Below are 60,213 nucleotides of genomic sequence, written 5' to 3' on the forward strand. Positions count from 1 at the left end.
TTTTTGCTTAAATACATTCTATTCAACCTTCAGAAGTTGGAAGTCTGAACTTTTCCTTTTAGAGCATAATACTTTCCTTATTTAGTAGAAATTACTAGTTTTAACTTCAAAATAATAAAGTTAACAATTATTTTTCAAAAATAGAGATAATTTTCTGGTCTCTTAGTTTTCAAAATGGAGGGTTTTTCAATGATGTTTTCATAACTCATTTATAACATTGATTAGAAGAAATGAAAAAAATTGTTAGTATTTATTTAAAATAATATATTTGTATAAACAACTAGCTCCCCGCTCCGGCTTCGCACGTTCTGTTAGGCAACCCAAAATACATCCTTCGAAGTGTCAAATAATACTCTGATTGTTTGCTCGGTCGGAAAAAGAGAAGCCTTTCTTCTCTAACGATGAATGGATTGTGCTACCGAGCTAAAATTAATGATTTTTAAAAGGGAAATAGGTAGATATTGATGTGGACGACGTTTATTTTCAACAACACAGCGCTACTTGCCTCAAAAATAACGAAACAGTCATAATTTCCTAAGAAAAGTTTCCTGGTCATGTTACTTCACAATTGGCCAACGAGATCTTGTGATTTAGCACCTATAGACTTTTTTCGGTGTCCGGTGAAAAATAAGGTTGGTCGTGGAAAATTTCATGAAAAGAATATGGTATTTTAATATTCAGATGAATATTTCTTATTGGAAAACCCTTCATGTCATTTGTATCCAATCATTTTGGAATAATTAACACTACTGAATCAATCTACAAAGTGGCATGTCATGAAAAAATATAATCAGACTATCAACTTTCAGCACAATGTTTTTATTACTTTGTTGGAAACATGTTCATTATTCTAATTATCATGTTTCAGATTTTGTATCAGAATATTTCAGCCGAAACTAGAGAGATCATTGCTACCTGACTCAATGCATGAACCAGCACTGGGACTAGAGCGGACTTCACGTCAGTGATATTCCTTAAATTTTTCCATATTCTGCTTGATTTTTTTAGAATTTACATTTTTAGTGTTTTAACGTCGCTTTTAACAAATTTTTTTCTTTTAAATATCAGGTTTTACTATCCCAATTGGATCGTAAATTATTCTACGAGACTTTCAAATTTTTGAAGAATCATATAAATTTTAAATTCACCTGTTATATGTTATATCAATAATAAGAGTACACGATGTATAGCATAGATAAGTAGATAATGTATAATTTCAGACGTATATTAAACTCTGGTGGCTGTTTGGTAGCCTGAGAGATGGCGCTGAAGGCAGCGCAATTCTCGGAAGATCGGTTCGGCTTTATGGACATAAACCCATGGAGGTGAATATGGCAGGGATCATTGAGTTGCCATGCTGACGATTCCATTAGTGGTGGTCTCGGGATGAAACACCTCAATCCTCCGAGAAAGGCGCTGAGAAGAACGGCTCGCCAAAAAGCAAAGCATTCTAAAATTTATAAGGTTATGAAGGGGTGACAATGGCGACATTGCGAAAATTTGTTGTTGTGTTTCTCAAACCTGTAAACTTAAACAAGTTTCACAGCAAATATTGATTGCCTTTTGTTGTTAACAAACTTGTTTCGTTGACTGTATGATAAGGGATCTTGTTTAAATCATCAATTAACAATTAAAGGATCACATCGATCACTAATCGTTTATTGAAACATATCAGACAAAAAGCTATCGCAAGTTATTCTGGAACACCTGCATATATTATTCAACATGAGTAACAGCAAATCTAGAATTTAATTGAGTGAAATCATGATGAAGTTGAAAACGATTTATTAAAATACACTGGACATACTGTTATTGTCATTTGAAGACAATCATCACAACAAAATTATCCTACCTATGAGAGCCAACGTACGGTACATACGGCTTTATATAATCTTGCTAATGGGCCAACTGTTACAAGTCGTACCACTAAAAAACATGTCATGTGATTAACATTCAAATTACCGTAATTGTAGTTAACAAAACGATTATTTTTATCTTTAAGAAATTGGAGTAATGAAAGCACACCAACAATATGAAATTCTAGAACTAAAAACACATTGCTTGCTTCATTTTACTGCATAAACTCAAAATATTAAATTGAAAAAAATAGCACGAAAGATTCCTCAAATTATTCAGTATTGTTTATCCACCATATAAAAAAATTTATTTTCAATTCGTATGAATATTTTTTTGAAGAGCAGTTCATTGTAAAGATTACCATTTAATACAATATTGCTATAGCTGATAAATTTTATTGTAGAAAATTCGCAGCAAAGCTAAACACAAACAAAAAAGCTAATAACAGGTTTTAAATGTAAATTGACGTCATCATCCGTTTGACCAATCCACTTCGTTTCTGATCACGTGATAATAGGTCTACATTATTTGAATTTCTAAAAGCTTTTTAGCACATTTGTCAACTTTTTTTGTTGAAGTGATATTTTGTTCTTTAATTCCTATTTTCAAGAAATAAGACATCATTTTAGTTTATATTACGTGGGAAGCTACAACACCAAAAATAATCGGTAAATGATCAAAAGAAAAAAAAATTCAAACTACGACAAGAGGCAAAGATGTATTAACATAAATTGTTTTTACTACAGTTTTCATTGCTATACAGAGAAAACATAAAAGGGTGGAAGGATACAGACTTACCTTTCCATTCGATTCTTTGTACAGGGTCCTCGAGTGTAAATAATCTTTCATCTTCTTACCTCGAGAATACTGATTTACTACTACACAGCATGAAAAAATGTTCTTTCGATTACTTGGAACTTTTAAGTGTTGAGGCAAAAATGAACAATGAATAGATCTATGTTTTTAATATCTCAAGAATTCTGTTCTGATTACAAGTTTACATTTTCTCTGTATATTTTGTCAAATTATAAACAACAAATTCTCTAAGGCAGAAGTAATGGAATGTACAAATCATATACTTGAACAAAATTTTGCTAAACTCTCTCTCCCTATAACTTTCCGGAGATTATATAGAAAAATATGAATTAGAGCTATTGTTTCGTTAACAAGTGTTGATCGAGTAATTACAATTGATGTGAAATTCACCACGAACGATCTGAACTATTTAGTGAGCCACATACGACAAAAAACTATGATGACAAAGTGGAACAGAGATTAAAATGCCATTTCTCTTAAGTATCTACTCTACAGAGAAGTTTAACACTTAGCTCTTCATCGACTGCCAAAAAACAGCTTTTCTTCGACCAATAACCGTTGAGGAGATGAATTGCGAAAGGGGTCGAATAATTTCATGAATAAAACTCCTTTTTATCTTAATGTATGTATGATCGTTGAAAACGATGAGCAAAACTTGAACAACAATACTTTGCCTAAGCTACAGAATGAAATAAAAACATATTTGGCGATGATATGTAGCCCTAAAAAGAGAGTTCCAATTAAAAAAAAAAACAACAACAATCACTGAATTAATGAGAAAATCAGACCAATAAAATTTCAGAACTGAAAATAATTGTGCTTCTTTATGTTTAACTTTATTCATTATTTTAAAGGTGGCTCAATAAAGCCAAATTGGATATAATCATTATATCAAATAATGAAACCTATAAATCTATCTACTTATATAAACATAATGACTATACAATACAATTTGCTTAAGGAATACTTTTTATTGAATGGACCAACATATTTATGCCTTTTCTCATGAATCTGGTTCTCCCGAATATTCTGTTCTTCAAACTAACCGTAAAATAACGAAGGTGTACCTTTCAATTATATACACAGCGAATTCATCGTTAATATTTTTTGTTTTCGACTAACAACAATCATTTTAGAGGTCATTCAATCAAAGCTTTGCCATTTTATACATATTTTTACACTTTGACAGACAAACATCTTTTTTCTTCAACTTAAAAAAAAAAAAAACGGATAGTCAATAAAATGATGGAGGCTAACGTCTGATAGTTTCTCGTGGCTATTTCTGTTCTGGTTTTTTGTTGAGGAACTGAACGGATGTTGGTTGTTGGGCGGGTGGAGGGGGGAAGATTGAGAGTGTGAGGAATGGGATGAATAATTTAAGATAATTTACTTCGAATAAAGGTAGATGCCGACGATGAGACCGTAAAGACCTAATACTTCGGCGAAAATGAGGATAAGTATCATTCCGACGAACAGGCGGGGCTGTTGGGCCGTTCCCCTGACTCCTGCATCTCCCACAATACCGATGGCGAAGCCAGCGGCCAACCCGGAGAATCCTACCGCCAAGCCGGCACCCAGGTGGATGAAACCCCTGAAAAATTACAAACGGTTAGAGTATGAACAAACTGTACTATCTGAAAATACACCACACATTGCATATGTACTGAACATTGGTACATTTTTTTTAAATCGTTTATTTCAGACCTCGAAACAGTTGTACAAAACTGGCATCTTAGCTACTAAATTAAAACAAACATAAAAAAATGAACACATCAATAAATCATTCTTAAAATTAAATTAACTTAGTTTCTGTTCTTAAAATCATATTCTCAAACTGCAACATACAACCCTTTCATTTCCACTGCCTTTTTTTCATACATAAATATTTCACAAAAATGAGATTAGAACTGACGTGAAGGGCGCTAGTTCCAAATATACTCAATTCCCACAAATCTGAAGTCAGAACTTCCTGGTCTGTCTTAGTTTTCAAAATATGTACACTCGAGTTAAATACTTGACAATTCTTATATCATTCAATTAATGTCGAAGAATTATTTATAATACAAATGCAGAAGGCATTTATATTCTTTCATGTGTTCAAAATTCACAAACAAGCAAAGAAATGGCGAGTTTTTGAATGGACGATTATTAGAATGAGCCTTATGTACGAGTTTTATACATTATTTCCCCTGATTAATTAAAATTTTATAGAAGTTCATAGAATATTTCCATAAATATCGTTTAGTGACTTTAGCATTGAAAAATATTGGTTGGCAGAACTGTTTTCTCTATTACAAATTTGACAGATAACGGAACAATTAATAAGATAGGAGAGTTCCGGCAAGTACCAAAATACAGGTACAAATGAAAATGACAGATTCTTCGGACAATTTTAAGAGAAAAAAAGTCCTATAAACATGGGACCGCAAAAGCTCTGTTTTCGAAATACAGTTTGATTTTTTTTCAAGTTTTTCATGGCACCTTCCCTTCACAAGATATTTACTTAAATTTTGTATAGATATTCCAATTTAAAGTTTTCATCATGTGACAAGCTAATTTTGAATGGAAATTTACAGGGTGATATTTTTTCTGGAACAATGCCCACTTTCTTCCGCCAGAACTTTTTTTTTTGGTGGACCACTGAAAGTTTTGAAAAATGTAAAAAGAAACTTTGGTCCAGTACTACATTTTTTGGGTTATTGTAATTTTGTCGTATATGCTACCGATATAGAGAAAAAAAATTTCTAACAAATCTCTTGTAACCCGTAAGAGAATCCAGATTGTTATAAAAAACCAAATAGTAACTTGTGATAAATAAAATATTATAAGTTCTGGAACTTATATAACCAATCTGTAGCAAAGATTCGATAAGCTGGTATAATCATCACAAAAAGTAGGACTACAAGGATCAACCTGTTATCTCGAAAACAAAACGTTTGCGGATCCATGTTTATAGGATTCTTTTTCTTAAAATTATCCAAGAAATCGCTCATTTTCCAATGTAATTCTAATAGAAAAACACCCGAAAGTGTCTGATTTTACCAGGTTTACTCTCGACTTTTTATGGGTTCTAAAAAGCACAAAACCAGCTATAATGCCAATAAAAAGAATATACAGGGTGGCCATTTAAAAACGAAACAGACGAGATTACAGACGAAATAAAGTTTTTCGATAGAAATGCTCGGACAGGTCGATTTCTGTTTCGAGGGGGACAACTTAAGATGTAGGTTACGGACGCATAGCGTTTCAACCCTTGCTGCTACAACCCCCACCCCCTATTTTTGAATAGGGAAGATGGGGTGAGTGATACCTCAATTTAAAGGTATTTTTATACTGATTTCAGCACAGTAATTGTTTTTTCATTTTATGCATTATTTCTCGAAATATTCATGCGTTAGTTAGTTAGGAAGGAAGCCACAGTCATGGTTGTTTTGAAGCTCAAAATGTCGATTTTTCACAAAACACTACAAGTGCCATGAAAACACCACTTAATTTCAAATACTTAGTTAAGAATATATCGAGAACTAATGCATAAAATGAAAAAACAATTACTGTGCTGCAATCAGTATAAAAATACCTTTCAAATGAGGTATCACTCACCCCATCTTCCCAATTCAAAATTTGGGGGTGAGGGTTGTAGTAGCAAGGGTTGAAGCGCTATGCGTCCGTAACCTACATCTTAAGTTGTCCCCCTCGAAACAGAAATCGACCTGTCCGAGCATTTCTATCGAAAAACTTTATTTCGTCTGTTTCGTTTTCAAATGGCCACCCTGTATATCTAGGAGATAAATTCTTTGAATTTGATCGACTTGGTCGGTAATTGGTGGGAATCCATTTTTAATTGATATTAAATGCGAGTTAAACTAATTCCCACTATAATGACATGATTATGTAAATAACAATTGCTTTGCTACACAGTAGCTTCTTCAGATCTTTTACATTTTGAATAACTTGAACTTTTTAAGTTATTGAAATGTAAGACATCTTAAGAAGCTACTGTGAAGCGAAACAATTATTATTTACAAAATAAAATAGTGGGAATTAGAATAACTTATATTTGATATAAAATATCCTTCTTTGTTTGTGACAATTGAATCTGCCTAATATAGGTTTTCAGGTTATGGTCATATCGTGAACTGAAAAGGGAGCTTCATAAATATTATTCACATCTAACAAAGTAGATTTCCTTGATGGCCAAGTAATAATGTCTTTACAAAACTCGTAAACTGGTGGATTGATAGACCACAAACCATACAAGAATTCAATCTGCAACACCCATCAGTGTTTTGGTACTTCTACTTGCAGATCTCGTCCATTTACAACCACACAGACCACCTGGTATACAAACATTTCAAACCAAGCGCATCGATGCCACTAACCACCAGAGGCGTCTTCTGCGACATTCAGCAAGCAGACTTCACCCACACACGGGCGGTTTTCCGCGATCGTACAAGTGCTCGGAAAAGTTGTACGCATCGCGGAAAATTCTTCGAGACGCCTCCACCGACGCGTCCGAGATGTAACAAAGGTGTCGTGGTCCCGACGTCGCACTTACTAGACCGGGGACAGTCTGCTAGGTGTGTAGGCACGGGCGTACCAAAATAGAAACGCGTAAGCGCATTACTAATCAATCCCAGACACTCAAATACACGGAACAATAACAGGACAACGTAAACTACCTCGGTTCGTGATCCAGACGACAAAAACATAAGGAGGCTCTGGACAGCGCTCAGACGCACCAGATGGTCCATGTCCATTTTTGCAATGTTTACCATCCTGACTCTCTAGGCCTCTGTTCCGTGTAGGCTTTGTTACTGTGTTCATCGTTACTTCGATTGTTGAAAGGGCAAAAATTGATGTAGGTGTCTAAAAGTCAACCATGGCCTTTCAATTATGAATTCCCTGTATCAGTATCATTGCCGAATTGCTTCAATATTTGTTTTGAACGGAAATAAAATTATAGGTAGCAACAGATTGCCATTTCTACAGCTGATAAGTAGGAAAGTCACTTCCGTTAGCCACAAAGAAAGATAACGAGGGAATTTGACAAATTAAATTGAAGCAGCAGAGCCATTTCTATAGACGGGATGAATAAAAATCGAACCAGTAGATAGTTGTCATGCGATTCACTGATTATAATGAACTCGGTGAACCTTGAAGGTCACATGCTCATCAGTTGTTAACGCCATCAATCTCGTATTTTCCGAATTTTGAATGTAAATCCAAGCTTTCCTCTGATGAGTCGAAGAAAATCGATACCAAACGCAAATCTGACGAAAAGTACGAAAAGATGAGTATTGGAGGGGGTAATGGAATAATCCAGAGATTATACACAATGAAAAGGGGAAAAATCAAAGAACAATTCATCAATATAAGAAAGAATAAAATTTTAATGTTGGAAACAATGCATTCGTTACAATACAACCAAGCCATATCATAAAACGTAAAAATTAAATGATTCTATAGGCGGGTCAACAAAGCATGTGACTTCGAGATCGCAAATAAGGTACCACTAAGTAGGTCATCGGTACTACCGTCAGTACTTTTAAAAAACCCCTAATTATCATTAACTTCGATTTCCCATCTAAAACGAAGGGAACCATATATCTATTACGTCCACCTTTTACGACCTATTGAAAATAAGCGCCCATGACCATTACAAATCACACAATAGCAGATTCACACTGAAATCGATACAGACGTTCATGAAAAAAGGAAAACAAGCTTCCATTTCGGAAACAATGATTCGTTTCGAAAATAGAAAATTGTAATTAATCAATTAATCGTGTTGGGCATTTGGATATGTTAGTTGATAGTTCCTAAATCACTTCATGTAGATTTTAATAGTTTCTCAATATTGGGTGTCGACAAGCCAGAGAAGTGGGCTTGGGAATTTACCATGCATTCAATTATAAAGGGTTTATAATAAAAAATTTATATTCCAATAAAACACATTCTTCTGTGGATCGTGACTTTAAGATTCATTGGGCTATAAAGTAGGCAGTTGGTGATTATGTATGGACCATAGCTTTGCTGTCAGAAGCATACACTTCTGGTGAATTATTCACAAATAGTATTGTCTACATGTGATTGAAACTTATTTCGATGTTTAATGCATTGGTGGCCGCAAGCTCGTTTGCATAATCCTTTGTCTCCTAAAAACTCCACAGCCAAAGTCCAAAGTTGTCAAATCTCAAGAAAGGACCTAAATATTTCTCAAGCTTGTCTTGTTGTCATTTATCTTCAAGCTGATGCACAAAAACAGGATTATCATAGCAAGGCGATGTTTGTCATTCAAGGCTACTGAAATTCCTTGTTCGTTTTTGAGGATTACCCAAACCACAATGCAGACCAAACAGTGACGCTTTTTCCATTTTCATGAATCATTCGAGGATTTTCTGATCCTCATCACTGAAAATCATCTTGTATCATTGACTCGACATAACCAATGTTGTTACAATGATTTCCGAAATTGCACACAGTTCAGATCTTGCGCTCTTAGTGGCACAACCTTTAGTTTACATGAAGTAATGGGTGGTGAATACTAGACTTCATTCTCTAGACTTCTTTCTCACCATGTGGGAAAGTGACATCCAAAGATGCATCCCTTCCTAGGCAGAGAAGGCTTCTAGCTGAGATCTCTTGTTGATCACCAGATTCTTCAATCTTTGTTTGACCACATCACTTTGAACATAATATATCTGTCAATTATTCGACCATAAGAAAAGTGTTCTCTTTGCCAGAAAAAATCGAAGAAGCATCATTTCATATATCTTAATGTACTAGATGTAGTAAAATGCAGTGGCGGTCACTTCAGGGAGAGCAAAGGGTCACTGCTCTTCTGATAGATCCTCTAACATCTGTTGAAATGATGAATTTATGGTGGGAAAGTGAAAATAAAACTAAATAAACACGTCGTGGAGTTCTGCTATACCTATACTGAAAGTGGAGCAACACCTTCAGAAAATAAACAGAGACTGATGTTGATGCATCACTTCTTAAAAGTAAAGAAATATAGGGCAGGTAAATTCAATTATAGGTGCTAATTTTTTTGGTCCTCGATTTAAGGATCTCCACTTGTAAAATGCATATCAAACAATTCAGAAAGATGGAGGGTCTCAGTCTCAAAGAAATTTTAGCCTGTGTGTTGCGCTTTGCGCATGCGGAAACTAGAACTTCTTGGGAGATAAGTGTTAGTAGAGTATTAGAGATTCAACTCTATACAATTGTTTAAATTTTGTTTTTTTTTTTAGATACATTATTGACCACCCGCATCATACCAAGTAGGTGCCCTAAAGACCAAAATGAAGTATCACGAGCTGTCACTCGAGGAAAACCGCTCCGTCTTGCGACAACTTACTTGTACAGGGTGTATTGGTTTGGTGTGATTGAACTGCAAATCAGTACAGCTATGACAAGCCCGTAGATGGCGATAATACCAGCCATGACCACGGGAATTATGGATTTCATGATCAGTTCCGGCCTCATGACGGACATGGCGGCAATTCCTGTTCCAGATTTCGCCGTTCCATAGGCGGCTCCCAGCGCTAAAAGAAGAAGAAGAACGTATTAGTGATATCGTGCCTACCGTTCAAACGGCCTAACCATAAAATCGCCTACGCGACTAGGTTTAATGTTTTGTGCTCTGTTTCTATACACAAATGGAAAGACTAACAAAATGCGCATTTTGTTGAAGTTGCAAAGTTTGCAACTTTCGAAGGATTCGATCTTATTGATGAAAACCCATTCTAAATGAAATAAAACGTAATTTCCACAAATATAAATATATGTGTGTAAATTACCCTGTTTTATCTTATTTGCTCTGAGTTTTCACTTCGCATTTTCCGATTGTGGACATAATTCATGTGAAAAGTTGCAAAATATTTTGTCGCAATAGGTCCCTGCTGCTTTGTTTATATTTTACTGTTTTGAAGCCAATGTGTGTATTTGTCTTTGTCATATTTAGCTTTTTAATAGCACAAACGTGATTTTATTTGTGTTTAATGAGGTTTCCTTTTTTATTGTGATAATAATACTCTACATGAACTGAGCCTTCAATTTATTTAATTCGTAAAAGGATAAGAGTGTTCCATTTTGTGAATTTGTTCAATTAGACTGGGCAAATGCTCATTTACTGCGTTGCATTCAAATTTACTTCTATTATTTTCTCGAGTGTACATTGAGTTCTTGTTTCAGAGGTGAGATTTTAAGTTTGTTGAATTTAATAAAATAGAAATCTGAGGCTGAAGGGCCATTTGTTTAGAGGCAATAAACAACAGTTACTACTACTACTACTAGAAATCTGAGGCAGGAAGTGTTTTACTAGCAATAAAAACTGAGCTTGCGAACACTTCACCACTTCAGGGCAAGTGTTTTCAGTCGATATAACTTTTAGAAGAAAATTCGCGGTCTATTAAAGAAAATTACAATTTTCTTCAAATAATTATCCCGATAAAATGAATTTAGATGGATAACAATATTGTATTCCATTGGATGATTCTTGGTAAGTACTTATTCGACATACTAGCACATCTCATTCATTTTAGTACAAAACTCATATCTTTAAACGAATCGCCAGCACATTGACATGGCGACTTTTATCAAAAGGAGGAAAATCCGTAAAATCGGGAAATCGTTTATCCATTTTCCGCACAAAATTCCGATACGCTTCCGAAAATCCATCGAAGCATTGAAGGCAAACGATTTTTTTATACAGATTTTTCAAATTCAAAGCCCAGAAGATACGAGGAAAAGAGCTTATCACCTAGTGACAAGGGGATATCATCCTTATCGTTGAACAAACAATCTAATGATGAAATTATCACGGTGTCTCTCTGTCCATTCAAACAATCAACGTGAGCGAGATAAGCCCTAATTTTCATCGAAGCCAGTGCAACTTTTCTCTGGAAAAGTATATTCAAACAAGCACATGACACTTCTAGGCGCCCGGTTCTTGTATAACCTCCATTTCAGTGTCAAGTTTATGGTTTTCAACGAAGATGTTTACTGTTTCATTGAATAATAGCTCTAATTGATATGACAAAAGCATTGCCTCGACTCCGCCATTCTTAAAAATCCCACTGGAGCAATTACTGGAGTTCGTAGAAAAATCAACCACAAAACCGAAAGAATATAATGCTGATCTTGATTCTTAATTTATGGTCTCAGCTATTTGCCTAACCAAATTTTAACAATTGTTACTTTCTTTCTTGTATACGTCACTCAACAAATAATTTTCTCGTCTCATAAAACATTAACAAAAATCTTAATTTGCATATGATCTATCATTACACCTATTCAGCCTTATCTGCAACACCAATTATTCCAAAACATTCATCTACCTGTACCTGATAAAAATATATATTTAATTAATAGGACTAAGCTCATTCTTACAAAATAACTGCATTCGTAGTTTTATAATTTCAAAATTCGTAGCAACAATACAGATCTTATCACACGTTATGTGTAAATATTTGCTGGACTACTATGAAAATATTCAAATTTCTAGTGTCACAAGATCTCTGTAACCTATATTCTAAAAGTTTCAATTTCGTATCACATGACTTAGGACCTTCAATTTTTTCTTCGGAGAAATTTCTAACGAATGGATCAAGGTTGAAATGAAAGAAATAAAACACTACTTCGTCCTCAAATTGCAGACATTGCCGAAATGTTCAATACATGAAGGTTAACGTTCATTGTTTTGAACGGAAATAAAATTATAGGTATCAACAAATTGCCATTACTAGCTGATAACTGAGAAATTCATTTCCATTAGCCACAATGAAGGATAACAAAGGACGGAGAACTTAACAAATTAAATTGGAACAGCAGAGACATTTCTATTGATGGGATGAATGAAAATCGAACCAGCAGATAGTGATCATGGGATTCATGTGATTTACCGATTATAATGAACTTGCTGAACCTTGAAGATCACATGCTTGTCAGGTGTTAACGCCAACACCCTCGTATTTTCCGAATTTTGAATGGAAAACCAAGTTTCCTTCTGATGAGTCGTAGAAAATCGATACCAAACGCAAATCTAACCAAAAGTACGAAAGGATAATTATTGGAGGGGGTAAAGGAAAAATACAGAGATTATACACAATGAAAATGAGAAAAATCAAAGAAAAATTCATCACTATAAGAAAGAATAAAATTTTAATGTTGGAAACAATGCATTCGTTACAATACCACCAAGCTATATCATAAAACATAAAAATTACATGATTCTATAGGCGGGTCAACAAAGCATGTGACTTCGAGATCGCAAATAAGGTACCACTAAGTAGGTCATCGGTACTACCGTCAGTACTTCTAAAAAACCCATAATGATCATAAACTTCGATTACCCATCCAAAACGAAGGGTACCATATATCTATTAGGTCCATCTTTTACGACCTATTGATAATAAACGCCCATGACCATTACAAATCACACAATACCAGATTCACAATGAAATCGATACAGAAGTTCATGAAAAACGAAAAACCCTTGCAATTATCCCGATACATGCCTCCATTTCGGAAACAATGATGATTCGTTTCGAAAAGAGGAAAATGTAATAAATCAATACGAGTACGGGATCTGTTCCTGGCTTAATAATAGCACTTACCGCTGAAAATTATGGCAGCTGACGCCCCCATGACACCGAAGAAGGGTGCGTAGACTGGTGATTCTTCTTTAGACATTTTGTAGAGTATTTACAGGTCTAAATGGACTAAATTCTTGAGTGAACACACCACCAAACTGGAAAACCCACTGACAATATGGCCTACACACGACACGACTTTACCAGGCTAGGTCATATGACGATAAGAAATTACAAGTGGAGTGGAGAAACATTTGCGCAGGCTATTGGTCGGTTTCATTTAGGGACAGGCGTACACCAATAAGAAGCCAAAAATTGATAATTTCAGTGATGTCATCTTGACACTTCGGATTGACGTTTCTGATTAGAAATTTTTGGGATCGCAATTTTGTTTATTTCGAAAATTCCATAACGGTGTTATCGACATTTATTATTGAGGAATATTGATGTATTCATTTAACTTGAAATACAAGGAAAATTGAGGCTCTTATTCGATTTTGAAAGGTCACATGATCAATTGGTCTTTCAGGCGGGAGATTCAAATTCAACCCAAATAGATCGGAACTGAATGTCAAATCATTTATCAGCACATGATTGAAATTTCCAATGAATTCATTATATTCGTTACGTAATAACTTAGTTTTTGTATTTATAATTAACTTTTTTCTGTGGCACTAAAAGAAATGGTTATTCATTTATTGATATCAGTTGAAAATATGGTTGAGGATTTTTTTTGAAGAGAAATTAACGAAATAAATGCTCCAGTTTGAAGGTATACAGTATTTTTTTATGTTTATTCTTAGGGCAAAAAAATATTATTTTTGTTTGATTCTTTTATTGAAAAAAAACTATGTACAAAATACGTTGAATTAATGCTTCTCCAGAACTTGCTCTAATAGATCATTCATCGACACCAAAAGTACCCTTGGATCTTCCACCAAACCAGCTCCTACCATTGAGTTGATGAAAAGCTGAAAAAAAATTTAAAACATCTATCTGGTTACTCCTAAAAAAGTGCCACAACTTACTTGTTTTACTAAAAGTTCGGCCAATTTTGGATTTTCCTTCGTCAACTTGTACAACTTCTTGATTATTGTATGCCTGGAATTACAAATTGAAATTTGAAAGGTAAGAAAGTTTACATTATGACAGGTCATAATTTATTGAAATGTTAAATTCATCAACCTTGGGTTTATTTCCAATCGTGGCTGTAAAATGGCATATCTTCTATCATCTGATAGTTGATGACTTTGTGTCCTAATGAAATGTCTTGCTGCTGCCATCTCCTCAACTGTAACCACGCAAGGATGATTCTCTAGACGAGTGGTTGCATTTACGTTTGTGGCCTTCCCCGATAACTTCCCTTTGATCCAATCGGACAATTCGTTGATTTCACTTCTCTTCAAACTGTCTTCACCTGAAAGGACATTTTCAATCAAACGAAAATTAAAAAAATGAGAAAAGCAGTGAAGTGAAGCCAAGAGCTTTTTACGGTTGTTTGCATTAGTATGGGTGTTTTCTCATGTACATTTTTTAAATCTGTCTTCTGAACACAGATCAGAACTCCCTGGTCTGTGATGAGGTACGAAAACATAGAATTACGTGATACTTCAACAGAATCTTCTTTTTTTTTAGTGCCTCTTCTAACAAAGATCGGTGACAACTATGGCCAGTTTGTTCGAATAATTTTGTAAAGGAAATCATAAAGCATATAGAAATAAATAAATTCCCTTGAACCAGCGGGTAAAAAACATCTATAGAGTTAAATGTTACCCAAATTTGTAAGATCACTGGCTTCTTTGTCGTCTCTCATATCTTTTTCTACCGATATCAGTTTGTAACCCCTGAACTGTTGGAGCTGCATGAGTACCAGCTCGTCATATGGCTCAAAACAGAACAGAACTTCCTGCTGTTTTTTCTTGAGAGACTCATAGTATGGAGATGCTTCTGCTAAGGCCCGGCTGTAAAATAAACCAAACAAAATTGAAATTCAACTTGTATAGTTTACAAATTATTCAACAAATTTTTCAAATCCTCAAATGAATCAGTGAAGTTTATTGAATTTGTAAAAAGTGAATGTATTAAATTTGCGTAAACATTTACGAAAAAAAAAATCAATGAGGCTGCCGAAATTGCAGTTGACCCAAAAAGGCATTAGTGACGTCAATTGGATATGTCAACAACTAACTGTCATAACATATGACTCAATAAGTCCCGGGCTTGGCGTACAGTTGGCACCACTAGTGCCATACCATTTTTTTCTCATTTGAACCAAGCATCACAATTAGGGTTAACTCTGGATCAAAATATTGCAGGCTGAGGAACGCTACATTTGTTATTGTTTCAAAAATTGAATAAAACGAATATTGTGTATTGGCACTGCTCCTTGTCACAAATCTGTGAAAATCATGGTCAAATTGAACAAATTGTGCTTTCAACTAGACCACCCTGCTTATTCTCCAGATCTGCCCTTAGCAATTTTTGCAGTCCTCAAAAGAATGCTTCAGAGAAAAAAAATTGACTCTATTGAAGACAAAGGCAAATATTTTTTTATACATAATTCTAAATCATTCCTAAAAGTCTAAACTACAAGAATTTTTATAGAAAATACAACATTTTTGATCATTAGGTTAAGTTATAATTTCTAACCTATACAAATTCAGTCAATTTTTCACCTACCTAGGAGCAGCAAGATAAAATATCGTCTTCTCTTCTTTGGTTCTTGTGATGTAGTCATTCAAACTGCATTTCTTTCCGTCGGCAAGTTGAGAAGACTCGAAGAGAAGGAGCTTAGCAGCTTCTTCCTACAAAGATTTTTTCTCAAAAATCTTCCAGTTGAAATAAAAAAAAACGTACCTTTTCCAGTTGGTCGTGATTCGTTATTATACCTTCTTTGATGAAGATACCGTAATCACTAAAGAACTTCTCATACTCTTCCGGTTTTTTACTCTGTTGCTCTTGCAAATATTTGATGACTCTGCCAGTCAATACAGTTTGAAGTTTCCTAGAAATAACGGCATGGAAGGTAAACATTGTTACAAGGAAATTACAAGAAATCACAAGGCTAAATTCGTAAATTTCTCACCTTATGAGGGCGCTGTTTTGAAGAAGTTCTCTGCTCAAATTCAAAGGAATATCTTCAGAATCGACAACACCTTTAACAAATCTTAACCATTTTGGAAGAATATTATTTGTTTTGCTTTTTATGAGTACTTTGCGTGTGTAAAGTGCTAAACCAGTCTCTGTTTCTCTCGACATTTCAAATAGTCCTAAAAAATATGAAATTATGAATTAATTTAACTCTACTTGACGAAACATCTGAGAAAACTAAACCAAAAATTGAATTAGGTCTTAAGTAAATTATTTTTTATTGAACAATGTATATTTCCGACTTTGACTAGAGTTTATGAATCTGAATTGCAAAAAACCATTTTGGTCATTTACTTACAAATTTTTTTATATGTGTGGTTCTCACCTGGTTTTCCTTCTGGAAAATATAAAAGAGCCCTGATAGATAGAGGAACATCAGCCTTATAATGCAAAACAAATCTAGGCAAGTCGTAACTGCCACTTATATATCTATAAAACTCTTGATGTTTTTCTATTGGAACATCTTTTGGGTTCTGCAACCACAAAGGCTCAACAGTATTAGCTTTTTCCCCATTTAAAACTATTGGACTCCCAATGAAATTGCTGTACTTTTTGATGACATTTTTTACTGTTTCTTCATCAGAAAATTCCCTGCACTCAGTTTTTAGGTAAAGAACGATCTTTGTACCCAAATTGACACCTTCTACAGGCTGAATTTCATATGTTCCAGATCTGAAGAAAATATTTTGTTTATATATTGCTAGATATTTTTCAATTATTTCCTAACCCATCTGAACTCCATTTATAACCAGGACTGCCTGAAGCTCTTGAATAAACTTCCACTTTATCGGCAACCATGAAAGCACTGTAGAAACCAACACCAAACTGACCAATTATATTATTGTCACCACTTCCTTCTTTGTCTTTCAGTTGTTGAAGAAATTGCTGAAATATATATATAGTAAATGAAGATAACTCTTACTTAAAAAAAAAATGAGCTTACTTTGGATCCAGATCTAGCAATTACTCCTAAATTTGATATAAGTTCATCTTTTGTCATTCCAATTCCACTATCCTGGAAAAAAGGCAAGAACTTTATTTTTCACCAGACTGAGCGCAATTTTACATATTATGTATATGTATTTTTCATACCTGTATTGTCAATATTCTTCCTTGTTTATCTGTTTCTATTTTGATCTCTAGAGGTCTATCAGTTTCTTCTAATGAACTGTTTTCTGATAAGTGAGCATACCGAAACTTTTCTAAAGCATCACTTGCATTTGAAATAAGTTCCCTGATGAATACTTCTTTTTCGGAATACAATGATTTAGCTACTATGTCTAAAAGCATTTTGGTTTCCGCTTGGAATTCATGTTTTGTTGCTTCACCTAAAAAATTAGAGTATTGTAGCGTATTTAATACAAATTTTGTGAGTTTTCAACGTACCTGCTGGTGGTTCATCCTGTTTTTTCACAGTTTCAGTACTGAATGTACGTGGAGATATATTATCTGCAAAATATAGATTCAGAAATAAAAGGGAAAATGCATTATTGAATTTCTGATAAGATTTCACTTACATGCCGGTACGTGAATTTGTTGTAGAGCTGAAGGAATATTTTTCACCGGCACTCTTCCTTTAAGAAGAAATATTCTTCTTGAACTGATTCGTGTTAGTCTTGGAATTGAAAACATTATATTTCACTGTATTTCTTATGAGATTTTTCTCCTGGGTACCGTCACTATCTGCATAGGTTATGTCTTTCTTGAAAATCTAACCTATAAAGTTTTAAAACTGTACTGAAGGTGCCTTTACGAAAAATTGAAGAACTCTATAATCAAAATTCGATCGCCATCTATGAACAAAGTCCAAAAACAAAGTAGTAATTCAATTAAAGAAAAACAGAGGTCACTGTAAAGATAAAGTACTCTATACGTAAGATTTGATAGCCATCTCTGATCGAATGCTTTAACTAGATATTAGCTCAACAGATATCTTGCGAAAATCGCAGAACTCTATAAGCTAGAATGAGCGCCATCTATAAATGAATTCTACAACTAGAAGTTAGTTCATTTGGAAATCGCAAGATGTCATAACAATGAATTAATGATTTTTTTTAAAGCATCATTGAGAGTTGTGAGGATTTGGGGTTTTCTAAAGCATTTTATTGTGGTTGGGTCATATTCAGCAATTTTATTTATAACTATGATTGATGCATTCTCATGTTTTTGCAATTTCATCTTCAGTGATTTTCTTCCCACTGCGAATTAAGGCCCAATCAAGATCAAGATTTTTAATGGAAATAAATTTGATTACTTGTTAACTGGATCGGATCAATTTAGTAGAACAATCAAAATTATTTGTTTTGGATCTTTGATTCTAAAACTTGAAATGAAAAGTTAAGAGGAAAGTGAACAAACATTTTCTGAAAAATTTCGAAACAAAATCGTCAAGTTTTTTCGGAAACTAAGCTACATAAAAAAAAATTGTGAGGTTAATTCTTTATTAAACAATTCAATGAATATTACAACATGGTTATAAAATATAATATAATCACAACCAAAAATTGAAAGATAAAGAAACATAGTTTCCAGAGTTTACGTATTTTCCTCATATCAATCATTAAAATAAAACAAGATAAATTCAGGCATCGTTACAGAGTAAAATTAAATGAAAGTCTTGTAATATCCTTAAAGCTAAGTAGTACTTGTAAATTACAGAATTTCGTACTTTGAAACAATCATCATATTTTGGCACTTCTAAAAATAATATTTTTAAGTACCATCTAAACTTCGAGTTCAGCCTTCTTACAAAGTCCGACCTTGACGCAAATAGTTCTCTTGTCACTCTTGTGAATCAATAAGTTATAAATGTCCTTTCCTTTTCTCTCCAAGATATCTTGACACTAGAAGAAATAAAGAATACAAACATTATTATAGTGTAATAAAAAATAAGGGTTTGAAGGATAATAGTCATTTTTTAAGTGGAGAAGGCAATGAATTTCTACAACTGGTTCAAAATTGAATGAACGAGTGTTGAAATGAGCCTTCTGTTCAAGTAATATACATTATTTTTTCTCATTCACTGAATTTTTATTGAAATTAATGAAATATTTCAATGACTCTTGCATTAAAAAATGTTGGTTGGCAGAACAGTTTTCAGCATCACAAAGTTGACAGATAAAAGATGACAGAAGAATTCTTAATACCAACATATAACGGGTGTTTTTTTTCGAGGTATATAACTTTAAGTAGGCATTACTGTTCAGGATGGCGACCGATTTACCAGCTGTCAAGTGATTTATTCTCAGTTTGGTTTGGCAATTCATCATGAATAGACTCACGCCTGAACAACGATTGCAAATAGTGCAATTTCATTCCGAAAATAATGGTTCTGTGCGGAATACGTATCGCGCACTACGTCCATTTTATTTTGTTTAGCGATGAACCGCACTTCTGGTTGAATGGCTACGTCAACAAACAAAACTGCCGCATTTGGAGTGAAGCTAATCCTCAAGTGTATGTCGAAACACCGTTACATCCAGAAAAACTGACTGTTTGGTGCGCTTTATGGGCTGGTGGAATCATTGGTCCGTACTTCTTCAAAAACGATGATGGCCAGAACGTTACAGTCAATGGTGATCGGTATAGAGCCATGATTACTAAATTTTTCATTCCTGAATTGAACAACCATGATGTCCAGGAGCTGTGGTTCCAACAAGACGGCGCAACATGTCACACAGCTCGTGCCACAATCGATTTATTGAAAGACACGTTTGGTGACCGCCTAATTTCACGTTTTGGACCTGTGATTTGGCCTCCAAGATCTTGTGATTTAACCGCTAAAGCCAGCCGTGGCGGTCATTGCCAGAAATGATATTTAAAATGTAATGCCACAAGATTATCTTGCGGATAAATATAATTCATGTCAATCGAATAATCCACCGTTGTTTTATTACAATTTAAAGTTATTTAGCTCAAAAAAAAACACCCTTTAGTAATGAAATATAACCATGAAATCTGTGTGAAACTGAGATATTCCCGCAAGGTTTTATTCTACAAAGTATGGCAGAATGAACGGATTTGCCATAGAATTAGAGAAAATTGCTTAGTTCTCGAATTAATTATATTCTTCACCTCTTGTTTACATCACAATCTTACCTGCTTACGGTTACGAACAGGTATAGCCCTGCAAGTTTTTGCCAACACATGTTTCATGTCATGCTGGGTTTTTGGGTTAGACAATATTTTGGACATGGCCCAAGATATTCTTTTGCACATATAGCAGTCATCTTTCGGTGCATCATCAGAAAAGAAAGGAGAAGGTAATGTTGTTACTGTAAAAAAAAATTAGTCATAATGTTAGTACAACTTTTTTGAAAATTATAATATCAATATTGACAAACGGCGGTAAACACGAAGGAAGATTCTGAGCAAAGCAGTGTGGTATCAGGTGTGTGAATAAGTCTTTCCCGTTTTTTTTCAAATTTTGAGCCTTTATTGTGAAAAAATGGTTACAAATGAATTATTGAAAGTATTGGCCATCGCTAGCTACAACTTTTCCCCATCTTTCTGGCAACATACGAATCCCGTTGCGAAAAAATTCGACCGGTTTGGCCTCTATCCAGTCATCTACCCATTTTTTGGCTTCCTCGTAGGAATGGAAGTGCTGGTCAGCCAGGCCATGCGTCATCGATCTGAAGAGATGGTAATCAGACGGAGCAATGTCTGGACTATACGGCGGGTGGGGTAGGACTTCCCATTTGAGCGTTTCTAAGTATGTTTTCACCGGCTGTGCAACATGTGGGCGAGCATTGTCATGTTGCAAAATAACTTTGTCGTGCCTGTCGGAGTATTGTGGCCGTTTTTCTCGCAGTGCGCGGCTCAAACGCATCAATTGTCGTCGATAGACCTCGCCTGTGATCCTTTCATTCGGTTTCAGAAGCTCATAGTAAACCACACCTAGCTGGTCCCACCATATACAGAGCATGAGCTTGGCGCCATGAATATTTGGCTTGGCCGTCGATGATGATGCATGGCCGGGTAGTCCCCATGATTTTCTTCGCTTCTGATTATCGTAACGGATCCACTTTTCATCGCCAGTTACGATACGATGCAGAAAACCCTTTCTTTTATGTCGCTGAAGCAGCTGTTCGCAAGTGAAAAAACGCCGTTCGACGTCTCTCAGCTTCAGTTCGTACGGCACCCAATTTCCTTGCTTTTGGATCATTCCCATGGCTTTCAAACGCTTGGAAATGGTTGTTCGGTCAACTCCCAATGCTTCAGCAAGTTCTTCTTGCGTTTGACACGAATCTTCATCAAGCAAAGTCGCCAATTCTTGATCTTCAAAGATTTGCGGCCGCCCGGAACGCTCCTTGTCTTCCACGTCGAAATCGCCACTTTTGAAGCGTCGAAACCATCCGCGAACACTTGAATCATCGACACAACCTTCTCCATAAGCTTCCTGAAGCAACCGATGCGCCTCGGCAGCAGATTTCTTCAAATTGAACCAATAAAGTGAAACTTCCCGCAAATGACGTCGACTCGGCTCAAATTTCGACATTTTCACGATTTCAAAAATTTATGATGCGAAAAAATTTCAACTAATGTGTTAGTGTGGAATTGTTGACAGATGAATAAGCTTTGATTATGACATATGTAACCATTAAATACTCGCACAGTATTGGTGGCGCCATCTCTTACAAAAAACGGGAAAGACTTATTCACACACCTGATAACTCCAACCTATAATTATTCTTTTAATTCCACTTACCTTCTGTCTTCAATTCCATTTCTGCGGGTTTACACAACTTCAGATAGGGGCATATATCGTTAGGTTCTAGAACTTGGATAAGAGCTTGAATTATGGTGTCACCGTAATCTCTAACAAAAGCAGTACAATCTTTCTTCCAAATGTCAGGTAAATGTTGGCAAACATTGCGTACAGTATCCTCTAAGCTTTGCTGAGAGAAAAAAAAATGTGATTAAAGAGGAAAGCGAAGAAGCCAAATGTTTTACCTCATTTGTTTTGAGCTCATTATCAATTTCCTGCATGATTATCTTACATATAATACATTCTGCATTGTTAGCTTTCACTGCTGTCTGCACGGGATAAACCATTTCATATCCTAAAATTTGAAAAAAATTAAATATAAACAAAAATATAAATCAATTTCCGTCGAAATGAGAAAAATATTTTTTTTGAACTTCATAATTTTTGAAAAAATAAATGCTGCTTCTTGCATTTTGAAAAAACATTCAAATCAAATAACCTGTTTTTCAAGAGATATTCTTTGGGTCAGAGTTATAAGGTAAAAAACAAGCTGATTACTTTTCGTGTGAAAGCTACATACTGAATAATTTGGGGGTTTTTTATAAAAACACAAAATTTCAGTGTAATCTGACCGATATCCAAATTTTATAAAAAGTTTTTTTGATCACCCAATAATACGATTTCCACAAACTTTCCATTCATTTCAATGTTCTGCAACAAATTTCAAAATTTCATTTCTATCGGATGGCTATTTTTCAATTATTGATAAAATATTATTTTCAATACAAGTGCAGAAGGCATTGATATTTTTCCAAAAGTTCATAATTCAAAGACGAGCCACAAAGTGAATTTTAATTGAAATTAATGGAATATTTCCATAAATATCGTTTAGTGATTTTTGCATTGAAAAATGTTGGTTGGCGGAACTGTTTTCTCTATCACAAATTTGACAGATGATGGATAAATCCGTGACAGGAGAGTTCCTGGTACCAATACGCAAATAGGCCTCGAGTTCTTCATCAGTCAGTCGAACCCAATCGTTGGAGACCACCATCGGCTCAAAATCCTGAAGTTACAATAAGGATAAGCGTAAAAAAAATCAAAGTATTAATTAAAAAAATTTATTCTGCATTTATTCTTCACAATCACATATCCAGTCCATATCACAGTTATCTCAATTTTCTCAACAGTATCCAATATTTAGCCAGAATATGATAAACATCAAAACTACCAAGTGAAACTGTGATTTGTTTCGTGACTACTTCCATTGAAAAAAAATTCGAATGTGGCTTAACCTAACCTAACCTAATAAATTGTAATTCTTGTCAAAATCGAAGAAGTAATACATTTAATGACACTAATAAATTTCGTGGTAGCATTGTAAAAATTACAGGCTGCCTCAATAGAAAAATGACATTCGATCATTTTGGGTTTCCATCGTGACTTTAGTCCCAACTCCGCATATTCCTATTTTTCGGCAAATCTTCTTCTTATCCACCATGTGTTCGAACAAGTCGAAAATTTCAGTTCCATACTTCTCTATGATGTTCCGGCACTAAAAAAAAATTTGTCAAATTTCAAGTTTCGTTTTCAAAGACAAATTCTAGGCGGTATGAGTTTCTCTGAACAAAAATCCCCCAGTATATTACCTTGGCTTGATCCCTGGAAGGTAAAGCTCTACAAGTCTTCTCCAGTACGTGTTTCATCGAGTGATCTACTTTGGGATTAGACAAAATCTTCTCCATTGCCCAGATTGCTGCTTCACATACAGGGCAGTCGAAAATTTCAACTGGAATGGAAAAATCACATTCGAGTATCTTCTGCAATCTGTACTTTCATTTGGAATTATATTGGTTTTTTAATCTCCAAAGGAATAATTTATCAAACTCGATTTTTGGCTTTTCATAACGAAAGTAAGGTCTTGCTTTACGTGAGAAGTTTCCTTCACAAATGAAAAGGTTTTCATAAACCAATTTTGAAGTTAGAAAAAGATTTGAATTGTCCTTCTTCATAAAGTCCCGATATTGGCCCTTTATGGCAAGAAAGGGATACTTTTCTACACGCATGCTCTATGACTACAAAACATAACCTCATTCTGTTGTGTCATTTCCATCACACGTTTTCCTCTACCACACAAAATTTCATTTTCTTTGAAATTTTTCACTTACGAATAGAAGAAGCTTTTTCTGAAAGACTGTCGGAATATGTTCATCAAACCGAAGACACTTTCAAGCTCCATTTGAAAGTGACTTTCTAATGAAACCGGTCTTTACCAAGGATAAACATGCTCAACTTTTACAATTCTTTTATGACAAAATTATGACCACATTGCCAAAAAGTCCAGTTGAAAAATTATTTCTTGTGTATGTAAGACTTCCAAAGTAACAAAGCTCACAAATACCAGATGTACAAAAAAAATAAATAAAACTGCAATGCTTTTAAGCTTTTGAAAGGCTCCTCTCTTCCGTTATTAGTGGAATAAAATTAACTTACCCTTTGAACATCCAAGCTTCGAAAAACCACCACCAAATACCACAAACCCACAACATTTAATAACATTAAACATCACTATTACAATTCACAACAGTAAGCTGTATGCAACGAAAAATAAGCAAAAAACAAGCGGAATGAAGCGAAATAAAAACCATGCCGTAATGGAAAATCAACAAATATTTTGGTGGAACAAACAATATACAAAGCACCGATTAATTTGAAACCATTATAAAAAACAATGATATACAAAATATTAATATCGCTAGTTATATTTATGAGCCAATTTGGTGTGCCATTTGCCCACAGAAGGCTTGCCAACTTGACAAGTAAATATTCGATATTTATGAGGCGGCTATTTCTGACATACAGGGTGATTCATTTCAACATCTCAATTTTGCAAGAAAAGTTTCCTGGCCGTGTTATTCCTCAAATAGTTCTCAATTCTTAATGAATCACCCTGTATACAGTCTCATCATTCCTTGCGTAGTAAAAAACGGCTATGATCATAAATTACCAGGATATTGTAAATAAAACAAAAATTGTTTCGATCTTTTTCCAAATTAATTTCATCTCCTTTAAAATGGCAAAAAAAAAAATGTAGAACACGAGATGTAAGATCAACACCTATCTCACTCATACGGCGATTTTCAATCATAATGTCTAACTTTTTGTTCAGTATTTCGTATAAAATGAAAAATAAAATAAATAATGAAAAATAAAATAAATAATGAAAAATAAAATAAATAATGTGAAAAATAAAATAAATAATGAAAAATAAAATAAAATGAAAAAAATAAAAATCTCGTACACTTGGCGACTGCACTGTTAAACTCTTAATGTCACTCGTATGCTCTGGTTTTTGACAGAACGGAGTACCCAGAAGCTTTCTGTACCATTTCAGTCGAATCGACAATCAAAATTTAGTTTGGAACACCAAATTTCAAACGAGCTCTTTGTTCAACAGAATCATTCAGTAGTTCAAACGATCCAAACTCGCTTAACTTTGACATATGTCATTTGAGGTTATACCAACCTGACAACAACGAAAAAACCAGATCCGCTGACAGCGCTTTGTTTGATACACAATTTCCTGGTACTTTACAATCATAGTTTATGCTGTAACGTTGTAAGCCGTATTATTTACCTCTCATGAGTTGAAGCTGTCTGGTTCCGCAAATTTGCATTACGGAGCAAATTTCCTCTGGCGCCACTCCGTCTCTCAAAAATTTGATGATAGTATCGCCGTATTTTTGTATGAAATCAGCGCATTCATTGTTGTCGACGTCAGGTATCAAGGGGCATACCTTTTTGAAAAAGTCCAGGAGAACTTGCTGCAACAAACAAGTAAAATACATGAATATGAAGTTCATTTAAGAAACACCTCATGCACAATAGCCTAAAAATTAGCTTGTACAGGTAGGTGTTTCCAATCAGTTTCTGTAAACTGTTCGTACATAAATCTCAGCCAACTGATAGTCAAACTCGGATATTTTTTGAGTAAAGTGTCAGAAAACTTCGAGCTAGCAAGTTGTGGCGATATGAATTAAAATAAAATTATAACCTAAAAATATGTCATCTTTTTTATCCTAATGTTGGATGATAGTATTTTTGAAGAGTAGATCAATCAATTCCATACTCAAAACAAGAGACGTAAAAATGTTAAAAACAAACAAATTTTTCATTTGACGTATACTCGTGAAGACAACTTAGAAAAATATGGCCTATAAAAGAGATAATAAATAACTAACCTCATCAGTCATATCACTGACTTCCTTCAAAAGCAGTTCCATTACTTTCTTGCATACATAACACTGAATACTTCCAACATTCTCGTTTTTGTTGAATGGTTCGATATCGATGATGACTCCATCATAAGTGTTGTCCAAAATAGCATTGGTATCTGAAAAGCAAAGCATATTGAAAATATATCGACTAGAGGAAATGCACAACAAAACTATGCGATCATTTTTCAAATGGAAAAACGTTCGATTTCGTTTTTGTTTGTCGGTCCGTGTGTCCGCCAATCCTTGTAACAGAGCCTGAACTTCTACAATTCTTATCTGATGGCTATGAAATTTGCTGATAGGTATATAGTTTGGGTTATACCAATAGTTGTCTCATACAAAATTCAGTTTTGCCAGATATCAGATGCTCGTTGAGAACGTGCAAACATGAAATTCCCGGAATCTAAATATCACCCTTTCTACTGGTCTGTTTTTGGTGAAATTTGGTACGGAATATCTATATCTCGCATTCTATTAGTCCGATTTTGATGAAATTTATTCTCTTTCGGATAGAATTGCTCATACTTAATGTGAATGCAATTCTCGAATTCTATATGTATATCTCGCGTTCTACCAGTCCGATTTCGATGAAATTTGGCATGTAATTCGAATTGGTTTGATCGAAATGAAATTACTCTCAGATAGAAGATGCGCCTTGCTCATACGCAAACGTGTAATAACCGTATTAACTATAGATCTCGCGTTTTACTAGTAATATTTTGATGAAATTTGGAATCATATCAGGATTGCTTTGAATATGGTTTTATAAGATCTTTATATAGGGTGTTGTTTTTCGAGGTATATAACTTTAAGTTGGCATTACTGTTCAAGATGGCGACCGATTAAACAGCTGTCAAATGATTTATTCTCGGTTTGGTTTGGCGATTTATCACGAATAGACTCACGCCTGAACAACGCTTGCAAATAGTGCAATTTTATTTCGAAAATAATGGTACTGTGCGGAATACGTATCGCCCACTACGTCCATTTCATTTTGTTTAGCGATGAAGCACACTTCTGGTTGAATGGCTACGTCAACAAACAAAATTGCCGCATTTGGAGTGAAGCTAATCCTCAAGTATATGTCGAAACGCCGTTACATCCAGAAAAACTGACTGTTTGGTGCGCTTTATGGGCTGGTGGAATCATTGGTCCGTACTTCTTCAAAAACGATGATGGCCAGAACGTTACAGTCAATGGTGATCGGTATAGAGCCATGATTACTAACTTTTTCATTCCTGAATTGAACAACCATGATGTCCAGGAGCTGTGGTTCCAACAAGACGGCGCAACATGTCACACAGCTCGTGCCACAATCGATTTAGTGAAAGACAAGTTTGGTGACTGCCTAATTTCACGTTTTGGACCTGTAAATTGGCCTCCAAGATCTTTTGATTTAACACCGCTAGACTACTTTCTGTGGGGCTATGTAAAGTCATTGGTCTATGCGGATAAGCCACAAACCCTTGACCATTTGGAAGACAACATTCGCCGTGTTATTGCCGATATAAGGCCACCAATGTTGGAAAAAGTCATCGAAAATTGAACGTCCAGATTGGACTACATCCGAGCCAGCCGTGGCGGTCATATTCCAGAAATCATATTTAAAATGTAATGCCACAAGATTATCTTGCGGATAAATAAAATTCATGTCAATCGAGTAATCCATCGTTGTTTTATTGCAATTTACAGTTTTATAGCTCTAAAAAAATACCCATTACTTTATACCTTATACAATTTTGATGAAATTCCAAATTGCTATTCGCGTTGGAAAACCGAAAAATCCTATTATGGAGGCCGACTTGTTGGGAGCTGAAGACGAGGAAAAATTGTGTCAAACTCATTGGCAAAATTTTTTTCTTACCTATTTGACCAGAGAACATAACTGGTTTCGGCAATGGCTTCATCACAGGCGGAGCTGGTTTGTTATCCGTGCAAAGCTTCAAGTAAACGCAAACCTCCTGAGGGTTCAGATCAGCAATCAACATACCCACCAATTGGTCAGTGTAAGTGTCGACAAAAGCCTGACATTCGCCAGACAACTCCTTTGGTAGTTTCGTGCAAAGTTTATCAAGAGCTGCCTTGATTTCAGCCTGTGTCAAAAATATACTAGTTATAGGTTTGTTCTGTGCTTTATTTAAATTATTATTACTTGTAGGGCTGAAGGACTTAGGTCAATTGCCTTAAAGTTACAGTTATTTCATTACTTGTAGTCGAGAAACCAAAAAGTCATTATGATTGAATTTTATTGTTTCCCTCTTTTGTCAACCTAACCTAAGCTAACCTAACAATAGGCTGTCATCGAACGATTTTTGATTTCGATAGAATTGGAAACGATTACCCATAAAAACAAAAACCAACTAGAACATATTCTCTAAGAAACAGTAAAACAAATTTACGAAAAACGTTATATTAACAAAATCACACAAAATTGTGGGGAAAAATGAAATGAAAGCTACAAAATGTAATCCAATGTTTCTAGGAATGCTTGAAGCAACTTTTTAAATCGTCTCTTGCATTCTCTTCTTCTGGCTCTGTCACATCTACCATGCCTTGAGCGCTGAAGAGAAAACATCCGATTATAATATCTATATTAACTTGATCATGTCACCTTGGACACAACTAGTGAAAGCGACACGTAAACAAAAAACCTATCGGTTGCTAGATAAAGTCAGAAAGAAATACTGAACCAAGATCTATACCCGAAAAACCTAGACGATTATAGGAAAAAAATCAGAGGAAAATATATGATCAAATCAACCTATCGAATCATGTCAAAGAGTATCATATTATGGTACTCATTATACAATGAGAATTTAATAGGACCATTATATAGGACCAATCGATAGCAATTAAACAATTTGAAATGATTATAATGGCAACACTGTGCATTATTTTTTTGACATTTCTTATGTCATTTGTGTTAAGTAGGTTAGGCCGTTTAATCATGGAAAAATACAAGCTTCAACAACTTTTAGGAATCGTCTCATCAAAATCAGTGCTGATTTGTGAATGATGTGAATATGATTTTTTCATTTTCAAATTGTATCACCGCCATTGGAAACCCATTATAATGACGCTAAGAAGACTCATAAAACAACATAACGAAGTGTCGAAATATGTGTAAATCAACTCACCTCGGTCTTATTGTCCTTAACCATCTCCTCCAACTTCGTGACAGCGAACAGACAGAGGGGGCACTTGGAGTTATCTCCGGTCTCTTCCTGCATGAACACGTCCACATCCCTTACATCTTCTGAAGGACAGGCCCTGACCAATGGACATATTTCAGAGGGGTCGATCTCTTGGGCCAATAGGGAGACCAAGGCCGGTTCGTAGGTGTCAACGAAATTCCTGCAGGTTTGGTTAATGGAGGTAGGTAGCTCGTTGCAAGCTTTATCCACCACCGTCTTGATCTGTTCCTGAAATTCAAAATCACGGTGAGGAACATCTAGATAAATATGTAAGTTCAAAAAGAAAAAGAAGTACAATTTCAGAGTGTGTAATAATATCATACGATATTAATTATCTATCTGGTTAATGTATCAGCAAAATGCCATCAACATAACCATTGTCAAACAGAAGATTTCCACGCTATAACGTAGGAATCATAATCGAAAGTAACCCAAGGAGTATGCATGTCATCGAGGGAGAATAGCGATATACCGGTTTCACCCTTATTAGGAATCATCAGTACCGCATAACTCTACCCAAGATGACAAACAAACGAAATAGTAGGCACCAGTACTCATGATCCCTAAAAAGGGTGAAACCGGTATATCGCTATTCTTCCTCGATGACATGCATACTATTCTATTCTATTTCTATACTATTTTGTATACTTTCGAAGTTTCCGTTCAAGAGACCTATAAAACTTGCACTAATAAAGGGCTTCTCACCTCTGTTCTGGGATCGGTGATGGCCAGTTGGACGTAGTGCAAGAAGAACTGACAGAACTCGCACACTTGCTTGTTGAACAGCTGGTTGTTGTCAGGCATGAGGAGGTCTATAGGTAGCTGAGCATCTTCGGGCCTGCCCAAAGCTGGTGGATCGTAAATTATCTTAATGGAAGGCGTATTCTTGGTAAGAGGCACCCTTGCCAGAGTTGGTTTCTTGGGAACGGGGCTGATTTCTAGAGCGTCTGCGGTTTCGTACGGCAGCAGAGGTACAATAGGAACATTCTGAAAAGAAGTAGACATTAAACAATGTGCTGAAGCTTTACCAACTTCGAATCGTGTTTACCTCGTATCCCGATCCTCTGGGGCAGATGCCAACCATGGCGCAGACGGCGGTACCGTTCAGTTCTTCGATCAAGAATTGATAGGCGAACTCGTAGTATTGGTCGACCAATCCAACGCACTCGTCGGAGAAAGATCTGGTCTGCCTACACAGGGATTCCAACACTTTCTTGAACTCTTCCTCGGTAGTATTGGCCACTAGCAGATCCCTCAGATGCTTCACCAGCTGTTCGCAGAACTCGCAAGTGAGGTCGTCGTTAACACTGTAGAATGTGAAACTCAAGGGTAAATAGTTCTTAATAATGGAAAATTGATGAATAAAGTAGCCTACGGTCTTCTCAAATGCATATTAGTGGAATGAATATACAAGTTGTAAGTTTGTAACTCAGTAGTTGATTAGTTTGACATAATCTTCATATGTACATTTTGAAGAGAATAAACATACTATTATTATTCATTTAGTTCTTACCCGACTGGCACAAAACCTATGTTGGAGATTGGAGTGATCTGTACACTCTGTGGTTCGTCGTGGCGATGGTAGAGGGCGCTGCATTCTCCCGACAGGATGCACACCTCACCGGGGTTCAGGTGTTCCTTGATGTGATCGTAGATCTCGGTGAAGTAGGTCAGGATTATGTTGCTGCAAGCATCGGACAGGCTGCCGGTGTGCCTGCACATCTATAGAGAAAAAATCTCCCTATTAGTATGCATTCATGCCAACTTGTAAAGGGTGTTTTTTTTCGAGCTATAGAACTTCAAATTGCAATAAAACAACGATGGATTTTATTTATCCGCAAGATATATTTGTGGCATTACTTTTTAAATATGATTTCTGGCATATGACCGCCACGGCTGGCTCGGATGTAGTCCAATCTGGACGTCCAATTTTCGATGACTTTTTCCAACAATTGTGGCCGTATATCGGCAATAACACTGCGAATGTTGTCTTCCAAATGGTCAAGGGTTTGTGGCTTATCCGCATAGACCAATGACTTTACATAGCCCCACAGAAAGTAGTCTAGCGGTGTTAAATCACAAGATCTTGGAGGCCAATTCACAGGTCCAAAACGTGAAATTAGGCGGTCACCAAACGTGTCTTTCAATAAATCGATTGTGGCACGAGCTGTGTGACATGTTGCGCCGTCTTGTTGGAACCACAGCTCCTGGACATCATGGTTGTTCAATTCAGGAATGAAAAAGTTAGTAATCATAACCATTGACTGTAACGTTCTGGCCATCATCGTTTTTGAAAGAAGTACGGATCAATGATTCCACCAGCCCATAAAGCGCACCCAACAGTCAGTTTTTCTGGATGTAACGGTGTTTCGACATACACTTGAGGATTATCTTCACTCCAAATGCGGCAGTTTTGTTTGTTGACGTAGCCATTCAACCAGAAGTGCACTTCATCGCTAAACAAAATAAAATGGACGTAGTGCGCGATACGTATTCCGCACAGAACCATTATTTTCGAAATAAAATTGCACTATTTGCAAGCGTTGTTCAGACGTGAGTCTATTCATGATGAATTGCCAAACCAAACTGAGAATAAATCACTTGACAGCTGTTAAATCGGTCGCCATCTTGAACAGTAATGCCAACTTAAAGTTATATACCTCGAAAAAAAAACACCCGTAATATATTTCGATACCGATATTTTAGCGATTCTTGGTATACTTTACCATGAGAAAGCCGTGCAAGACCTCGTCCTTGGACATGCTGTTGAACCTCTTCTCCATCACGCTGACGACAGTCTGACATCCTTCGCAAGGTGTAACGTCACCTAGTTGGCGAGTGGTGGGTCTGAGGGTGCTACTGGTCGATTCTTCCAGGCTCTTAAGGTACTCCTGGTTGTTGCACAGGCCCGCCACAGAGCACACCACCTGGGGGTTCATCTCCGAAGCGAGAGTGTCGATGAGGTCGGGTATGAAGTTGTCGACGATCTTGTCGCATTCCTTGACTACCGGCTTGAAGTGGATGAGTTTGCAGGTGCCCTCGAACACCTCCTTGATCAACTCCTGAAACAGGCAGTCGCATGGTTGAAGTAAGAAATGATAAAAAATTGCCAGACGTAGCTTCCAATAAGAATATCGGACTGGTAAAGATCTAGGTCAAGAGTTAACCATATGGATACCTGCTGTGACATCCAAATAAAGACAGAGGGTGTTTTCATCGTTGAGTTAGGTTATGTGATGAAGCAGAACCGGTCTATCGCTACTCTCCTTCGATGACACCGCGTTACCCTGTGGTTAACTTTTAACCTAGATTTCTGACAGTCCAATATCAATATTGGCCTTGATTAGAGAGTTATTCTTTATAATTTTTGAACATCTTCCAATATCCGCGCTTTTGAGCTCAAACCAGATTACTAATTATTTTCTCAACAGAGTTAGAGAATTGTGAACTTTCTAGCAGTGGTCTGGTAACTATTTCATCAATTTTATTTTTTGCTTTTTAGAAGATGTGACAAATTTTGGATTATGGCTCACCTGGGTCTCATTGCTGAGTAGCTGATCTCTCGCCTGCTTGACCATGTCCAGACATGTCTGGCAGATGTTGCTGTTGTCTGGAGGAAGCTGCCTATGCATCCAATCGGTCTGTATGCAGTGCTTGGTGGCATGGCAAGATGCTGCTGATCTATAAGTGCAATTTTTTTCATGGAATTATTGTCTCACAGGTAGATAAATAAAATCCAGTTGAATATTTTCGTAATAATTAATTTTTTTTGGAAAACGCCGAGGAAGGTTAATTTTCATTTAGACAGAGATAGTCCCGTACAAATTACACTGCCAGTGATTTACCACTGGCCAAAATTTCGGAACATAGAGTTAAGTTTGGATAGAAAATGTTTTTTCCGGTTAGACCGGAGACTTCTTTGGTGAAGTGTTGTTTATAAATATATTGAAAGATTTCTGTTAAAGCATCGATGTAAAAGGTCACAAACATCGATATCGAAATTTTCGACAATACATACACTGCGCAAAAAAATTAACGCACATTATGGAAATCTCAAATTTATTCTACAACTGAAGGTGTTCTCAATGATAATTATTTTTATCAGAATTATGCATGCATATGTTATCCACTTTCAACATTTTTCCTCAATACAGATGTTTTTTCCCAGCAGGAATAAAAAAAGATGAGATTATCAGATTTTGAATGTATTGGCTCCATTCTGAAATCAGTTGTTCTCGATCAACTCTAGTGATCAATAGTTTTTCTTTCGTTTGATATTCTACACTCGATCGCTATGCAACGCGAAACACGCAATTTGACCCAAGAGGAATGTGCCCAAGCGGTAGTTTTGCGAGAAGAAGGGTGGACATACACAAGAATTGCAGAAAGGTTTGGAGTTTCCCATACAAGTGTGTCCAGAATGTTGCAGCGATTCAGGGAGACAGGTATGAATGTCCGAAGACCAGGACAGGGTAGACCACGGGTAACAACTGCCATTTAAGAACGTTAGTTGAGAGTTTCTTGAACCGCTCGCCTCCTTCAAAATCAGCTTGAGCAAACTCATGGGGTGTAAATTAGCACTCAGACCAATAAGAAATCGCCTCAGAGAATATGATTTAAGGCCTCGTGTTGCGGCAAGAGTCCCAGCTCTTACCCCAGATCATCGAAGGGCGCGTTTGGATTTTGCGAGAGAGCATATCCATTGGGAAGAGGCTGATTGGGAAAGAGTTCTCTTCACAGATGAGTCTAGATTCTGCCTCTACCATTGTGATCGACGTTCCCTTGTATACAGACGTCCACATGAAAGATATGCTCAGTGCAAGAAGTCCAGATCTCAATCCGATTGAGCAGGTTTGGGACAACCTCAATAGAAGGCTGAGAAGTTCAGAAAATCATCCAGCTACTCTTAATGACTTAGGAATCCAACTCAGAGAAATCTGGGAAGGATTAGATCAGAACATTTTAAGATCACTCATTTTGAGTATGAACCGTCGTTGCCGAGCAGTAATTAACGCAAGGGGTGGAAATACCACGTATTAAATCACTTATCAGCATTCCAGTATTTTGAAAATTGTTTATTTCTCTTCTTTCACATAAGATTCGGTGAAATCCTGAATTTTTATTCCATTTAATGTGTCTTGTTTCGTTCAAAACCTTCCCGAGAGAACATAAAAAATAAGTTATAAAGTCAATGTAGAGTTAACTTTCATTAAAATTGAGATTTTCAGAATGTGCGTTAATTTTTTTGCGCAGTGTATATCCAAAATAAATGCTCTAACCTTAAATTAATGAACCAATGTGTAAGATTTTATTGATTCGAAGAAGCTTTTGTGCGCTTGCCCAAAAAAGTTCGCGGAATTTATAGAAATCATAATTTGCATATAAAAAAATAATTACGATGGCACTATATTCTCCTCTATCAAAATAAAGGAATTTGTTGGCTACAAAGCACAGCTACAAGTGGGCGAATACTGATTACGAAGTGGCATTGTTCGTGACTTTTCAATCATTCTAATATACGAACTATTCGAATAATATGTGAATAAGCAAGCCAACAACAAATGAGTAATCCTCAAATTACAACTTCATATCCAGAATCTAGGATTATTTGACGAGTCGCAACTCACATGTCCTTGAACTTTCATGCTAAGAGAGTATCAGAAAAAAAATGAAACTTTTATTTTATATTTCTACATTTCGTGATACCTGAATCTTGAGATATTAACACAAGAAAATCAATATTTACATATGTAGTTGCAACACCAAGAAGTTAATTATTACACATTTTTGTTTGTTTCTCATGAGAAAAGCTGACAGTTTATTGCTCTCAATTTTTTGAAAGAAAAAAATGGTATCTACGCTACTGAGATATTCCGAACTGAGAAATCATTTTTGAATTGTTCGTCCAATTTGTGGCTAAAATCCCATGGTTTTTTTTCGAATGGGGCGCTGTTTCAAAGCACAAAATTAAACATCTTACTCTAATACGTTATCTTTTTATTGAAGAAATGAAAAATACTAGTCAGAATGTTTTTTTTTGCATAAAAACGGCGTCCATAGGAACAAAGGCATAAGAGATTTTTTTCTCAAATTGAACGAGCAATTCAAACATGATTTCAAGCTAGAAATATCTCAGTGACGTAAAAAAAAAACTTCAACATCCCGTATCTCGGAATACGAAGCATTTGAAAACAAAAGTTATATAGCAAACTGTCATTCTTTTGAGCAGAATCACCCCCTCAAGTGTGTCGCACTAACACCCTGTACATTAAAATATCTCTGTTTATCGTGACCTTATCCGTTGCTACGCCCATGATTATTGCACCAATCAATCTTTGAAGTATTATCAAATAATGATGAATAATATTTGTCTTATAATATAAATAGGTCTACCGCAAATAATTATTAAAATATTTACTTATTAACCTATTTAACAACATAATCTGGTAATTTTGAACCATTTGTTATCAAGTTCCGTACAGAAAACAAGAAATCGAATAAAATTATACTACTTATCGTAAAATTGACAACACACAATAGTGAAATCGAAAATATATTTCATAACGTAATTTTTCAATTTTAATTTATTATTTTTTATTATATAAGTTTTTTCTTTTGTTATTCGTTAGATTAGTTCTGTAAAAATTGTATTTCTTTATATTATATCTTAAGGCGAGAGCCGCAAATTTTCTGAACGCCTAGAAGAACAATAAATGAGGTCAGAAATTGATACTGAGTGTTTATCCAGTATTATCAGAGCTGAGCATTGTTGTTAGTCATGTGGATTAGCAATCAGGGTAATGGTCATAGGTCATTGATATAACTATTATTAACTCATTTTCGCATAAATAAACATTGTTTCTAAGAAATAGCGAGGATGAATCACAAATATTTCATATTATCTGAATCCTGTGATTCAAAGAATATTTCATATTCTCTGAATCCTGTGATTCAAAGAATATTTCATATTCTCTGAATCCCTGATTCAAAATTTTCAATCCTGTGTCAATAATTAATAATTTGTCTAAATGAAAGATTTTCAAAATTGACTATAAATCACGCCTTCAAAATATTTTTTAACCATTAGAGTTTAGTGAAAAAAATGTTCTATTTGTATTAAAAGCCCCTCATACTTTCAGAAATATACAGTTTATTAAGAGTCAAATCAGATTTGGTTAGCATCAGAGATTGGAAGAAGTTTTGCCATGCCTTAAAATACTTTATGAGACTAGAATAGACTTTATTTTTGTTATTGTAGTTAAGTTTAGAATATTATTTATGTTGTTGTTTTCTGGTTTCAAATAGTAATATAATTAGTAGGCCCTGGTGCCAGTAATGTTTTTGCTGTTTAAGGGTCAACAATAAAGATTATTATTATTAAAATCAAGTAACAACTAAAATATTTTTTCAATTCAAGAACATTCCTGAATTATTTTAAACTATCATATTTGAAGTATTCCAAACTGATATTCATATCATGCTTCGATAATAGTTCCCTTATCATTCAGAATTCGAGTGGTCAGTCGTAACTGACATTTTCTATTCTTTCAAACGAAATGAGATAAATTTGGATAAGGTATCTTCCTAACAGCAGTTCTTCTATTATGACTTTATCTATCCGACCACACAAATTTTGATTCAATGGAATATAGATAATAAACATTCAATTTTATCATAAATATGTAACTCATTCAAAATTGAACAACCAAATAAAAGAACAATTCGATATTTTGCAGCCTAAAACAATTTTAGGGAATTAATTATCCATATATGGACATAAATGTTCAACTATTCTTCTTGAAAAAAGAATTATTGTATACTGATCATAATTTTATACATAATTTATAAGAAATTGACTGTTGTTGATGTAAAGATGAATTTATTCATCCACCACTTTATTGTTGTCTGTGAATGTCGCTTTTGGTACTAAACTATGCTAAATATGAAAATATAGATCAAGAACTAGATTATTCAGTTTTGAGAGTTTTCTGAACTTCTCATATAACAGGATTCTTCTACAGATGCTTTGTGGAGAAAGGGGATTCCCCAAATTCTCAACAATGGACAGGAAGTAATTCATCGTTAAGTTAACATATTGGACTTACGTCAAGTTCTTACACCAATAAGAAGGGCCCCAAGTACATTCCTTCGCTCCTAATAGTGGAGCTTTTGCATCAACTGACGATAGGGCTGAAAAACAAAGATACAGAATAATAAAAGAGCTTCATGTTACACGGGAAGAATGAATTCTAATTAGAAAAATGACCTTCAGAATCTCTAGATCTATAAAAAGAATGGCCGAAACAATAAAAACACGACTGTAGAATGACAATAACTTTTAATAGTCCCAGCCATTAAATGCAGAGGACAAAGAGAGCTATAATTTATTTCTGAATCATTGATTTCCTCACCTATAAACGCTGCGACGAAGAAGAGAATCTTCATCTTGATGTTGGGTACTTTTCGGTCAGATAGGAATCGACTGTCTTCACCGCTTCACAACAAATTTTTGATCAAAACGAAAACAAACAGTTCGGTACTTCCTATGATCAACAGAAACAAAATAGATTCAGAATGCGCTGCGCATTTTATCAATCACGTGATACTTAACGTCACCGACGAGAAATGCTTATAATTTTCTATTGAAATTACTGAAAGATTGTATTAAAGCGAAAAGTATTAATCAATTCTAGAAATATTAATCAAATTAGTCACAATTCACATATTAACGAAGCCGACGTCAAATGGCCAGATGATATTGACAAGATAATAACATTTCAAAGTAGCTACCGTGAATGTCAAAGTTTTATATCGTGGGTCCGTCCGCTACTAACCATATACCAAAGAAGTAAGTTTGGTTGCCGCACACATCACCTTAAAACTGATTAGTGTTTACCAATTATTATTTATTAGTCCTTTCGTGTTCTCGAGAGTTGCAGAAGAAAATTGAAGAAATTCTTTTGAAAAGAAATCGATATTTCAGAGATTATTCACCATATTTTGCTTTAATTTTTGTGATATGGATCATCGAAATATGAGTTTCATAATAAGAAATAATTATTGAATATCCACCTACAAAATTTGGTGACAATCATTCTTAAAAATTTATAAAAATCAATTACAAAAAGATTAAATATTATGGTAGAATCATTTTTATGAGATAATGTGGTTATCTGATTTCTGATAATCAGTCTTCACTCTTCAAGCAATGAATACGGCAACGTAGGCAACCGAACATACTCCCTTCGTGTATGATCTATAGTATAACATACAAATGATCATTTCACATCAAATGCAAATATTGATCGAACCTTCATTCAGTTTCGAAATTAATACGAACAAAAAAATTTCGAGAGGCCATATTTATGGAACCCCCAGTAGGATTTTATCCAATAACGAAATTGATCAGAATCTGTTCTAAAAAACTAGGTCGTTTTATTTGGTCGATCTGAAAATTAATATTTGCATTGCGATTTCAATAATGAAGAGGTGATTTTCTCATGGTTTTTTATTACAGATGGACTTCGACAAATTCTGGAATACTTTTCATTGGTTTTTGAGAAAGTGGCTCTTCATAGGAGTCTAAAGAACTGCATTATCTGGGATGGCATCAAGGATGTTACTTCCTCACTTCTGAAGGGTGTTTTTTTTTAGAGCTATAGAAATTTAAATTGCAATAAAACAACCATGGATTATTCGATTGACATGAATTTTATTTATCCGCAAGATAATCTTGTGGCATTACATTTTAAATATGATTTCTGGCATATGACCGCCACGGCTGGCTCGGATGTAGTCCAATCTGGACGTCCAATTTTCGATGACTTTTTCCAACATTTGTGGCCGTATATCGGCAATAACACGGCGAATGTTGTCTTCCAAATGGTCAAGGGTTTGTGGCTTATCCGCATAGACCAATGACTTTACATAGCCCCACAGAAAGTAGTCTAGCGGTGTTAAATCACAAGATCTTGAAGGCCAATTCACAAGTCGAAAACGTGAAATTAGGCGGTCACCAAACGTGTATTTCAATAAACCGATTGTGGCACGAGCTGTGTGACATCTTGCGCCGTCTTGTTGGAACCACAGCTCCTGGACATCATGTTTGTTCAATTCAGGAATGAAAAAGTTAGTAATCATGGCTCTATACGGATCACCATTGGCTGTAACGTTCTGGCCATCATCGTTTTTGAAGAAGTACGGACCAATGATTCCACCAGCCCATAAAGCGCACCAAACAGTCAGTTTTCTGGATGTAACGGTGTTTCGACATACACTTGAGGATTAGCTTCACTCCAAATGCGGCAGTTTTGTTTGTTGACATAGCCATTCAACCAGAAGTGCGCTTCATCGCTAAACAAAATAAAGTGGACGTAGTGCGCGATACGTATTCCGCACAGAAACATTATTTTCGAAATAAAATTGCACTATTTGCAAGCGTTGTTCAGGCGTGAGTCTATTCATGATGAATTGCCAAACCAAACTGAGAATAAATCACTTGACAGCTTAGAATATAGATAGATTACTAATGTTCTAAGCTTGACAGCTGTTAAATCGGTCGCCATCTTGAACAGTAATGCCAACTTAAAGTTATATACTTCGAAAAAAAATACCCGTTACAAGTTTCTCATCTACAGCAAATTTTGAGTTGGGTAGTTATGGAGAGGCATCCCGTCACTGAAGTTTCTTCTTCCTCTCCACAGAATCTGCACTCATCATTTTCTGCTAAATTAATTCTCATGAGGATCATGAGGTGCTTCATGCGCTTACAATGCCCAGTGAGGAATCCAGTAGGAGGTGTAGTATATTCTTGCTGAGATCCAGATACTACTTGGATCTCGAAGTGTAAAACTCTTTGGAATGATCCATAGAGTAACAAACATAGATAGAGGGAGTATACGGAATTTTTACATGTCCCCAACATGGTTAGATTACGTTGTCGGATTGTTATTTATTTTCAAATCCACAATGTAAGTATATCGTTATGAATGTATGTTATATTGCATGAAATAGATTTATTTGAATGATCCCCGATTAAAAATGCAAATTTGAATATTTGGAATCTATATTTGGAATTTATAATAAGCAGAAATTTATTAATTTCTGTATCTACCTGCTGAAATCCAAGGTTTGGCAATTTTTGCTCTCCTAGTGTCATCGGTTGTTTCACGTCGTTTGGCGCGCTTGAAGTTAGTTTTCTGAATTTCTGATATATTCAGGTATTTATTTCAATATATTTTGAGTTCATATGAAACGTTGATTCACTATGGGACATAAGAAGTTCGTTCTTTGAGGAAAACCTCGCGAATTGAGTGAAATATCACTCATATGTTTTCATTTCCGCGCGCTTCATGTCAAATTTGATAGTTCATGTTGGGGACAAAATTAGTTTACTGAAAATGACATACGCTCCCTCTATCTATGTTTATCACTCTGAGGAATGATCTAACCCACTTTTTCGGAGAGCGGTAATAAAGAATGACTTCAAACTCTAATTTGCGGTCGACCGCTAACAGCAATGCGGCCAACCGCACAGCGTACGTTGGCACCGCACTTTAATTATCACCGCTCTCATCCAGTGCCGTACGTCAATGTCATCCCACCCACAAACTAAAATACAGCTTGCCAAACGTGGATTAGCGACAAAACAACAATGTTTAGCGCCACTGTATAGAATCGTAATGAACTCTCTTGCACACACACACCGTGCATCAACGGCAAAGCCCGGCACAATGGGACGTGATAACAGTGGCGCAGAACAATGGGCTGAAGTTAGACGATGGTTAATCCGACCGTCCGTGGTGGACAATAGGAGGAAGCTCTGGCGGTTATGCAAGCCCCGGTTTTCCCCAATTTCCATCACAATGGGGCCTTTGTGAGGGCGGGAGGGCCTACGGAACCCACCCCCGACGGTGATATAATGCGCGGGTTCGGAAACCTATTTTTCACGTATTTATTTTTCGCGTAGATTAGTTGTTGGTCGTTTTAATAGGAGGCGTTTGGGTGATGGAGGTTGGTCGGATTGTGTGTGGGATGCTTTAGACGATGAGATCGGATGGTTTGTTATTCATTTTAAGTATAGGGTTTGCTTAAGTTACCCCTTTATTTTTATACGTAGAATTGAGTGAAATAAAGAAAAATATAGGTTCTGATTTGGAAATTTTGAGTTTTGATGAATTTGAGTTGTCTTAATTTATGATCTTCTGATAAACACCCTGTGCATTTTTGGTCCGAACCGCAAACAGTCTTATAATACTACGTATTCGCCGTATGGAAAATGCGAAAGGTTTTTTCGAAAATATCTTTATCTGCAGAAATATTCAAAAAAATATCAGTCCCTGTCACCGTCATTTTTTCTCATGAAAACCCCATCAACTCAAATTGGATTTTTACTCAAGGATTGGCATACTGCTGAAATTGTCATCAAAAAAGGTATCTAATGATGCTGAAATTGTCATCAAAAAAGGTATCTAATGATGCAATGATATACTGGGTGTAATTAGTTTCCCATAAACGTCTAATAGGCTATTACGGTGAATCACCCTGTATATTGCCCCACAAGGATGTTCAGACATTTTGTAACTGTTTCAAAATTTCCTTTTTGTTACCAATTTTTTAATATAATCGTTTTTGTCCATTTCTTTATAGGCCCCACAATTTCATGATGAAAATTTGTTTTTAGTATTTGTAGTAGGTACAAAATTAATAAACTTCGCATTCGTCATTTTGCAATAGAAGGCTGCAGCAGTAAGTGCTAGTTGAAGTAAATAAATCGTAGATTTCATACAATAAGCTTAGGTATTTGTAAACATAACGCCATCGAAATATTAGTCGATTTGCGTCAGCTTCGGGAGGTTTTGAAGCAATCTCCGGCTGAAGCTCATCGAATGCTCTCAAATACCTATGGCAAGCCGCTATTAGTGAAAGAACGTGCCGAGAGTGATTTCAACCCTTCAAGAACGTCGAAGACCAGCTTGGCGGTGGAAGAGAGCAGGTTTTCGAAGATGCAGAATTTCTTGATCAAGACTTGTGTCAAACGCAAATAGGATTGGCGGGATCGTTGCGAGTGACGCCGTAAGCCATTTTAAAATGCCTGAAAGTAATGGGAATCAATCAGAAACAAGGAAATTGGATGCCGTACGAGTTGAAGCCGAGATATGTTGAACGGCGTTTGTTTGCTTGACGGAAGGGATCTCTGCATTGTGACTGGAGACCAAAAATGGGTTCATTACGATAATCCTAAGCGCAGAAAATCATGGGGATATCCCGGCCATACTTCCACGTCGACGGTAAAACCGAATATTCACGGTTCCCAGGTCATGCTCAGTATTTTGTGAGGCCAACAAGTCGTAATATATTATGAGGTGTTAAAACCGACTGAAACAATCAGAGGCGATCGTTATCAAACGCAATTAATACGTTTGAGCGGAACATTGAAAGACAAACGGTCGCAATACAACAAGAGATATGATAATAGTTATTTATAATACAAGTGCAGAAGGCATTGATATTCTTCCACGAGTTCAAAATTCAAAAACGAGCCACGAAGTGGCGAGTTTTGGAATGAACGAGTGGTAGAATGAGCCTTCTGTACGAGAATTATACATTATTTTCTCTAATTCATTGCATTTTCATTGAAATTAATGAAATATTTCCATAAATATAATTTAGTGATTTTTGCATTGAAAAATGTTGGTTGGCAGAACAGATTTCTTTGAAGCAATTTGATGAATTGACAGATAAAGCCGTAGCGGAAAGTTCGGAGTGCCAACATAGAATAATAAAATATAACCATGAAAACTGTGCGTTTCTGATATATTCTCGCACGATTTTGTTCTACAAGATGTGGAAGAATGAACGGAATAACCACAGAATTAGAGAAAGTGATTTTACAACATGACAATGCTCGACCCCATGTTGCGAAAGTGGTCAAGACATACTTGGAAACATTAAAATGGGAAGTCCTACCCCACCCGCCATATTCTTCAGACGTTGCTCCCTCGGACTATCACTTGTTTCGATCAATGATCACACGGCCGGGCTGACCAGTACTCCCGGTCTTATGAAGAAGTAAAAAATTGGATCAATTCGTGGATCGCTTCAAAAGATGACCAGTTTTTTCGAAGCGGGATTCGTACGCTGACCGAAAGATGGGAGAAAGTAGTTGCCAGCGATTGATAATACTTTGAATCATAAATGTATAACCAATTTTTTACAATAAAGCCTCGGATTTCGGAAAAACAACGGCGGAAGCAAAGTTGTACGCTTATGTTTGAATGAAAATGAATCGGATCTATGTTCATGAGGAAAAATGTTCAGAATGAGTACAGCTAAAATTTGTAGCAGTTTGTCATAGAGCTTGTAGAACACCCTGTATAGAAAAGCAATCAAAACCTAGAAGATCCAAGCAGAACAACAGTTTTTTTCTCTAAACTATCATTAGGTACGAAAACCTAACCTCCAAACCCTGATGACAATTCTCCTCTTCCCAACCGGTAATCTCCAGCACAGTCGGAAAAAAAGCTGTAAAATCTATCGCAGATAAATTCGTTCGTCCGAGACCTGAACCGAGACGTGGGATGCTGGAAGCTATTAAATCTTTAAAAAGCCAAGTTGCAAATACCGAGCATTAGCGATAAGCAGTGCATTCAATTAGGGCCTTATCCCGCCTTCCTCCTTCGTGTTTAAACCACTTTGGCCGATCACTCGTGAGGGTAATGGAAATAAATCTGCAAATGAGTCGCTCTCCAGCTGAGTTTGAACGATATCGATTCGAGTTCGATGACTCGGTCGATGGGGGTTGGATTGAGGATTTTCGAATTGTGGTTCTCTCCTAAGCACTTGAGGTAGATATAAGATGGCCAAAAACACTCATGTGTCCACCCACTCTTGAAAAAATTTGGGACGAAACTTTTCGATTTTCAGAATTTAAGGAGATTGCCTGATTTCCGCATTGTTTTCTATGTTGCTGACATGGAACTCTGCTGTAAGTTCTATGAAAATATTGTCAAGACAAAAATAAACTAAATATATCATACAGATATATTATTGTGAAGGATTAGACACAAAGTTGTCAAATTATTTGATTTATATTAAATATCCTTTATCAAGAAGACTCATTAAACTTTTATAACATTGTCATTTAATTAAATAACGCCTTCTATGGTTAAAAACAAGTAATGGTAAACTGTCTTCTTGGACAGCAAAGTGGTTACACGAAATATCCTTGTTTCTTGTGCCCTGGGATGGTAGGGACAAAACACACCACTGGGTTAGAAAAGATTGGCTTCAGATAGAAAACATGGACGTTGGGAAAAAGGAATGTCATTAACGACGCTTTGGTTGAAAGAGAAAAAATCATACATCCTCCGTTACATATGAAGTTGGGCTTAATGAAGCAATTTGTAAAGGCTCTCGATAAGAATGGGTCATGTTTTGCATATTTAGGGGTAAAAATGCATCAATTGAGCACAGAAAAACTCAAAGCAGTGATATTTGACAGTCTACAAATAAAACGATTAATGAAGGATCCTGCCTTCTTAAATTCAATGAAACAAGTTGAACGAGAAGCTTGGACATCATTTGTTGCAGTTGTAGAAAATTTTCTAAATATAAAGCTCAAACCTATGTTGAAATGGTTAACAAGATGCTTAATAGCTTCAAATCCTTAGGGTGCAATATGAGTATTAAAATAGATACACTATTCACACAGTCACTTAGACCGTTTTCCAGAAAATTTAGGAGACATGAGCGAGGAACAAAGTGAAAGATTTCAAAAAGATATCGAAGTTATGGAGGACCCCTACCAAGGAAGATGGGACATGCACATGATGGTAGATTACTGCTGGAGTTTAAAAAGGGACTGTTGAAAAAACATTCAAGAATGTCGCGGAAAAGGAGCTTTCGAAGTGAGTACCTATTTGATTTTTTCAATGTTTTTTTTTGTTTGTAAGTACGACATAATATTGTGTGTTGTATAACTGAAATAAAAATTTCGTTTCTACTTTTGTTCACTACACTAACGGATTTGAGTTGAAATAATGTAACTTATATTTCTTGTATATCTTAAAAATTTGATCTCCTAGGTAACAATGAATAAGTTATTTGAATTCAGGACATCAAATTGATAGAGAATCAGCTCAAAAAATCTCGACACCAAAACAGCTGTTCCCCTGTGAATTAACCAAATCCAACAAAGCCTAAGAACAATGCTGTTAATAGTATCTCATATTAATGACTCATCACAGCTTGATTACTCTGAATAATACCTACCTAATGATTACCTAGGATAACAACTGGAGAACAAATGAGAGTATTCAGGGGTCTCTAGCAATTCAAAACTAGCCTATAGAAAAACTTGTTTCTATTGAACTTTTTGTTTGGAATGACTTGGACTATTATATATGACAAAAATTCAGCCGATTTGACAGGAGACCATTTCTCTAATGAAGTGTGCGGTATACTTTCTCAGTCTCAAAGGCGTAGATCTTTTTTTTTCTAAGGGGGGGGGGTAATCGAAAAAAGTTCTTTGACTACATTGTTTACATTGTTTTTATATCTATAATGTGAGGAAAAAGAGTTTGATAACGAAGTTTGAACCAAATTACCCGAAATAATTTTTTTTTATCACCAATTCGATTGTTCTTATCTTATACTGGGGGTATACGGGGTGATTTCTTGAAAAATTTCAAAAATAAAACGCAAACGCTTTGTTTTCGAGATATATGGTGTTTCTTATAGTCCTATTTTTTTGGTGATGCTTCACCAGTTTATCGAATCTTTATTAATCTTCGCTACAGAGTTGGTAAATAAGTACCAAAACTTATAATTAATTCATTTATCACAGCTACACTCCTGACAGAGAAATCTGTAATTGTTGGAGAAACTCTGTATCTAAGATATCTATGAAACATAATTTTTTTGACGTTGTCAATATTTCGAAGAAATTACAATTTTGATGTTGTCAGTTTTATGAATATATTTTACGAGACAATAGTCATTGTTGAAATTGGTCCTGACTAGTATTGGGAATAGAAATAAGCTTAGTTTTCTCTATGATAAGCTAGAATCCCAGTTGCGATCATTGGAAACTCTAGATGTGACATCAGATACATGCGCAGCAATGTTGTACCCACTGGTGGAATCTTGCCTCCCCGAAGATTTGATAAGGGTATGGCAAAGGAGTAGTCATTATGATGTTGAATCCACTTTGAAAATACGTTTGGATAACTTGATGATCTTTCTTAGAAAGGAAGTTGAAAATGAAGAACGCATTACTTTGGCGGTTGCTGGTTTCGACATGCAATCTAAAACAAAAAAGATTGTGGATTGTCCTCCTGTGAAAAATGCTCTTCCAACAGCATCTGGACTGATGAATAATAAATTCCAGAAGAAATGCCACTTTTGCAACGGAAGTCATTGCAGTGGAGATTGTTCAGATGCCAGAAATTGGACACTAGCTGATCGTAAGAAGAAATTGATTGAACGGGGGTGCTGCTATCTATGTCTTAAATATGGTCACATTGCAAGAAAATGCAGAGTAAATTCGGTGTGTTCAATCTGTAATGGAAGACATGTTGATATCATGTGTACAAAGACTGATAAAACAACTACGAAATTTGTACCTGCTCCAAAGCAGTCAAATGTAGAGAATTCCCTTTCGAATAATACATATGCAGAGGTGTTTCTACAAACTCTGAGAGTGAGGCTTAATGGATTGAATAAATCACGAATGGCACGAGTAATCATTGACACCGGTTCTCAAAGATCATACATAAAACAATCCGTTGCTTCTGAGATGTTATATGAATCTATTCGACGAGAAGAAATGGTGCATGCCCTCTTTGGTGGCACGAATACTGACGTTTGCAACCATCATTGTTATCGAATACGATTGAGTAGTATCCACGACGACTATGCGTGTAACTTCGAAGCTCTAGACCAAACAGTCATCTGTAATAATGTTACTTCTGTAAGGCAAGGACCTTGGATGGATGAACTAAGTTCATTGGGAATAGAAATTTCAGATAAAAAAGATGGTCCCGTTGATATTTTAATTGGAGCTGATATTGCTGGAAAGTTACTCACTGGAAAACGTCATGAACTTAAATGTGGACTTGTGGCATTGCATACGCTATTGGGATGGACAATCATGGGCAAAGTTACTTCGAATGAGCAATCTATAAATTCTTCAATGCTGGTTGTTACTTCTATGTTGAGTAGAGATTTGGGCCCTACCGACTTATGGAGTCTTGATGTCCTTGGAATCACCGATCCATTACAACAGAAATCAGAAAAAGACACGGAGAAAGCTGTAATGGAACATTTCTTGGAAACTGTTCTGAGAAAGGAAGATGGAAGATATGAGGTGCACATGCCGTGGATTGAAGGCCATCCTCCATTACCCAACAATTTTTCAATAGCACAGAGACGACTCGAAAATTTGATGAAAAAGTTGAACAATGATGGATATCTCCAGGAATATTCTCAAGTTTTCAAAGAATGGTTGGACGAAGGAATTATTGAAGAAGTTCCAGTATCAGATCTCCAATACCAGGGACACTACCTACCTCATCGTCATGTAGTCAGGGAAAGCAGTACTACAACAAAAATCAGGCCTGTTTTCGATGCTTCTGCCAAAGAAAAATCTCAACCATCATTAAATCAGTGCTTGGAAAAAGGTATCAACCTAATAGAACTCATTCCTTCAATTCTGATCAAATTTCGATTAGGCAAGATTGGAGTAATTGCTGACATAAAGAAAGCATTCCTTCAAATCAGTTTGACATCTACTGACAGAGACTTTTTGCGATTTCTCTGGTACAATGAAAATGGAGAATTGAAAACTTACCGTCATACTAGAGTTGTTTTTGGTGTAACGTGCAGCCCTTTCTTGCTGGGAGCCGTTATTGAGTATCATTTAAAAATATGTTTTGAAACAAAGAAAAATTCTTCCATAAAATCGATCATTCCGAAACTATTGAAGAGTTTTTATGTAGACAACTGTGTTTCCAGTGTAGACAGCAAAGAGGAACTTCAAGTGTTCATTGACGAATCTTCAATGATATTTGCTGATGCTAAATTTGAATTACGAGGATGGGAGCACACAGTTATCGATAACTCTGAAGTGGCATCTGTTTTATCACCAGTTTTAGGCTTGAATTGGAATCGAAATTTGGATACCCTAGAATTGAATTCTGAATGGTACCGAGATATCAACATTGAATTGATAACCAAAAGAATAATTTTATCAACCGCTCAAAGGATCTTTGATCCAATAGGATTTTCTTGTCCAGTTTCATTGTATCCCAAAATATTGCTGCAGAAAACGTGGAATTTGAAATTAGGATGGGATACTGAAGTACCTGATGATATCAAAATCTGTTTCCTGAGCTGGATAAAAGATATTCCGTTCCTTTTGGATCTCAAGATTCCACGATGGTTAGTTACATCTGACGCAGTCCATGAACGATGGACTCTTCACGTATTTTGCGATGCCTCAGGAAATTCGTATGCAACTGCAATTTTTCTAAGATCTGAATCGAGTAGGGGAGTGGAAGTACAGTTGATTCAAGCAAAATCCCGAGTTGCTCCTATTAAACAAATGACAATCCCTCGATTGGAACTTTTAGCTGCTACGATTGGAGCAAGATTGTCCAAAATGGTATCTGAAAACCTTCCGGTCGATATACCTGTTTACTGGTGGTCTGATTCATCTACGGTTCTAGCTTGGATCAAGAGAGATGATAACTGGAAACCCTTCATATGGAATCGAGTGAAAGAAATTCGTAATTTAACGAATAAGGAAGCGTGGTTTCACGTTCCAGGTCATTTCAACCCAGCCGACCTTCCTTCTCGTGGATGTTCTCCGAAGCAATTAGTTGAGTCGAGATGGTGGGAGGGTCCGGAATGGCTAAAAAAATCCCCTGAACAATGGCCTTCTCAAAATTATTCTGTCGAAGAAGATGTTATTAATACTGAAAAAAGAAAGTGTGTGACTTCTTCAATGTTGTCTTCAAACCAATGTTTTTCCTGGTTTTACGAGCGTTTTTCAGGATTCGAAAAAATCGTGAGGATATTGAGTTGGATACGAAGATTCATTTTCAACTCTCTTAACCGAAATGAAAAGAAAATAGGTCCATTGTCACTGGCAGAGCTGATTTCGTCCGAAAACTGCATCATAAAGTTTATTCAAGAAGAGGCATTTGAGGGACTGAATGATCCCAAACTGAAAACTTTATGTCCTTTTATTGATAATGATGGAATAATACGACTTTCAACGAAAATTTCTGCACGAGAAGATTCGCGAGATTTCCGTTTCCCAGCCGTTTTACCCAGCAAGCATCCAGTAGTCGATAAAATTGCTCATGAACAACATGTGAAAGCTTCCCATGTTGGTGTACAGGGCCTGCTGAGTCTATTGAGAGAAAGATTTTGGATACTTAAAGGAAGAAAAACACTTAGATCAATCGTTACAAAATGTGTTGTATGCAGACGATACAATGGAAAATCATCCGAAGTTTCACCGATACCTTTGCCAAGAGATAGAGTGAGAGATGCAAATGTATTCGAAGTCGCAGGTGTAGATCTTGCCGGTCCACTCTATATTCGATCAGGTGAAAAGGTTTGGATTTGTCTTTTCACATGTGCGGTATACAGGGCTGTACATTTGGAACTATTATCCTCACTCTCCACTGACATATTTCTTCAGTCTTTCCGAAGATTTGTAGCCAGGCGAGGAAGACCTTCCATTATTTATAGTGATAACGGAACAAATTTTGTCGGAACTGATAATGCTTTCAGACATTTGGACTGGAATGAGATAATTACCTATAGTTCAGCCCAACGAATCGAATGGAAATTCAATCCTCCAACTGCTGCATGGTGGGGCGGTTGGTGGGAGAGATTAATAAGAATCGTCAAAGATCTTTTACGTAAAGTCCTAGGTAAGTCATCTTTAACATACGAAGAGCTTTATACAATTGTTTGTGACACCGAATCAGTGGTTAATTCCCGACCATTGACTTATTTCCATGAAGATAGTAGAGATTTGGTTCCGTTGACACCTGCTATGTTCTTACGTGAAATTCAAGAAGTTGGTGTACCAGATGTGGATGCAACTGAAGCCACTGATCTCAGGAAACATTTGAAGTATAGACTCAAACTGAAAGAAGATTTGCGAAGAAGATTTCGAACAGAATATCTAGGAGAATTAAAATTATTTTCGAAGGGTAACAATGTCAAAGAGATCAAATTGGGAGATATAGTTTTAGTTGGATTGGACAACATAAAACGATTGGATTGGCCACTGGCTCGAATAGAAGAAATGATTCCAGGGCGAGATGGTAAAATTCGAGTAGTTCGCTTGAAAACAGCTACGGGGTCATTATTGAGACCAGTGCAAAGAATTTATCCCCTAGAAATCAATAGTCGGGATAACGAAATAGATTTCCATGCTCTAAACAAAATAGGACAAGAAAAAATGAAAGAAGAGAAAGGAACGAAAAGGGACAGAGAACCAGAAGAACAGAAAAATGAAAAAGATGACAAACCCGCACATGAGAAAAAACCTGTGGTCACAAGATATGGGAGAATTGTCAAACCCCCATCGAAGTATACAGGGTGATTTGGAATTGAGTTACTCCTCTGATGTTTTGTAACTCAAGGTGGGAGTATGTTGGAGAAACTCTGTATCTAAGATATCTATGAAACATAATTTTTTTGACGTTGTCAATATTTCGAAGAAATTACAATTTTGATGTTGTCAGTTTTATGAATATATTTTACGAGACAATAGTCATTTGAAGCCTCCTTTGGAATCATATTCATTTACCATTCTCCATATTAGACGTCTTTGTTCACCGGGTAGGTGTTCTTTGGAGACGAAACAATAATTTTCATTTGTACCTCCAATTTAGGAACACCCTGTAGATATAGTCAATTCAAAACTGATGTCCTCACAAATAAATTGCAATTTGAATGAAACACAATAAATTATACGATACAATCCAGACAATTTTTCGATGCAAATTACTCATTTCAGTTCTTTGATAACTACAGTATTGAAATTTTGTGACGAGAATGATACAAAAAACCGAAAACAACGGGTGAGTGTATACCGATGACGAATGCAAAAATCACAGAGCAAATGAGGGGCGATACCGAGAAAGTGGCTAGATAAAGGAAAATAATAAACCTCGGACAAAGACGAGCTCGTAGTGCAAAAAAAGTACTCATCTTGAAAGCGATAATAAACCCATAAACCGTAAGGGGGTCCGATTTTTCACTGACATGTCGATTTCAAAGGACAGTGAAATGATTATTATTGGTTCATTTTAGGGAGAAATTTTCGTTGTTCGTCTTGGCGGGATTCCTGACATTTTATATTTTGAAATTCTTGGGGGGGGGGTTAATTACTCCCAGTACTTCTCATTTCTACGCCCTTGCTCAGTCTTATCCTTAGAATTGGAGAATTAGAATATATTAAACAAAAACGAAAAAAATCCACTTTCAAATGATCAAACAACCCCTAAAACAACCTCCCCCTCCCAATTCATTCAACCCCATACTCGGGACCAATTCCTCCAAAACACCACCCGCAAAATGAACATGCGCCAATTGCCCCCATCCTTGTATATTTTTCGCGAAAACCGTAATAGGACGCGCGAGGCGAGGGTATACAGAGTCGGGGGTTGCGACCCCTGTGCACATCCCCTCCGTGATTAATTACAGCGCGATGAATATGCATGAAGGCCTACGTTGCGCCAGAGAAGGGCGAGAAGTGTTATCGGCATGCTAAATACTTACAAACTCAGCGACATCAGGGTAATGTGCTCGGCGATACCCCCCCCCCCTTCAACCCCCTCGTCTACCGGATGTGTGTATGTGTGATTAGCTTTAAATGGATATTGGATTGGAAATTTGCATCCGTAAACTACCCCTTTATTTCGGCTAATTGACATTTATGCCTGCGTAATGTGATCCGATGAGGATGAGGATTGTTGTGTTTCGTTTCTGTGTTTTTTGAGCTTTATCTTCGTGGTTTTGGAGGGAGTAAGGTGAAGGTCTAAAGGGTTCACACCTGGTTGGATGTCCGAAAAGTTTGTGATAAGTTATGTGATTGAGCAGCGGTGAAAATGCCCGTGAAAAGACCCTCAAAGAAAGATCCTCTACCTATATAAAGGGTGTTTTTTTTAGAGCTATAGAAATTTAAATTGCAATAAAACAACGATGGATTATTCGATTGACATGAATTTTATTCATCAGCAAGATAATCTTGTGGCATTATATTTTAAATATGATTTCCGGCATATGACCACCACGGCTGGCTCGGATGTAGCCCAATCTGGACGTCCAATTTTCTTTTTCCAACATTTGTGGCCGTATATCGGCAATAACACGGCGAATGTTGTCTCGCGAATGGTCGAGGGTTTGTGGCTTATCCGCATAGACCAATGACTTTACATACGAGTTTACATAGCCCCATAGAAAGTAGTCTAGCGGTGTTAAATCACAAGATCTTGGAGGCCAATTCACAGGTCCAAAACGTGAAATTAGGCGGTCACCAAACGTGTCTTTCAATAAATCGATTGTGGCACGAGCTGTGACATGTTGCGCCGTCTTGTTGAAACCACAGCTCCTGGACATCATGGTTGTTCAATTCAGGAATGAAAAAGTTAGTAATCATGGCTCTATTCCGATCACCATTGACTGTAACGTTCTGGCCATCATCGTTTTTGAAGAAGTACGGACCAATGATTCCACCAGCCCATAAAGCGCACCAAACAGTCAGTTTTTGTGGATGTAACAGTGTTTCTACATACACTTGAGGATTAGATTTACTCCAAATGCGGCAGTTTTGTTTGTTGACGTAGCCATTCAATCAGAAGTGCGCTTCATCGCTAAACAAAATAAAATGGACGTAGTGCGCGATACGTACTTATTCCGCACATAACCATTATTTTCGAAATAAAATTGCACTATTTGCAAGCGATGTTCAGGCGTGAGTCTATTCATGATGAATTGCCAAACCAAACTGAGAATAAATAACTTGACAGCTGTTAAATCGGTAGCCATCTTGAACAGTAATGCCAACTTAAAGTTATATACGTCGAAAAAAAAACACCCGTTATAACAAGATGTCGGTGATTAAAATCCTACCAACCTAATCTTCCAACATCTTCGCTTCTTATCCCCGTCCAGCAAAATAAAAACCATATTTCCCAAATTACCCATCGTTGAAATAACTCCAACATCACGCCTGAAACAAACACAGAGGGATCTCCAATGGACTCGCAGGGTTAATCTAACAATATTCTTCCGGAGACAATCGGCCTAATAAAACCCGCAGCATCCCCTCTGCTGTACCAAAATCCGATCGCAATCTCTCACGATGACATCCTTATCCAAACAAGCGACTGTCTCCTGCCACGCGTCCTTTTACGTGTGCGCTATGTGTCCTCTTTTGTTCGACGTTTTTGGGACCCTGTAGACTTCAAATAAGAGACGACACGTTTTCATTTGCATTTGTCCATTGAAGAATAATAAACGAATGTTTGTGCAATATGCAGATATCAGGAGGTTCATCGTCTGATGGTAGGACTTACTAGTGTCAAAAATGTACCGAACTCTAGTGTCAAAAATGTAAAAACTCTGAAATTCGCCTGTCGTTTCTTTGACACAATCGGTTTCGAAAATATGAATTATTAAGTACATGTAATCCCTACAAATTTAATTTTAATGAACCCCCACAATAAAATTTGCAATTTTTAATCAATAATAAAGCACACTTTATTGGGGAAAGTGACCTCCTCTCAAATTAGCTGAATTTTTCAATATGTTTTAGCCCAGGTCATTTCAAACAGAAAGTTTAATAGATAAAAGTTTTTTTTATAGGCTTCTTTTGAAACTAGAGGCCCCTGCGAATTCTCATTTGTTTTCCATTGTTAAACAATACAAAACGTTATCCTGGATAATCACTACTATTCTGAGTATCCTGAGTTCCTTTCAAAAGGAAACGAAAGTTAGGTGTACAACTTTGCTTCCGCCGTTTTGCAATAGATGACTGTAGCGGTAAGTGGTAGTCGAAATAAAAAGATCGTAGATGTCATACAATAATCTTAGGTATTTGTAAACATAACGCCATCGAAATATTATGTCGATTTGTGTCTGCATCATAAAGTTATTCTCGATTAAACATGTCAGTTTACGAGCCAAATTCTCGTCATCTGCGGGAGGTTTTAATTTTCTGCGGCTGAGGCTCATCGAATGCTCTCAAATACCTAGTTTCAACGCTTCAAAAACGGTGATTTCGATGTCGAAGACCAGCATGGCGGTGGAAGAGAGAAGGTTTTCGAAGATGCAGAATGGGAGGCAATGCTTGATCAAGCCTCGTGTCAAATCCAACTAGAATTGGCAGAATCATTTGGAGTGACGCAACAAGCCATTTCAAAACACCTGAAAGTCATGGGAATGATTCAGAAAAAAGGAAATTGGGTGCCGTACGAGTAAAAGCCGAGTGATGTAGAACGGCGTTTGTTTGCTTGTGAAAATCTGCTTGAAAGGCAAAGACGGAAATTATTTCTGCATCGCATTGTGACTAGTGACGAAAATGGGTTCATTACTATAATCCCAAGCGCAGAAAATCATGGGGATATCCCGGCCAATCTTCCACGTCGACGACCAAACCGAATATTCACGCTTCAAAGATCATGCTCAGTATTTGATGGAACCAGCTCGGCGAAGTGCATTATGAGTATTATGAGCGATGGACAATACTTTGAATCATAAATGTATAACCAGTTTTTTACAATAAAGCCTTGAACTTCGGAAAAAACGGCGGAAGCAAAGTTGTACGCCTTAACTATTTTCTTAAAATTTCGACCTTATTCACCAACATAGTCGCCTTTCATGCGTGAACTCCGACGTTTTCTAACTTTTCAATACGTTTTCTATACAAAGATTCAATCTCAATCACTTCTTCATTAGAGCCAAATTGCTTTTTCTGGAACATGCATGAATGCATTCAAGTTTGCAAAAGGGCAGTACTTGATTACAAGGATTGGAAACATTGGAATATTAGGAAATACTGTGCTATAATGAGGTAAAGGAAACACTTCTATTAAAAAAAAAACTTTTCAATATCTAGATTCTTCAATACACAAACAAAGCTGATAAATCTATTAATAATTCTACTAAAACCATGCAAACATGTGACTAAGATAGGTTCCTAATGAAATACCCGAATATACAGGGTGTCCCACCCTCAACAAAGCAAATAAAATCCCAACTTCACATCTTTCAGACACCACCAGTTCCATACAGACGAACAATAAAAAACAACAAAATCCAGAGCTGATCCCTAGGGAGCTCTCTAGGCGTAATTCATCCTTGCTCCCCCTGCGCCAGTGTCTCGTCCTTTTAACCAACAGATGGTGCTTATTACTTGGGCAACTGCAAAACCAGCGAATACATTAGTAGATATTTTTGGCGATACTTACTAAACGATACATTGGGGTGCTTTATTGTGTAATATCTTCGGTAATGTGGCGGGAAATTGTTCCTGTTGTTTGCTCATTCATATATTATCTATCTGTGATAACGGCAGGGTCGGACTCGGCCACTTTGGCTCTTTGGAAATTTTTTTTACGGAAGGGTTAGTTTGTTTTATACGATATACAATAGTTTTTCATAATGAAAGTTTATTTCTTAATAGTTTCAAACTATTTACTGCAATTGAATAAAAAATGATGTATCAATTAAAGTGCAAAATTTGAATAGCTCCGTGTTTTGAATACCTACTCACAATAACATGTCACGATAAATCAATTGTAAAGGGTGTTTTTTTTAGAGCTATAGAACTTTAAATTGCCATAAAACAACAATGGATTATTCGATTGACATGAATTTTATTTATCCGCAAGATAATCTTGTGACATTACATTATAAATATGATTTCTGGCATATGTAGTCCAATCTGGACGTCCAATTTTCTATGACTTTTTCCAACATTTGTGGCCGTATATCGGCAATAACACGGCGAATGTTGTCTTCCAAATGGTCAAGGGTTTGTGGCTTCTCCGCATAGACCAATGACTTTACATATCCCCACAGAAAGTAGTCTAACGGTGTTGAATCACAAGATCTTGGAGGCCAATTCACAGGTCCAAAACGTGAAATTAGGCGGTCACCAAACGTGTCTTTCAATAAATCGATTGTGGCACTAGCTGTGTGACATGTTGCGCCGTCTTGTTGGAACCACAGCTCCTGGACATCATGGTTGTTCAATTCAGGAATGAAAAAGTTAGTAATCATGGCTCTATACCGATCACCATTGACTGTAACGTTCTGGCCATCATCGTTTCAGAATTTTTTTTTGAGGAATCGCAGGATTCTTTGAAAAATTAAAAAAAAAACTCTGATCAAGCATAAAACTTTTTGATGTCCTGTAGTAACATTATCAACAATCCTCCCAAAATCCTCAAGAACATCCAAATTATCATAAAAACCCAGCGATATTTTCTCAATTTGTAACAATCATCCATAAAGATCAGAAAGACTCATATGACCATCATAAAAAAGTAGGACTTTATGAAACACCCAATATCTCGAAAACAAAGCGGTCGCGGGTCCATGTTTGTAGGACTTTTTTTCTTAAAATCACCTTAGGAATCTTTCATTTTCGTCTGTACCTCCAATTCAGGAATTATATAGCAAGTTATGAATATAGTGTCTCAAATATTGCGTCGAAAATTGTGAAAATTTTATCATAACTTTAGTTTTACAAATTATATAGGAAAAAATAGTAAAAGTTTTCTGTGAGTATTATAGTTATTTAAGATTTTCATTTATAAATGTAAATATGAAGATTTACCCTATATTTTATATTGACGAGTGCAAACATTATTTTTCAATTGTAAAGCATGAATAAAGATTACTTGATTTATAATTCAAATTCATCAAATCTTTCTTAAGAATATTCTAGTCATAAGAAAAGTAGTTGATGATGAAGAGAACGAAATTTAATTGGATTGACCTATTTTGAAATGAATGAAAACAAATCTACTCTACGTACAACATAAATCAAGAAATTCACAAATAACTCGGAAATTATTGAATTTAGGAACATAATCATTCTGGAATACCATCTTATTTTTCAGAAAGGTACGGTTCTACAGAAACGTCTAATATGCACTCGAACTTGGGACACCCTGTATATAACTATGTTTGAATAGAAAATTTTTATCTGAAAGAATTAATTCTTGTATTTTTTCGTAGTTATCGATCCACAGACCTTCCATTGCACATTGTAGGATCAACGATACCCCAGATCCTAATACACCCCTGGCCCATTTCTTTTCGGAGGGTGGGTTCCTCATGTCATCATTCCAGCCCTCTTCCGTGATTTATGAAATTCAGTCCAAAAAGGAAAGAAGTAAAAGAGGTGTTTGCCCATGAAACCAACACACACCGTTGTCTGTCAGCCATTGTCCTTGTTGTGTAAATATTTTTCAACAACTGCCCCCTTCTATTGTGACCACACTGTTCATTCAATGCCATGTAATTTATATCTTTCGTGGCGTTTTTTTTTCAACGTCCATTCATTTGTATTTGTCACTGTTTATTAACCGTTACATCGGATTATAGGCCTGCTTCTCTCAAATAGAGTTTCATTTTTTAATTTTACATTGAAACGATTAACGATATAGTTTATCTATTATTTTTTATAGTGTGTTTCCCAAAAATAGTGGTCAATAATTTTCCACCGTATATTCTACGAACATAAAAACTGATAAAATATTTTAATTAATAAGGCATATTAAGGTAGATGTTTCTATTGCTTAGGAACCTTTTCCGAGTATCACCTAATTGCATATCTCAAAAATCTCATTCTGAAGACTTTCAACACCTCAAGAACTTCAACCTTAAATGAAAACCTGAAGAGATGAATCTTCAACTAGAAGGCATCTCCAGGAGATATGTCTGATAACAAAAAGAGATAACCAAAGGAACAGAAAAGTTGATAGACATCCCGAACCAAAAAACTAAAAATTTCCAAACACTCATCCATAAAATAATTCACAGACCATACCCCAGAAAATCCAATTTACCTACATTCCAATTCAGCTAAATCTACCTATTTCAGCTGGAGTAAGGGCTAAATAGAATAATTAAACCATAGGTCGCAACAAATACCCAAACGTGTGTACAATTCGTGTGTGGAATGTTCGAGCTGCTTAAGCCCATATTCCGATCTGATAACTAAACGTGGAATAGATTGAAAAGCCACCAACAGGTCTGGGTTTACCTGATGGCGTATTCGATCAATCGAAACCTTAAAACCATCGCGCAAAACCAAAATCTCTCCATTTTAAAAAGTGAAAAATTTGGGAGAAGCTTTGGACAGATTCAGTTGCTTTTGCTGGCTTGTTCATCTGCCTATGTTTACTTGTAAACCGTGCTAGAAAATTTTCAAATTGATCTCTACTAAATACGATCTGAATTGGCCACTATGCTGCCTCGACTTAACTCCTATAGATCTCTCATGTGGGATTGGTTATCTCAAATCAGGACTTACTTCCTGAAAACTCCAAAATTTCATATGAGAAAGAATATTCATAGTTTTGCAATTGAGAAAAGGATGAATATGTTCCAGGTACTGAACAAGAGAACAAGAGCTTCTTTCTGGCCAAAATATTCGATGTTGAAAGCTTGTTGGTAATCAAAAGGAAGAGTGGAAATTGTCCAAAATATGGTCCGTAAATAATGTTTATCAAAAAGAAAAATGTTGGTTGCAGAGCTAAAAAATCCCAAATATCCACAAGGGAAGAAGTTATAATCAATTTAATTGCACAGCCTCAGATCAATTTTCGATAATTGCTTTATTAATCGGACTTCGCAGAGCTTGTAGAACTAAGTTGGTCAAAATGTCTACCTACGATGTCGTTGTTATGAAAACCCAGATAATAGCTACCATTGCAGATACAAAAACTCACAGGAAAAGATAATTTGCATTTGAATCTAATAGTCACATTGACCCTGTGAGATTGAAAAAAATAATTAACCTTCTCATATTACACACATTTATGGCATTCACTTCTTTTCTTGAATACATGAAAAAATTGCTAGATATCTAAATCTCGAAATCCAAGCTTGTCATTGTATGAGAAGATCAACATTTCTTGTCATCGTTGTTTGAGATACCATAGATCTGCAAGAGCTGGGTAGATGGGAGTCAAGTAAGGTTGCCAGAGGATTCAGGATATTTAAAAGAAAATCTGAGGAATGACATTGCAATTGCGCTGAAGAACTAGATTTGTCAAATATACTTGGGTGTTGATAACAGATGAGTTTCAGTCATCACATAATATGCAGAATCACATGGAGGGGACAGGTGATACCTTGGAGGCCTGGATGACGAATCATCCGAAATTCGTAGCCTGGCATACCTAGCAAAGAATAACGCAAGAATAGACTTCAATTTTGAAGTTTGCCAAGAGATTGAAATTCATTTTATTCTTCATAAATAATTCGCTTCAATACGTTGGTAACTATGGTATTAACAATTGGTAACTGATGTTTTATTAGAAACTAAAGAATTTCCATTCGCACCAATC

The 60,213-nt window shown here is 36.0% G+C and overlaps 4 protein-coding genes across 5 annotated transcripts; 1 reads left to right on the forward strand and 3 right to left on the reverse strand.

Annotated features, from left to right (window-relative positions):
• Nucleotides 1-2,556: 2,556 nt before the first annotated feature.
• On the reverse strand, nt 2,557-13,551 carry LOC123670715 (V-type proton ATPase 16 kDa proteolipid subunit). The gene is made up of 3 exons (XM_045604247.1): nt 13,293-13,551; nt 10,034-10,220; nt 2,557-4,264 (listed from the first exon to the last, which is right to left on the reverse strand). The coding sequence occupies exons 1-3, from the start codon at nt 13,366-13,368 to the stop codon at nt 4,060-4,062; spliced, it is 468 nt and encodes a 155-aa protein (XP_045460203.1). The 5' UTR covers nt 13,369-13,551; the 3' UTR covers nt 2,557-4,059.
• Nucleotides 13,552-14,086: 535 nt separating this feature from the next.
• Nucleotides 14,087-18,125, reverse strand: LOC123670714 (heat shock protein 75 kDa, mitochondrial). Its single transcript, XM_045604246.1, has 13 exons — nt 17,936-18,125; nt 17,805-17,867; nt 17,511-17,746; nt 17,362-17,433; nt 17,146-17,303; nt 16,744-17,090; nt 16,354-16,537; nt 16,125-16,272; nt 15,948-16,072; nt 15,042-15,229; nt 14,454-14,685; nt 14,297-14,369; nt 14,087-14,239 (listed from the first exon to the last, which is right to left on the reverse strand). The coding sequence occupies exons 1-13, from the start codon at nt 18,048-18,050 to the stop codon at nt 14,138-14,140; spliced, it is 2,043 nt and encodes a 680-aa protein (XP_045460202.1). The 5' UTR covers nt 18,051-18,125; the 3' UTR covers nt 14,087-14,137.
• Nucleotides 18,126-18,845: 720 nt separating this feature from the next.
• On the reverse strand, nt 18,846-38,354 carry LOC123670717 (prosaposin). 2 transcript variants are annotated; one of them, XM_045604248.1, is made up of 15 exons: nt 38,011-38,339; nt 37,705-37,789; nt 33,133-33,280; nt 32,326-32,661; nt 31,113-31,321; nt 30,648-30,906; nt 30,305-30,586; nt 29,543-29,827; nt 28,270-28,498; nt 26,370-26,521; nt 25,766-25,952; nt 22,374-22,483; nt 22,129-22,318; nt 20,517-20,692; nt 18,846-19,261 (listed from the first exon to the last, which is right to left on the reverse strand). In XM_045604248.1, exons 1-15 carry the CDS (start codon nt 38,042-38,044, stop codon nt 19,142-19,144), a joined length of 2,802 nt encoding a protein of 933 aa, XP_045460204.1. In that variant the 5' UTR covers nt 38,045-38,339; the 3' UTR covers nt 18,846-19,141. The 2 variants fall into 2 exon arrangements, with proteins under 2 accessions (XP_045460204.1, XP_045460205.1); XM_045604249.1 differs by lacking the exons at nt 18,846-19,261; nt 20,517-20,692; nt 22,129-22,318; nt 22,374-22,483 and adding exons at nt 23,236-23,683; nt 23,778-23,917 and having other exon boundaries at nt 38,011-38,354.
• An 8,367-nt stretch (nt 38,355-46,721) lies between these two features.
• Nucleotides 46,722-51,224, forward strand: LOC123670766. Its single transcript, XM_045604313.1, has one exon. It carries the CDS (start codon nt 46,722-46,724, stop codon nt 51,222-51,224), a length of 4,503 nt encoding a protein of 1,500 aa, XP_045460269.1.
• Nucleotides 51,225-60,213: the final 8,989 nt, after the last annotated feature.

Source organism: Harmonia axyridis, chromosome 1 (assembly GCF_914767665.1).
Source record: "Harmonia axyridis chromosome 1, icHarAxyr1.1, whole genome shotgun sequence".
Classification (NCBI taxonomy): Eukaryota; Metazoa; Arthropoda; class Insecta; order Coleoptera; family Coccinellidae; genus Harmonia; species Harmonia axyridis.

What these genes read in the sequence shown, in the direction of transcription:
- LOC123670714 (XM_045604246.1), bottom strand. Translation starts at nt 18,050, where the DNA reads ATGTTTTCAATTCCAAGACTAACACGAATCAGTTCAAGAAGAATATTT. An exon ending in ATCACGACCAACTGGAAAAG is followed by an intron (nt 16,073 to 16,124) that starts GTACGTTTTTTT and finishes AAATCTTTGTAG; the next exon opens with GAAGAAGCTGCTAAGCTCCT. An exon ending in CAGTGATCTTACAAATTTGG is followed by an intron (nt 14,686 to 15,041) that starts GTAACATTTAAC and finishes ATGTCCTTTCAG; the next exon opens with GTGAAGACAGTTTGAAGAGA.
- LOC123670766 (XM_045604313.1), top strand. Translation starts at nt 46,722, where the DNA reads ATGTTGTACCCACTGGTGGAATCTTGCCTCCCCGAAGATTTGATAAGG.
- LOC123670717 (XM_045604248.1), bottom strand. Translation starts at nt 38,044, where the DNA reads ATGAAGATTCTCTTCTTCGTCGCAGCGTTTATAG. An exon ending in CTTCGTCGCAGCGTTTATAG is followed by an intron (nt 37,790 to 38,010) that starts GTGAGGAAATCA and finishes TTTGTTTTTCAG; the next exon opens with CCCTATCGTCAGTTGATGCA. An exon ending in ATAGGTTTTGTGCCAGTCGG is followed by an intron (nt 30,907 to 31,112) that starts GTAAGAACTAAA and finishes CACATTCTACAG; the next exon opens with TGTTAACGACGACCTCACTT.
- LOC123670715 (XM_045604247.1), bottom strand. Translation starts at nt 13,368, where the DNA reads ATGTCTAAAGAAGAATCACCAGTCTACGCACCCTTCTTCGGTGTCATG. An exon ending in AGCTGCCATAATTTTCAGCG is followed by an intron (nt 10,221 to 13,292) that starts GTAAGTGCTATT and finishes TTCTTCTTTTAG; the next exon opens with CGCTGGGAGCCGCCTATGGA. An exon ending in AACCAATACACCCTGTACAA is followed by an intron (nt 4,265 to 10,033) that starts GTAAGTTGTCGC and finishes GTAATTTTTCAG; the next exon opens with GGGTTTCATCCACCTGGGTG.